General features: G+C 36.6%; 2 protein-coding genes across 3 annotated transcripts; both read right to left on the reverse strand.

The window, feature by feature from the left end:
- Positions 1–7,126: 7,126 nt before the first annotated feature.
- Positions 7,127–27,687, reverse strand: LOC129257563 (uncharacterized). The gene is made up of 10 exons (XM_064096688.1): positions 27,524–27,687; positions 22,522–22,988; positions 21,670–22,078; positions 18,122–18,900; positions 16,717–16,820; positions 15,236–15,460; positions 14,654–14,885; positions 11,579–11,700; positions 10,645–11,143; positions 7,127–9,820 (listed from the first exon to the last, which is right to left on the reverse strand). The coding sequence occupies exons 2-10, from the start codon at positions 22,964–22,966 to the stop codon at positions 9,504–9,506; spliced, it is 3,132 nt and encodes a 1,043-aa protein (XP_063952758.1). The 5' UTR covers positions 22,967–22,988; positions 27,524–27,687; the 3' UTR covers positions 7,127–9,503.
- Positions 27,688–33,854: 6,167 nt separating this feature from the next.
- LOC129257562 (uncharacterized) lies at positions 33,855–57,630 on the reverse strand. 2 transcript variants are annotated; one of them, XM_064096690.1, is made up of 15 exons: positions 57,313–57,630; positions 54,182–54,476; positions 52,881–53,284; positions 52,110–52,199; positions 51,484–51,576; positions 51,046–51,161; positions 48,981–49,259; positions 48,190–48,290; positions 47,400–47,517; positions 45,855–45,956; positions 44,620–44,655; positions 42,550–42,763; positions 39,139–39,260; positions 38,482–38,986; positions 33,855–35,723 (listed from the first exon to the last, which is right to left on the reverse strand). In XM_064096690.1, exons 1-15 carry the CDS (start codon positions 57,611–57,613, stop codon positions 35,302–35,304), a joined length of 3,198 nt encoding a protein of 1,065 aa, XP_063952760.1. In that variant the 5' UTR covers positions 57,614–57,630; the 3' UTR covers positions 33,855–35,301. The 2 variants fall into 2 exon arrangements, with proteins under 2 accessions (XP_063952760.1, XP_063952759.1); XM_064096689.1 differs by having other exon boundaries at positions 52,110–52,202.
- Positions 57,631–60,948: the final 3,318 nt, after the last annotated feature.

The following is a 60,948-nucleotide window of genomic DNA, read 5'->3' on the forward strand; positions in this document are numbered from 1 at the left end:
TAGCAATATTTTGTGAAAACAGTTGTCATGAATATTCATTAGGTGGGCTGATGTCACATCCCCACTTCACATCCCCACTGAAATTAGGTTTATTTAAATATTTTCCTCCAAGAACTAGAAAAATTTGATTGACAACTGATTTAGTGCATTGGATATTTATTGCTGCAACTTATTTCATTATAGGGGAGACACATTATTCACACAAGTATGAAACAATGAAAAAATTATGATTTTATGTAATAACATAAGAAAACGGAAAGCGGGGATGTGACATCATCAGCCCACCTAATGAATATTCACGACGACTGTTTTCACAAAATATTGCTAAACTTTAAACTTCAATAACTTTATTATTTGTTATCCGATTTTGATGAAATTTTCGGCATTTTGAAGTTAATTCTACTGTCCTCCTAACTTAGGCTTCTTAAAGGGGAAGTTCATCCTGATAAAAAGTTTATTGTAAAAATAGCAGAAAAAATAATAAAAAATATTGCCAAAGGTTTGAGAAAAATCTATCAAAGAATTAAAAAGTTATAGGCCCCCTATTAGAATTTCAATTATTTGATTTGTGACATCATATGCAAGCAGCATTCCTACATAGCGAATGGTAAAAAATCAATGAAATGTCATTTTCTAAGATAATTGAAAATGATTTTTACTATACCATTTGTATATCAATAGAAAAATCATATCACACCCGATTATGAAAAGGAAACAAAAATAAGTCATCAGGACCCATTAAAAAATTAAATTCATGCACTTTATATATTAACATACTCGGCAGTAGACCAAAAGCTTTGGTCTGTCATATTGGTTGTTCTGCTGAACTCCGTTGGCTCCAATCAACAATTACAGAGACCAAAGTTCTAACTCGATATGGGAGTTGCGCGACAGCCGAAGTAAGTCACTGTTTCTTTTCCTTTAAAGTTTATTTTTTCCCCGTTTTGGTGCATTTCAGGCCAAAACGGAATAATAATCTTTATTTTGGTCCAGTTCTTTTTATACATTTCTATGAAATAAAGACAAAAATTGATGAGCACCGTCGGGGGGGGGGGGGGGAGTTTGCATTGTTAACCCCCTAATGGCGACTGCACGATCGCGAGCCGTCTGTGTACAAGGAGAAATTTAAAAAAATTTAAAAATTTAAACTCCTCGAAACAGACGGCTGTCAGCTGTCTAAAGACTAAAGTATAAACTCAACTGGGCAGCTGCTCGTTTACGACGTCTCAAATCCAAAACTTAAAATTGTAATAACTTTCGTAATCTTTAATATACTTTAAAATACTAATTTAGTTAGTCAAGATTATACAAATGCCTCCTGACTATCCTCAATTTCAATTATCTACATTCCCACAAAGCTCAACATCACGTATCACGTACCCATCGATGAAACCATCTCCATCACTGTCGCACGTCTGGAAGAGCCGCCGAAGCTTCTCCTGACTTCCTTCGCTGTCCCCGCACGAAGATTCGCTGCTGTCACTGCTGCTCGTTCTCACCCGGTTCCGAGGCTCCAAGTAGCTGGCACCTTGTAATCCTTTATTTTGATTCATTTTCAAATATTTCCATAGATCACATCAAATAGGATATTCCAGACATCATGATGGTGTAATTTCCCGTAAAATACTGCGGTAATATATAGTGATGAGATTATCATTACCATCCAAAGGCAAACTCGACCCTTCTCTCGCGATCTCTCAACACAGCAATTTTTTCACGTGTTTTATGGACACGGCCATTACAAATAAACAAACAAAACATTAAATTCAACGCCCAAAATAATATTTTATTTTATTATTTTTCATGCATTAAACATTGATAAAGTTTTAAAACTATCTATTTCACTGTAGTTGGTATCATTTGCGTAATATTCTCTTTCAAGTTTGATAATATAGGTAGAGAATTAAACTGCAACCCCCCATTTTCGAATGGAGAGTTCTGTGAAATGGCACCCCCCCCCCCCCCCCCAAGTTTCAAGTGCAATCCGTAAAATTTTGTCTGCCGATATTTCGGGGCATAAGAGTCGTTGATGTAAATTGAAAGGGTGAGGGAGAACCCCGGGTTAGAATCATAAAAGACAATAACCAGGGCTTGTAGATCTACTTATTGTTTGGCATGGTAGCTCATTCTAGTGACAGGCTTCCAATAGTTCCCCTTCACTGAGGCCTACTCCGGGCTGAAAATATGTACTGGTAAATCTATTATAGACTAAAAACTCAAGGAGCAAATGTTTAAAATTATCATCAAAATCTGATAATCATTATTTTCAGCCTGGTATTGAATTTTTAAGTTTAACAATATTTTGTGAATAAATTAATTTTATTTCAGCAAAGTAACATTGGTATATAAAAAAAAGTGGTGCAAGGAGCAAAATGTTAAAATTGTCATCAAAATCTTTTAACGAAGGTATTGAATTTCTAAATTTAAGAATATTTTGTGAAAGAAATGGAAATCATGATACAGTCATAGATTTGTTATTCCTTGTACAAACTTGATGAAATATTCAGTGTTTTGTTCGTCTGATTTACTTTGTATGTCAAATCATATTATTTTTAGCCTAGTGTGCCACTTTAATACTCAGTGAAATAAACTTTATTTCATTAAAGATCCACTTGTGCATTGGGATATAATAGAAATAATATTAAAAAAACGAAAGCTCAAATCACCGTTGATCAAGTGTTATGTTAATTACCATAAGGTTTAGGAAACTCTAACTACAGATTTTTCCCACAAGTCTAAATTTCATTCAAGTTTCATGGGTCTTTCTTCATAGCCCTGGATGACATGGAAAGGAATATATCAGAATCATTTGTAAAATGTCTCTAATGAGACTGGATATATATATCACTGGTGGATCCAGGGGGGGGGGGGGGGCACGGGTGGCCCATGCCCCCCCCCCCCTTTGAGAAGCAAAATTAAAATTTGTAATGTAAAAATGCTGTTAAAACAGAAGTGTGCCCCCCCCCCTTTTGAAAGTGAAGTTTTTTGGGTTTTTTTTACTAGTCAAATTTTCCTGTGAAAAATGTGTCCCCCCTTTTGGAAAATCCTGGATCCGCCCCTGATATATATCACCATTTTTATCGAAGAAAATGCTTCATAACCAGTATCATGTGCCCTTTTTTTATTATATCTGACAATATCCCAAATCCATTAAATGTACATTTTTTTAATTAAATTGCCCCTTCCTCTGGCAGTAAATGCTCCAAATTCATTCCCATTATGTACCTGTCAAACATATCCTCCAGGTATTTGAATGTACCTTTTCCAACTGAAATTAAAATGCATTTTCACTTTTGGTTTTTTAAGTGCCCCTTCACTCCTCATGATATTGTCTTTCTGTATTAACAACCCACCCCCCCCCCTTTACCTCAGTAAGAAGTCCAAAACTAACACTTTCCCTCCTTTTCATTATCCTGTTCTCTGTTAAATTGAGTGGCCTGTATTCTGAAGTCAGGTTTAACATAAGCCATGGTCTAACTCTGTTAGACAAAAACTAAAAAAATCTGTTAAATTGTATATTTCTTATGTTTACCATTTTGTTTCCATTTGCTTCCATAATGAAGAAAAATACTCCAGTTATCATTCCCGCATATAAAGGATTCAAGAGTCATGCGAGTTAATAAAATGAATGTGTACTGATAGAGATTTTTGCCCCAATTGGCTATCCATAGTTAAATCACAACTTTATTTAAACTGGAGTTCAGATATGGACCAGTGGGTCTTTATTTTAAAGCAAAAGGTTTTCCCATTTATATCAGATGAAGCTTGATAGGGTTTCTCCATTCCCTGATGTCAGGACTGCATTTGAATCCTGAGCCATTTGTCCTCCTAATTTTATTCTTGTAAGTATTCATAATAAAAAACTCGACATTCGCTCAAACTCGATCACTCAATCCCAATCATCACATCTAACAGCAAAATTGTTCGATGAGCAGTGTCTGAGAACAGGGTGTTTCATAATTTTTTTTGTAAAATTATACACAAAGAGTGACTGGAATAGAGCAAGTCATATAATGTTGTATTTATAGCTGAAGATCAAAAAGTTTCAATATCTTTAAAAAAATTAGATCAAAATACTTTTTTTCCCTTCATACAATTTGAAAAAAGTTTTCCCATATTTCCATAGTTTTCCTTAATAGAATAAAAAAAAATCAAATACAGTCTGTTCATATTTTATGAAAAAAATTCCGAGCTCTTAAGTTGGCATTTCATATTCTGGTCACTCTTTTGTTCAACCAGTAACAAAGTCTATTTTCGGCTAGGTGAATCCTATCAAGGCTTGTACCATGTTTATAGGGGAAGGGCAACCCCCAAAAGTTGAGTTGAATAAGAGAAAAAAAAATTAAAAGCAGTGCTGAAAATATCACCAAAATTTAACTTAAAATAAGGTTATGACATTTCAAAGTAAAAAAATATGCATAAATTCAGCATATGAAATGAGTTTCAAAATTCTGTGTAGAAATTTTGTATCCCCACCAAGAGCTATCTTATAAAGCAAACAAAATTGAAATTGATCAACGAATGAAAGAGAAAAAGCATTTTTTGTGATTTATTAATAAATTTCACATAAATTAGCATAAATAATTTTTGAGTCAAAATTTCAAAATTCTATGAACAAGTTTGGTAAACCTCATGCAGCTCTACCAGTTGGAAGAAAAAAGTCAAAATCGGTCAACAAATAAAAAAGAAGAGGCATTCTCTGTGATTTATGAATAAATTTTGCATAAATTAGCAGATAATTTTCTACTCAAAACTTCAATATTCTGTGTAGAGGTTTGGTGAACCTCATGAAGCTCTACCAGACGGAAGAAAAAAAATCAAAATCGGTCAACAAATAAAGAAGCATTCTATGTGAATTTTAAAAAATATGCACAAATTAATTTCGCATGAATAAGCATAAAATTTTATCTAGTCAAAATTCTGTGTAGAAATTTGCTAAACCTCATGAAGCTCTACCAGATGGAAGCAAAAAAAAATCAAAATCAGTCAACAAATAAAGGAGAAGCATTTTTTGTGAATTTTGAAAAATGCACATTAAAGGGATGGTCCGGGCTGAAAGTTTGTATAGCTTAATAAATAGAGTAGAATTCGCTGAGCAAAATGCCGAAAATTTCATCAAAATCGGATAACAAAGTTATTGAATTGTAAAGTTTAGCAATATTTTGTGAAAACAGTCGTCATGAATATTCATTAGGTGGGCTGATGTCACATCTCCACTTGTTCTTTTGTATTTTATGTGAAATTAAGTTTATTCAATTTTTTTCCTCCAAGAACTAGAAAAATTTGGATTGACAACTGATTTAGTGCATTAGATATTTATTGCTGCAACTTATTTCATTATAAGGGAGACAAATTATTCACACAAGTATGAAATAATGAAAAAATTATGATTTTATGTAATAACATAAGAAAACGGAAAGTGGAGATGTGACATCAACAGCCCACCTACTGAATATTCATGACGACTGTTTTCACAATATACTGTTAAATTTTAAACTTTAATAACTTTATTATTTGTTAACTGATTTTGATGAAATTTTTGGCATTTTGCTCAGTGAATTCTACTCTTATGTATTAAGATATAAATATTTTCAACCAGACCATCCCTTTAATTAGCATATTTTATGAGTTTCAAAATTCTGTGTAAAAGTTTGGTGAACCTCATGAAGCTCTACCAGATGGAAGAAAACAATTCAAAATCGGTCAACAAATAAAGAAGCATTCTATGTGAATCAAAAAAAAATATGCATAAATTAATTTTGCATGAATTAGCATAAAATTTTATCTAGTCAAAATTTCAAAATTCTGTGTAGAAAAATTTGATGAACCTCATGAAGCTCTACCAGATGGAAGCAAAAAAAAATCAAAATCGGTCAACAAATAGAGGAGAAGCATTTTTTGTGAATTTTGAAAAATGCACATTAATTAGCATATTTTATGAGTTTCAAAATTCTGTGTATATAAAGCTATTATATAAAGCAAACAGAATTGAAATCAGACTTGAAATGACAAAGAAGAAGCATTTTGAAATTGCGGACGGACGACCTATGCCACAGCATAAGCTCATCTGGCCCTTCGGGCCGGATGAGCTAAAAAAAGCTTTGATTTTGTGATGTCATATGCCAGCAGTTGCCTCCGGGGGGGCCACTTCCATTGTCGAGTGGATACCGTGCGCGACCACGGGGTCTCGAAAAGCACCCTAAACACGTATTTTCCATATTCTGAAAATGCATCCCTTAACAAGTATTGGCGTGTGAAACCCTACCCTAACGAGTATTGGAAACAAAATGATACTCTTGGCAAGTATTCCCTGAAATGAACCCCTAAACAAGTACAGGAATATTTTATTGCTATGTCACGGGTCCGTCGGTCGTAGGTTTTACCTTTACACATCATTTGGTTTGAACGGCCCCTCCTTCCACACCTCGCGCAAATCGGACTCTAAACACATTGTGTTGAGGCAAAAGGACATCCTTTATAAAATATTTTTATTTTATTTTATCATCCCCGCAAATTTGACCCTAAACACGTAGCTTTCCTAGCGAAATAGATACCCTTTTTTCATTATTTTTGTGTTTTTGACACCCTTATCAAGTTACATACGTAACGTGCCCTATCTTGAAAAAGACATCCTTTTTACGTGTTTTTTTGGTCACGCATGGTATCCACTCGTCAATGTAAGTGGCCTCCCCGGGGTTGCCCCATAATTATATCAATTTCATAAATTTCTGTTTCATAATGGTTTATGAAGACTGAAAATCCTTTTCTCAGAGAAGTGTGTATGACATGATAAGTCTAACATATTGAATGGATTGGTACAACCATTTTCAAATTTCTGAGAAAATTAAGGAATTTACAGTACATCACATGACATATTGGGGTCCTGCTCACATGTGACATCACAAAATTAAATCTTTGTTAAAGTTCATAAATCTGATAATTTTTGGTGGATATTTGCAAAAACTTAATCCTGCTTTTAGTATTTAGTTGAACTTTCCCTTTATGGTGAACTCCCCTTTTAAAGGATCCCTTTAAATTAAATCAAAGATTTTGAAGCACACTGAATTATGAATAATACCATAAATTAGCCAAACTTCAAGGAAAAAATTATTTAGATTCAGAAAAATCTGGCTCAGACAAATTCACAGTGGTTTATTAACAAATAACAAAGTTATCACAAATTTGGGCTTACAATGCAAGATATAATCACTTAACAAATTAATTAATTACTTAGTAAAGTCTATCATGAATGAATTTCTAATCAATTCACTTGTTTAAATGAGAAAATTCAATAGCTCATTTGTATCAAGAATAATCATGATAATAAAAGCTTAAATTTCTAGAATGCTATATTTGTCTACTACAGAAGTTCTGTGAGAACACACAATCTTGTGAAAAAATTAATTGATAGAAACAACAGGTCTATGTACATTTACAATTGTATCTAAACACCAATCTTACAATCTATCATCAACCAACTATTTGCATTTTCTGAAGTTTTTATGTTTCTATGGGGATGCATTTACAAAAGGACAAATTTAGTCACAATGGCAACATTACTTGAATTTCAAATGACAATAAATTTATCTCTAAGAATGACCAAGAGAATCATTGGAATTTCCTGCATTTCAAATAAAATGATAATTTACTTGGAAAAAATGAAATAAAAAATTGATTCTAGAAATATTTTAAAATTTGGAAGATTTTGTTTTAAAACATCATTGTAACATGATGAGAAGGCATAAAAAGACCCTCTTACATCATGAACATAATCTCAGTATACTCCTGTTAATAAAATTTAGCAAAAATGATAATTGTTTAACACTTCTGATAAAGCACAATAAAAACTACTTTAGTACATGAAATTGTGAAAAGTTAAAATTATACACAAAGGTCAACATGTAAAAATAAAAGACATATATGATAATAGATGGCATGCTGTATACACTTTGCAGAAAAACGATAAGACCATTTAATGCTACAAAACACCCAACTATGAATGCAGAATATATCCTGTTCTTGAATCATGGCACTTTATATTACAGTCATATGGGTGTCAGCTAAAATGGGAAGTGACCAAAGACTTTGTGAACAGCGTGGGAAATACCCGCTATAGAGAATCCTTTGAAAAAGCAAATGTACCTTTGGCGACTGTAAGGCCATTGAGATGAGAAATATACTAGGTAATATACAATGTCATGTTGGTCACATATCTCTCCCACACTCTACTTATCAGGCATCCAAATGGTTCAAATTTCACATGAAAAGTGATGCCCATATGACTTTCATACAGCATGCATCTTGATTTGAATGTCAGAGCCTAGATCGAAAGTGAAGGCAAATGCCAACGCTCTTCAGAACCAAAAGCAAGTGAATCTTAATCCCTTCTTATCACTTTCTATTTAAAAAAATGTACAAAAACAAAGGGGAAAAAAACATATACCGGTACACTAATGTTAAAATAAAAACTAGATACATTTACATATTCAAAACAAGTCAATTTCTATGCTACTCTGGTAATTCCATAATGAATATTCATCTACTTGAAGGTTCTTCAAAATATTTTGATTCAGAGAAAACGGTGATTTCAGCAGTAAAGCCAACAAATATCATACCAAAATTAGGCAGAAGCCTGTATATTTTTTTAATAGTAATGTATAATTTATGTTTGATTTGCTGCATTATTCCTTATCAATAAATCCATATCATGTGTCCCTAAATATCAAGGGTAAGAAGTAAAATTGCATTGGTATCTAGTAAATTAGGAAATGTTCAATCCTGTATTGCACCCTGTGAAAAATTTAACAAGCATAGCACTTGGTGCAGAATGAAATATCATTCCTTCAAAACTTTATAGCTTCTTCTTAAACAAAGGTGGGTGCCATCCCGAAAATGGGTGAATGTGGCATCTGGGGTAAGTACCCCTTGTCTACCTTGATAACACTACTGTTTGCACCTACATGTACATGATTTGCTTATGTAAAACAGATGATCTAGTAATATGGAGACAATTGTTATCCATCCTATTTTGACAACTGTAAAGTTCATGTTTCATGGACAAGTTTTTAATCACAAGAAAAAAATAATTCCAAAGCTGTAATCACTTTGAAATATGTACATAACAACGTTCACCTGTTTTAGGCACTCTTCTACAAGTACATTCTCATCCGTCGGAAAATCCCTGGGTAGAGGTTTTGTTCTTGTACTCATTATACCCAAGTCCCCGTAAACTACCCCACCCCCTGGTAACAATGTAATCACATGTCTCTTGCTCTCAGCAACATCTTTTCCAAAGATCTTTCACTACATTCCAATCCCCTCTCACAAGCCCCCTTCACCCACTCATGTAACGCATCTCTTCTGTAACTAAATTCTTTATATCTATGTATACATAAGCATGACATGCCTCAACATACTCTCCTTCCCTCACAATGATTCATTGAGAATCTGTCCCTGGCTGGACTTCAGAAAGAGAGTTTTCCACATTGACCTGCGAAAACTCTCTAACGTCTTCTCCCACGTCCACGTCCTCTCCTACCACCCCTCCTAGGAGTCACCTTCTTCCCCTCCGGCGCTCCTTCTGCAATTACCACCTCTTCTTCAAACTCCCCCTCAGCCTCTTCCACATCATCATCATCATCAGCTTTCACACCGTCTTCGATGCCTTCTTCTTCTTTTTCCTCAGTATCTCCACCCACTACATCTGTCACCTCCTGCCCTTCTCCTTCCTCTGCTGCTCCTTCTTCTTTGTCCTTGACTTCCTCCGTCCCTTCTTCTTGAGACGTCATTTCAGGTTTAGCATCTTCTTGACTAAGCTGACCTGTGATGATCATAAATCAGAAAATTATGTAAAACCGCTTGTGCACATTAATAATAATACTAATGGTTACATTTTATATATGGCTGATACACTGTTTCTTAGCGCCTTCTTTATATTATTTTTACCCTGGTCATCCGATCCTGGCATGCCCGGACACAATGTATGCACTTTCTGTACTCCCTGGGGAGCATTCCAACAAAAGCTCCGAGAGTCTGAACCACACCATGTTTCCACATTGATATGGCCTCTCTCTCACACTTTGTTCCATTTCCAACATGTTGAGAGATTTCCTCTGTTCAACATTCTCGAAAGCAATTCACTCTTTCCAAGGATATCAATTCCAATTCCACAGATCTCATACCATAGGGTACTCCATAGAATCCATCTTCCCTTAATTAAACTTTCCATGTATACCTGATCAGTAATTTTTTTCCTAATATTCTGCAAAACATAACCAAAGAAGCTTTCAACGTTAATACCCTTCAATTTGTGACTCTGTAGGCTGCTATTACTCAAGCATTTATTTTGCTTATATAGTTTGCCACTGCATTTGTTTTTCACTACTTTGTCTTATCCTTAAATTGTATTCATGTCTAAATTTTGTTATGACACTACTATAAATTTGTCACATTACAATGTACTTTCATGTCATACTACGATTATGTTTATGTATTGTAAATTTATTTTGACTTTACAATAAATGCAGAAACTCCTGCAAAAAAAAAAGTCAAGTATACTGCATGTCCTATCAAAACCAAGATTTGTAAACATACCCATTTTTTAATTTAAAAAAAATATATATTTTCATTATCACTCTCACCAACCTGTGGATTGGTCTATATCTTGGCTGGTAGATGCATCCATTTGCTCCTCTTCATCAAACTCCTTGTTATCCTCCTGGGTTTCTTCAGTGACCTTGGATTCCTCACCAGTATTGGTTTCCATGTTGGCATTTTTGGTAGATACATCCATTTGCTCCTCTTCATCAAACTCCTTGTCATCCTCTTGGGTTTCTTCAGTGACCTTGGATTCATCACCAGTTTTGGTTTCCATGCTGGCAGTTTGTTCTTCAGTAGCTTTGGTCTCTTCATTTGCCTTTGCCTCTTCAGCGGCCTTCGCTTCCTCAGCGGCCTTTGCTTCCTCAGCGGCCTTTGCTTCCTCAGCCGCCCTTGCTTCCTCAGCTGCCTTTGCTTCCTCAGCAGCCTTAGCTTCTTCAGCAGCCTTAGCTTCTTCAGCAGCCTTAGCTTCTTCAGCAGCCTTTGCTTCCTCTGCGGCCTTGGCCTCCCTTGCAGCTTTTTTCTCTTCTTCAAGCCTGTTAAATTCCTGCACAAAAATAAGACAAAATGTCCTGGTCAGGTGAGATGTAGTGAATAGTGAGAGAAGCATTTAAAGGATGTGTAAAAGGATTTCAGAATACCGAACAAAACTCATAATGAATAGATTTAAAATGGATATAACTTATCTATGAGAAAGTATCGAAACTTAATAAATACAGATATCATAGGAGAAAATACACCAGGAGCTTGTGTCATAACGAGTTTACAACTAAGTTAACTTTGCCATAAGGCAACTACCATGGTAAGAGAGTTCAACGGTGAATCATTATTAACTCAAGGTTAGCATGATAGTTGAGATAAAGGCTTAGTTACCAAGGTTGTAACGCTTTATGAAAGAGGTCCAAGAATTGTAACTACATCTCACACTCCACCAATGATGGCAATTACTTGGTATATAACAGGGAGAGGGTGGTTGCCATACCTTGACTACATTGAAGTGAGGCTCTGTTCTACAGTGGGTCACCCAGGCGCTGGCCTCATTGGTGTAGAATCGACGGCACAGCTTGCAGAAGAATCCAGTAACAGGAACCACATGTCGTACACCTGGTAAGATGAGAAAGGAATAGAATCTAGACATATAAAAAAGGGCGACATTCTGTGAATTGTATTCCTGGGATTTGTAAGCTGTTAAAGGTCTGTGGAAAGTTGGACATGAAAGATATCTTTCATCCGACCCCATTGAGATCAAACCTTCTCCCTACATCATTTTACCAACCACCATCATGAGAAATAAATAGTTATTACACAGTTTGAAAGAACAAGATCTGACTTTCATATTTGTGCATTCACTTTGGAAGAAGACAATGGAAGAAATCCAATGTCAAGAATATGCTTGAAAAGGAAATATGAACCCCTCTTTTCTTTTGCAGTGCAATGCCTTCTTCAAAATTCAATTCTTGATACTGAAACCCTTCTAATTGGATTGATATTACACTTTTCCATTAGAGATGTAGGGTAATGATTTTCATTTCTTAAATAACATTTATATAAGTCATAAAACAAGCTTGTGAGGTAAGATAACCACAGAGTGTGAACTGGCAGTGACTAAACATGCACACAGGTCATCAAGACTAACTAGATAGTCTGTAGCTTGACCAATCACTGTGCAGTACTCTCTGAATTTAGGCTAATACATGTACTTTGTCTTCGGAAGGTGTGAAATACCAGACCAAGTTTGCATAGTCTTGTTACGCAAGGTGTAAAGAGTGAGGTACACCATCAAACCGTAAGGTCAACCACATTGAATGATATACAGAGCAGGGAATAAGCATAACAAGTGGAAAGCCTCTGGCAGTCTCGCCTGCATTATGTGATTCAATATAGCAGAAGTGCTGACTTTGAAACCAACTATTGAATAATTATTCATAAGAGAGCATTAATATAATTAAATATGTTTGACCCTAAATTACCTTGATCATGTGACCTAAGACTGCAAAACGATCAGTGAAACTTGATTACCCTTATGTCCACAGTTCAAGAAAAAGATCCATAAACTTCCAAAGTTATGATGGCAATTCAACAAATACCCCCAACATGGCCAAAGTTCATTGACCTTAAATGACCTTTGACCTTGGTTATGTAACCTGAAACTCTGGCAGAATATTAAGTGATACACTATTACTTATCTGTCCACATTTCATGAACTAAATCTGTATGTTATGACAAAAACTTGACCTTGGTTAAGATTTCGATGTTGATTCCTCCAACATGGTGTAAGTTCATTAACCCTAAATTACTTTTTACCTTAGTCATGTGACCTGAAACTTGGGTAGGATATTCAGTAATACTTGGTTACTCTTATGTCCAAGTTTCATGAATTAGGTCCATATACTTCTCTTAAGTTATGAAGACATTTCAAATTCTTAACCCTGGCTAAGATTTCAAAATTGATGCCACCACCGTCAGAAAAGCAGTGCCTATAGTCTCGCTCTGCTATGCAGGCAAGACAAAAAAGTATTACAAAAAGATTAAGTCCTACTCAATTGGTAGTCAAAGTGTGTATACAATAAGTGAACAATTGACTTCCAGTTTGAATTCCCTGCTCTTGAATAACAGAATCATAATGTAGCAGTAGTGTATGATATTGCGTCCAATATTGGAACGATTTGGCAACTTGACCAGAGTATGAGCCCCTTTGACTGGGTTTTCTGCAAAGACAAACGAATGGGGGATATATATGGTTGGGATAGTCACTTCAAAATCACGCATGATTCAAAGCCAGTAAAAGCCAATGGATACGACTTTGTTAAGCTACCTTACTGTGCAAGTGAGTGGGCCATTTATCAAGGACTTGCAATTCATCACTTGAATATTGCAAAAGAAAATGCAAAAGAAAGTGAATTGGCAGTCTTTGCGTGTCTTTGTGATGTCCCATCAAATCATGTATACCACATTAGAGGAGTCAGCCAGTGGTAGCATGATAAAGATATGCAAAGACCACATCCTCCAGATACGGGTGCATCCGGATAAGTGTCTTAGGCAAGCTATGCTATATCAGCTTTGCTGACCCTCAATTCTGAGTCTTGTGGTACACTCACATTGCTTCACAGTGGTAATGTTGAGGAGCATATGTATTCCACTAACCCTCAATAAAAATTTGAACAATTCTAGTTTTGTGCATTAACAAAGTTTTTATCTTTAGCAGCATAAGCAAATACATCTGTTACTCCAGACCACTAAAAACTGCCCACTGACCAATGACTTGTCTATGCTTACTTTCAACACTTGCATCAGTATGATACTAATGCCAGCGCACCTTCTGACTCTATGGCCAATATTGCCCTTATTCCCAGGTCCTATTATGGCATCTAGGATCTGGACATCAAGTTTCCTTTACATGCTAGGTTCCCACTATCACAATTCGCATCAAGAATAAAATCAGAAATCAGGGTAATTATTTCAGTTCTTTTAAGATTTTGAAGTCATTTGTCACAATAGTGATGATCATAGGCATATTTCTTTTTAATATTAAAAAGAAAAAAATCTACAATCAAGATGATTGTCAATCATATGTGCACCATGTTTTATCAAATCCTAATATCTAATCATACTCCAAAATCGTGGGTTAAGATTTACATTGGACTAAACCAACACATCAACCTCGCACGATTTGAAGCCTCTGAGCACTGTCACTTGAGGAGACTAGAGTTAAGAACGAGAATAAGCACTGTCCCTAAGGTCAATGCGTTATTCCTACAATCAGCTACTAAAAGCAAACTGATGTTCATGAAAATAGCACAACAGTAGGAACCTAGCATTAGGAGAACACTAGCCATAATTTTCAATGCAAATATCTTTGCAAAAGAGTCTGTATAGACAGGAAGATAAGAGAAAGAGACACTTGCTTCTAACTCATACACAACCTGATCATACGTTTACTTTCAATTAGGACATTTGTCATTAGCCATGGCAGGAGAGATAGTAATAGTAAAATAAACGTGAGGGGTGTTGGGATAAACGATCATCTATAGCCTGGAGGCTCACGGTGGTAACCTACCCACAGAGACGTTCGGATTGTAAACGGTTAATTCTTCCACTTGGTCTTCTGGAACTGACTTGGATGCTGGTCCAGATTTGGTTTGGGAATCAGCAGTGGCTGCAGAATCAGCCTTGGTTGTACAAGGCGATTTCTGAGCCTGGTCAGACTTTTTGGTCAAGGACTGACCAGTCTTGTCTGAAGGTTTAGCAGTTGCAGATTCCCCTTCTGCTTTGCTTACACCAGCATCTCCCTGTAAAAGGTTTCATTCAAATAGATAGTCACATCAAATGGTTCAATGTTTGTTGCATTTCTATAAAATTCATTTCTGAAAAAAAAAATCATCTTTATTTCAATAAATACACAAAAATTATATCAATGAAAATTGCAATATAAAAAACCAAGAGACCTTTAAAAAGGGTGTAACTTTTCAAAGAAAACATTTTGTGAAAAATAACTTGCTACATTGGTTGTTACATATAATGGCTAAATTCTACGTAGAAATGTATTATAATATAAATGATCTTTGAAGTCATTCATGAGTGAGCACACATTTAATATTTTGTTCAGCAATGGGAGTTGCATTTTTGAATAATAACTAACCGATTTGTTTGGTTTTCCACCTTTGTTGCCACCACTATTAACCTGCTTGTTGGTATTCCCTCCATGAATAGAACCTGCAAGGCCACCCTTAGCAGCAGCATTTGACCCATTCCCTCCTTTTGGGCTAAACCCAGGGCCTGACGATGATTGTCTCTTAGCTTTGCGGCGCTTTCTTTTTTTATTTCCAGGGGCTTGACCTCTATCTCCAGCCTTATCTCCAGGCGTCTAGGATATGATGAACAATGGAGTAAAATTATGCTATATTGTTGAGAACAGAAAAACACGATGTGTCTGTTAACTACCTACCATTATAGAACACTTAATTTTTTTTTCAATAGCACATAATTTCAAAATCGAAATATCGCCTCGCACCATCCAGTTTCTTATCATTCTTGGATAAAAGGCGATTTATTTAATTCAAAGAATAAGTGACATCTAATAACCATATTCATCAAACCAAATACTTTGAATGATGAACAAAATATCTATTTCAAAGCTGATTGATCTGAAATTACCTCTAACATATCAGTGACCTGAAATTATTATGTTCACATGATCAGTTACCAACAATATAGATTTGTAATTTCAAAATCTTGAAAATTAAATGTCTCTTAACCTTTTATTTAAGATTTTGATTTCCAGAACACAAAAAGTCAGTTCATTTTACTCAAATTTATGACCAATGGCCTCAACCCTATCAATACCAAGGAGTTGAGGGATTTTTTTCAACAGGTGTTTCTGAATTTATTGATAAACAATTAAAAATTCACAATACTTATATGCTAAAAAACAGAAAAATAAATTACAAATGTCACATTACACATTAACAAACATAGATACATGTAATAGACAAAATTACATACACAGGTACAATAATTTGAATGCAGTGGCTAGCTACATGTATAGTAAGAAAACAGCATGAATGAAAAACGGCCTCCCTCAAAAATTTTCATGATAAATCTGTACAGTAAAAGTGCCCTCCTGACTCCTCGTTGATTGAAAAAAAAATCTTTCAAGTTTCAAGCAACTTCTGATACCAAAATTTATGACACCCATGTGCATGGTTCAGAAATCATGACCCAAATTCGCTCAAAAATGTGATTTCATGTACAAAAATGTCAAAGCCAATGGAAACTATTTCTAGCAAAAATTCATATCTCTATCATCAGAGATAATTTGCTTTTGCCCTATAATTGTTAATGATACAACTCCTATCACTAACTATTTTCATCAAAAAAAAATAAAAACATAAAAAACAAGAAATAGGTAAGAAATTAAAAAAAAGAATGAACATTGATAAAACATTTTGTTACTAATTTTTTGGTGTAATTTTGATGAGAATCCCACACAGAGTTTAGTACAAAAAATATATTAATAAAGGTTTAAAGCCAACTTCTAATTTCCAAAAATCAGAATTCCAATTTAAATTGGAGGAATATAACCCCTGTAATTATTAATTGAATACAATATACGTATCTTACATTTTGTCCAACGGCCATCCGTTTCATTGCTGGTTGGTTTGGAGACATCAAAGGGGGAATATTTTGTGGTCCTCCTGCTATTTGATTCTTATTTCCACTGTTTCCTGAAAAAAATAACTCTAGAATATTGGTTGCTCTTTTTATAACATTTATTCTTATCTTAATACATCTCATTATTAGTAAAATGTGTAAGCTCATTGACATTCACTATCATTTCATATATGTTTCATGTTAATTAACTGGTTAGGAACATTAAGTACCGTAAAGTAATTATATTGCCACGATTCATGGATATATAATAAATATACTATCTATATATATATAGGTTTAACCTTTAACTTGGGCTATTGCACAAAGAGCTGGATATAAACTAGGAAATACAAATAAAATATTTTTTTTATCATTTTATAATTTTTAAGTTATTAATTATATGAAATTATGTTTGTGCCAGTGACTATCTGAACCCTAAACCTAAGATTTTCAATGCTGTCAACAATGCCGTCACTGCCGCCATCAGAAAAGCGGCTTCCTGTAGTCTTGCTCTGCAACACAGGTGAGACAAAAGCAAATGGAACGCCTCTGTCTTGTCTGCATTACGCAATTCAATATTTGACTGTTTTGACTTTTTGATACTTATATCAAGCACTTCCCTTTTCCAATAATATTTTGAATACACAATTTGATAATCCAAGGACACTAGGGACAATACTTTGGATGTCCAAGGAATAAGGGAATTAATAAATAAGACTATTTGGGTAAATGAAACAATGACAAAATATAAAGTTTCATCCAAGTGTTTTAGCTGAGATGACCTAAAGCTTACTCCAATAGTGACCTGACATTACATGATTTTATACTTCATAATCTGTATTTTTTATGGAATACGGACTATTAAAGACTAATACTCATTCTTAACCTTAAACCACATCATGGTCATGGACAATTGACAGTAAATGACCCTTGTCTCTACGCGTAACCTGAAACTCATGTTAAATAATCAGTGATACTTGAATAACCCTATGTCCCTTTACTTCAAGTCATAATACTTAAATACTTGAGCTTGGTTAAGATGTAATTTTGATGAAAACACTATTGCTACCGCCATTAGAAAGGCAGCACCTAAATGTCTAACTTGTGCCACGCAGGGTTGACACAAGAAGTGTAGAAAATCAATTTCATGTCCAACCAGATAATGTAAATATGAAATAAAGTGGTTCCATTTGAATATATTTGTTTTTGGGACTTGCCTAAATGATAAATTTGGTTCCAGGATTGGTTGCCTAAAGAATATTTTTGTTGGATTGTTTCTAGCACAAATGTGGGGTGATGATGATCCCCACTATAGAAGTGGGAATATGGTGTTTTAAAGTTAGTGACATGTGAGGACGTAAGAAAATATATATACCTGGTGAGTCCATCTTGCGCTTCTGGCCTTGTTGCTTTTCACCATTATTTCTGTCTTGAGACCGGTCTTGGGAACCCCCTTGTCTTCCACGACCATGCATCTGCTGTCTTTGTGCCCCACCAAAGTTTCTTCCACCTTGGTCTCCTCCTGACTGGCGCCTGCCTTTTCTACCACCACCCTGTTGGCCCTTGCCTCCTCCACCTTGTCCTCCACCACTGAACTGTCCTCTGCCTCCACCAATGCCTGGTTGGCCTCTGCCTCCTCCACCGCCTTGTCCTTTTCCTCCGCCACCGCCCTGTCCTTTGCCTCCCCCAAAGCCTCCTCTGCCTTGTCCTTTTCCTCCTCCACCACCCAGTCCTTTTCCTCCTCCAAAGCCCTGCTGCCCTCTGCCTCCTCCACCGCCCTGTCCTCTTCCACCACCACTGCCTTGTCCTCTGCCTCCTCCAAAGCCCTGTTGTCCTTTTCCTCCACGGCCCTGCCTTTTTCTTCCACCACCGCCTTGTGCTTTGCCTCCCCCAAAGCCTTGTTGCCCTCTGCCTCCTCCAAAGCCCTGCTGTCCAATGAATTCTCCACCGCCCTGTCCTCTGCCTCCACCACCACCTTGTCCTATGCCTCCTCCAAAGCCTGGTAACCCTCTACCACCCCCTCCACCACCAAGTCCTCTACCTCCTTCTCCATCTTGTCCTCTGCTTCCACTCATCCACTGAATGTCGTGTCTGGATTCTTCTAAATGGCGCCTCATGTCTAGCTGCTTTTCCATCATTATCTTATTACGCTCCCTAAATTAAGAAAAGCACATACAGTGATAATGTCAGCAAGGAATCAATATATTAAACAGGAAAATCACCCTGATAAGTTGAATTTATCCTAATAAAAGCAGAAAATTTGAAGAAAATCTGTCAACGAATAACAGAGTAGTAAATTTTAAAAGATTTTATTTGTGACGACACAGACTAGCAGCTCCTCCTAATCTAGTGAGATTAAATCAATGCATCTTCATGGTGGACTGCCCCTTTAATTAAAGACAGTTTGTGAATAAATGGTGTACTTTTTATAAAAGGAGTATTAACATTTCATTTTAATACAATGTGGCATATAAAATCTACATTGGAAATTTTCACTACAGACAACTTTCATGCTTTAATTTCCTTCTTTAGTTTGTACAGTATCAGAATAAAATTAATTCAAATTTAGACAGCTAATATGAAGTAATCATTGAATAATGCAATTTACATTTTCAAGAATGTAAAAGAGCAATTCATCATCTTTTTAATACCTTATTTATATCACTGAGTGACACCATGCATAACCGAGTAAATTAATTTGGAAGACAAAGACGTCCAGACTCCATGATTTCCAAGTTTTAGTAAATGGGTGATGAAAATGAAAACTAATTTACTGAGGAACTGCAACCTTTTCAGCATTGCATTAATAAGCATAACTACAAAAGGGCTATGACCATTAAAGGAGAATGAAACTATTGGAGCAACTTAGCTTTTGTGAAAGCAGAAAAATCAAAGAATAAGATCAACAAAAGTTTGAGTAAAATAGGACTAGCAATAGAAGAGTTATGAGCATTTGAATGTCGAGATCACTAATGCTATGGAGATCCTCCAATTGGCAATGCGACCAAGATCTATGATGTCACAGATGAACAACTCTCCCCTTTTGGACACTGAAAATATACCCCAAAACATCTCTTTTTGCTCATTCTAATCATACGACAAACGATTCATCAATGATATAATGTTGTGAAACCTCTGTACTTGTCCTCTCATAAAGAGAACACCTCACCTTGTGATAGACTCTATAAAAGTGAGAATATAGGTGATATAAGTACTAAAGTAATGAGGGAGTTGTACGTGTGTGACATCACAGATCTTGGTCGCATTGCCAATGGGAGGATCTACATGGCATTAGTGATCTCAACATTCAAATGCTCATAACTTTCTTATTATTCATTCAATCTTCCTCAAACTTTCAACAATATGTTTCTTTGATTTTTCTCTTTGATATGGATTCAGCTGGTTTCAAGGGTTTCATTCTCCTTTAATTAAGAAATAACTCAACAGAGGCATCAGTGAAAAAAATCATGTTTGCCTTACTTTATAAAAAAAAAACTTGGAAAATAAGGAATTAGTTCCTGATGTCTTAACCCTATCTAGGCCAGGGTATTTTGGGAGATCAAATGCCGGCCCTTGAGATCTCGGCCGTCAATTGAGCGATCACGCCGAAAATTGGCGGTTGTCTGGGACATAATCTACAAAATTGCATAGTAATAATTTCATTCAAATTGCTATTAAGTGATTATGTTAATTTATGCATAATTAGTACGCCCTCGGAAAAGCGGCACCTAGTCTCGCTTATGCAGGCGAGATAAAAATTGCGATATCACATGAATTTCTTATATATTACACTGTTTTTTGCAATTTCTTAAGTATTTCTTTGTTTTTCTTTTTTTTCGATGAACTTTGTCAGGGACTCTTTTGAGATCATAAACAGTATAAAATTATGAAAATACTTATGTTTATTTTCTTATTTACGAGATAACTGGATATACTCATTTGATTTGCTTGTTCATTACGATGAACCAGCAAAACTAAAAATAATCATGCATTTATGATTTTTGGTTAAAAAACAGTTTGCATTGACTTTGTACATGAAATCACATTTTTGAGCAATTTTTGGTCTGACATGCACTTACAAAATGTTGTGTAATTTCGGAACCACATACCCGGGTGTCTCAAAATTGGTCTCAAAAGATGCGCAAGACTTGAAAGTAGAAAATCAGCGAGCGGCGGGGTAAAACAATTTCATGCGCCAAAAATATTGCGCTAATCGTTGGGGGGGGCTCCAAGGCCCCCTCCCAGCCTAGACAGGGTTAAACATCAATTAGCTAACTCATTTAACAGTTATTTTAAAACAAATCGCAGTGTAAACAAATATAATACGAGAAATTCTGATAATTTATACATTCCTTTTTACCGCTTTTCTTTCTCAAGAACAGTCATAAGTTATAGTGGACCACTCATATGGAACAGTTTGCCCCCTGAAATAAAAGAAAGTCCTTTGCTAAATTCATTTAAAGTAAGATGTAAGTCTTACCTTCTAAATATGTATACTTCACCATGTTCTCAGTGAATAAGCTTGCTTGCTTTTATGTGTATGTTTTTTAAACATATTTTTTGTAATGTAGTTGTTATTTTTTTTCTTCAAATTTTTCATTAGTTTGTTGATTTCGTTTATTTTGAAATGTGTGTTTCTTGCAATCTAATCAATTGATTGCAGGATGGTCTTTTTTCGGTAATGAATGTTAATCAGGGAGTAGCCTAGATAGGTCTATTTGGCTTTTGCTATTCCCCCACATCGCATTCATTACCCTATGTATTTTGTTATTTTTGTTAATTTGTCATTTTACAATATTCATTACTCCTTTACTCCTTTACTATGGAATCATTTTGATTGATCTCGATATATTGTATCTTGTATGTTTTTTACAGATGTGAAATAAATGAATTTGAGTGGGGGAGGGGGGGGGGTAATCTTACATCTCAAGGAGCAAAGCTTGTTCTTGCAAGAATGCCTTCTGCATCTGAACCTTGGCTGCCAGATTTTCAGTGTATTCAGTTGTTACATCAGGGCTCATCTGATTGGATTTTCCGCCAAAGTCAAAGTCTGCTCTTGACACATCCTCCCTTTGCCTTGGGTCCTCGGGCATATCCCTGGGTATGTCCCTAATTATATCCCTGGATATGTCTCTGGGTATGTCTCTGGGTATGTCCCTTGGCATATCCCTGGGTGTATCTCTTGACAGAGAGAAAAGGTCAGGTTTGGAAGAGACTTGTCCAATTTGGCTTGAAGTCTGGTAATCCATCTTATAAGGTTGCCGATCAGATGATGAGTCGTAATTTGATTTTCCTCTTCCTTGGTTATCCCTTCCTTTATTTCCTTTACCTCCTTGGAATACAAAATCATGGAATAAAAATCCTGGAATAAAAATCCTGAAGTCCATCACAAGTTGCTTTTACGCTGTTATATTATCGCAAAACCAAATTTTTGTGTTGAAATTTTTTCATAGGATTTGACAAAATTTTAATGGAACATTTTCCAAATAAAATGTGCTTATAAAATTTGAATTGTGGAAGTCTAATAAAAAATAAGTGGCATTGGTAAATGATATTATTCCACACTGTAAGATTATGATGTACAATTTCTCAACCACCTTTTAAGATAATGATTTTCAAAGACACAATACAGTGGAAGTCCTGCTTAATCACTCAAGCATGATGCTAAACTCTGCTTTAGATTATAAAACAATAATCTGATTACAATCATAAGGCCAAAAGTCATAAAAGATTAACCATTTGTATCTAATATTTTTTCCAGCTTTAAACACTTACCTGGTGATTTTCTGTGAGAATTATTGTCATTCCTATTGCTTCCCAATCTAGCCATGTCATGGGCATTGTCATCTATATCCCATCTAGATGGTCTTCTGTCACCAGCTCCACTTGTGACTCCATCACCGACATTCGTTCTATTAGAATAACTGGACAACTGAGGATAACTGACCATCGGAGCATTCCCAGTTTGGTACTTATTCGGAGCATTCCCAGTTTGGTACTGGTTTGGAGCATTCACACTTTGGTACTGGTTTGGAGCATTCCCAGTTTGGTACTGGTTCGGAGCATTCCCGGTTTGATACGTGTTCATAACTCTTGAGCGTATGGACCTTGAGTCATCTAGCCGTTGAATGTTAGGAGGTGGACCAAGAATGCTGCCAGAAGATAGGCTGAACCTTCCACGTTCACCTTGTCTATTTGGGTAGTTATTGTGTGAGTTCATAATGGCAGGAAATATCTTTTACCTGCAAATTAAAAAAAAATTAAATAAAATTAGAAATAGGATCTTGATAACAATAATGCTGTGAGGATGTCGCTGATGACAATAGGCCATGAAAGCAGCAGAATGTTGGACAAGAAGATGTGACAAGGAAAGATAGTATGTTCATGAATATTTAAGAATTGACAAAAAAAAATTTGCCAGTTTGACTTACCCTTCATGCCCTTTAACTAGCCTAGACTCTAGAGGACTCCGTGATCATATTTTTTTATGATTTTGATATTGTCATTTGATCACGGAGGCTAGACAAGGCAGCCTATGCCACTGTGGAGGAGATAATAGTCCAGAAGGGAATTCCCTTCATATTTAACATTAGAACTAGTGCCGTGGTCCATATATAATGTTGTAACCCGCATGTGAAATCCTGAACCGTACCGTCCCGTATAATCCAATAATTTGCAAGCGGGACCGCTGACCCGTCGACCGCGTGCGATGTTTTGAAATCGGCCGTGAATAATACGTGTGAGGAATTAGATACTGGCCAAAAATCACCAATTTTGAGGATGACCGGAGGATGGAGTCGGAGTGAAATAAGGGTGAAGAGTAAAAAATTTAGCTTTTACTTAATGTTGATGTCTTTTTTTAATATATTTTTTACAATAAATGTGCATTTTTTCCCACCTTTGCCACTCGGAGTATCCGAACGAGTTCACTGTCTTGATGTTCGGGTAGGTGGAGCGTAGTGTAGCGGTAGTGAAGTGGAGCCTGCAAGAACATTACTCGAGGTAATGGGAGTGGAAAGAAGTTGCCAGCGCTGACGAAATTAAACGCAAAACGGCAGTGAATGGACTTAATCAAATAGGTGTATTATTTCAAGCATCGCGACTGGCCAATACGCGTCAAACGACATCCAACTTTTTATTTGGCATGCACGCGGTAGTGCAAAAGGGAACGGTGTTCGGCACCCATGGGTTCATATCGTCTCGCGTGCGAAGGAATATCAGTCATATTCACACGACACACACGACACATTGAAAATAGATTGGGCTTTTGCCCACATAAAATATCACGCATAATCTGGTATTTCACATTCTGCTATGACACTTACTGAATCATTTAGATCCTTCCGTGACTTCTCCTTGAAGTTTCTTTAAAAAAATATGTATATTTTCTTGATCTTTAGTGAAGATTTCACGGAGATAAAAATTGGTTGGCGTGGATATCAATTTTCTCCTAAAGAGGGCGCGCGATTTATATTCATATCAAAGACACGACAAGGGAAAGACTAGGCACCTACACTATTTTACACGCAAATCCACGCAAGGCATTACGCGAAGTCCGTGAAGTGTCCAATCTTTTCATTGTATAGACTTTGGTTTACCGTATTATTGACGTTCGTTAAAGCTTGTACTGCTGGTTTCGTTCCAGGCATGTGTATTTTTTTCAATTTTATTTTATTAGTCATCATTTTAAATTAATTGCAAAAAAGTGTTATCATCACCAATAGTAATCTGGAATTATATTTTTTAAGGTATTTCATTTATTGGTGCCCATAATTAGTAAATTAATCATAAGAATTGCACATTCAAAAAATTTAGACACAGTTATAAAATTACCGAGGAGCTGAATCAAGGTTGTGAAATTTATTAGCGCCACCAACGGGCTTCCTTGTATTTCCGTAGAAGAGACAAACGAAGTCACTTGCTAGGATGAGGTAAGCGAAATTTGCTCTTTTTATCATGAAATCATTTCAAAATCATATGTATAATTCTTTTATGTATTGCTACTTACCGGAAAGAGCCCCGGTGCGTAGCGAGAAGGAGTTTCGGCAAATATTACTTCAGCAATGAAGCGATGTTTGCCGACTACTTCAAATCCGAGTCAAACACGGTCCCTTGTACGAGGTTAGTATAGTGAGTGATTGTATATCCGACAGGCCTTGTATTACCGAACGCGCGCATCATACGCATCAGAAAATAATTTCATACGCTCAAAATTTTGCAACATCCTTCCAAAGAGAACTTGAATAGAAAGATGATGAAAAATGGTAAAAAACAATTTTTCAAAGTCTTAATATTCTAAAAATAATAAAATATGGTCAAAATAGCTCATCAGGGATTTTGTTTTTTTCTCAACTTTTCCAATAGAAAACACACGTTCGGTAATACGATACCTTTTTCAAGTGACCAAAATATTTCACATGCGAAGAGGGGTCCAATTGGAAGCTAATATTGTATAGGCCTAAAGGAAAAACGATTTCGGCAAAATTTTTACATATTTATATTTTGTAGGTAATTGTGTATTTATGGTGAAATGTTGGTGAATTTTATGAGAATAATGTGTTTGATATGATTGAATTCATGAAAAGTGTTCGGTAATACGATCCACTACCATATATATACCGTACTAACCTCGTATTAGTGTGAGTGGGTGTTCGGTGCGCAACAAAAATTGTTATAAAATAGGTGTATTATTTCAAGCATCGCGATTGGCCAATACGCGTCACATGACATCCAACTATTTTTGTGCACTGCACGGCAGTGCAAAAGGTGCGCAAAGAAAATTGACATTGCACGCCAGCGAAAAAAATACACGGGGGCGGCGGGCGAATTCGCCCCGGAAATGCCTAAAGTCGCCCTCGAAATCACCCAAAATCATGCTTTCGGGGGCGACATAAAATCTTAATGTCGCCCCCGAAATTATTGCCGAGCAATAACAACTCAGCGGCCCACGAGCGCCATATGCTCGAGCTCCGCTTACCATTTTAAACATAAAAAATCCGCACTCAAAATCATGAACAAGCCTTGAAAATAGCGAGGATCACAGTTTCAAATTCCGAAGTTGCGTCTTTTTTTCTGTACCACGTTTTTCCATACACATGGTATGAAAAAAATATCAACGCAAAGGTCGGGAAACGGTTGCATGTATAGGGGTCCATTATGACTACCACCATGTGCAATTTCTAATGCACATTTTCCCCTACAGATATCACAATTCTGTGATAAAATAATTCGAATTACACAGGAAATAACTCCCAGAGTCTAGTAACCTTGCATTGGTGAGTTGTCATTCGGCTTTGCTTTTCAAAACGGCCTATGATTACATCCAAAATAACTTACATTTTTCGTTGATTATTACTTAAAAATAATTTGTTTTATTTTTCTAGTGGATGAGGTAAATATCAGACAATAAATCATCAAACAAAGCTCCATCTATTTTACAAGGCCGCGGGAGGCTCACGCCCGCCCGCATAGGCGTTTGTACTAGCTCGCCAGTCTGAGCTCTGTCTCTCTGCCAGAGCTCTGGGAGACAATTCGCTCAGTAAAGGCCTCAACGATGGTGATTTTCTGTTTCAGACAGAGTTTACATTTCGGGTATATTATTAAAAACTGCCAAAAAAGTTTGATGATTTCTTCATTGTCATGTATATTTAAGATATTAATGAGTTCATTTCACCAAATTTAGACTCCCCCATAGAGAAATGCAATTTTCGTGGAGATCTGCGTTTTCAAAGAACTTTAGGAAAAGTTAGGGTATGTGATGTGGGCCTTTTATAACATGGCCAAGTACAGTTTATTGTACTGACTACTGGAATAGATGGAGTAGAAATTAGATATTGAATTCATTTATATCCAAGTTCAACTCACAGTCACACCCACACAAACACACACACACCCACATCCAAGATTCTAAGCATGAAAAAAATAACTTAAAAAATCATACAATATTAAACAATAAGTAATAATTCGAATAGGTGAACAGGTATTCCTCAAAATACAAAAAAGTAGTAGGCCTATTTGAAAAGAGCCCCCGAAAAGCAAAAAGTAGCCCCCGAAAGGTAAAAATGGAGCCCCCAAAATTTTACAAAAAATTGAAAATGGAGCCCCCGAAAAATTTTTTTTTAATTTTTTCCCTGTTGCACGCTCAAGCAAACCAGTGCGGTAGAAGTCCAACAAAACTGTACTGTAACTTTTTTAAAATTTGTTTCCGTGTTGCTATTTTATAAAACAAATATTGAAATAATGCACTTGCTCTGTCGTGCGTAAAAGTAAATGCAGAGAAAGCTCGGTTTCTTCAGATGGAGCACACTGGGCACTCGCCACAAGCGGCTCGTGCACAGTGCGTCACCTATCTCAAGAAACTTCGCGTGCTAGTGCCTTAGTGGCAGTACCGGTATTGCTCTGCATTTCCACTAACGCACTCGGCTGCATGCATTGTTTGTATAAATAACATTGCACGCTCCACCTAAAAGGCAGACCAGTGTGGTAGAAGTCCAACAAAACTGTTCTGTAACTATATAAGAATTTGTTTCTGTGTTGCTATTTTATAAAACAAATAATGCACTTGCTCTGTCGTGCGTAAAATAAAAGTAAATGCAGAGAAAGCTCGGTTTCTTCACATGGTGCAGAGCGCACACTGCCACTGGGCGCTAGCCGCAAGCTTGCCGCAAGCGTGCTCTGCATTTCAACTAACGCACTCGGCTGCATGCATTGCCAATCATGTTGTTAATGTTATTTGTAGTGCTCGTGAATTAATCCAGGATAAATTTAGTTTACTCACCATGAAATCATAAGATGCATACAATTTCACGAAGAACATTAGATCCAGCTGCGGTACGACGTACGGCCCACAGTCAACCCTCTCTAAAAGCAGGAAAAGGGAGTTTATTCTACACGAGCATGCACGAGGCTTGGGCTTGGCTTGGTAATCCCGACATCGACAAGAGCTAACGAACGAACGTAGAGGGCGTGCATCATATCTTCTTTTGTTCTCCATCTTATTGCCTAACACCATAGAGATCTATGCCTAACACTTACTATAACCTAAGTGGAACGCCTCTGGCAGTCTCGCCTGCATTACAAGATTTGAGCAGTGCTGACTTTGAAAACAGCTATTGAATAATTACTCACAAAAGAAAACATTCATATGATAATGAAATACTATGTTTCATAAATTTATGAAAATGTTTCAAGTTCAAGTTTAATTTATTAAGAGACCAGACATATAAGTACAAATCAATGAACTGATAATACAAAAGGATAAATAACATATATGGGAGGTTTTCAAGGACCCCTAAAAAGCAGAACTTTTGAGTGGGGCCCTACAATGAATGAGATGTAAACAGTGAAGGAACATACTGTACATGATAAGAATAAAATACAGATATGTACAGAAAAAAAAACCCAGAGATATATAAGCAAAATGCAACACACACAGACGACTAGGCTGGCCATGCATACGTGATAACTCGTGGTTTTATAGAACCACATTTTCTATACTAGATTTAACCCAGATTATCAAAGAGATATATTTTACATTGTAGTTTTAACCAATAAAGAGTTGTACAGTTCCTCATATCAGCAGGCAACCATGCAGTTCCACTCTTTAAAGGTCAAGTCCACCTCAGAAAAATGTTGATTTGAATCAATAGAGAAAAATCAGACGAGCACAATGCTGAAAATTTCATCAAAATCGGATGTAAAATAAGAAAGTTATGACATTTCAAAGTTTCGCTTATTTTTAACAAAATAGTTATATGAACGAGCCAGTTACATCCAAATGAGAGAGTCGATGACATCACTCACTCACTATTTCTTTTGTTTTTTATTGTTTGAATACAATATTTCAATTTTTACGGATTTGACGATTAGGACCTCCTTGCCTGAAGCACAAAATGTTAAAATAATGGAATTCCACGTGTTCAGGGAGGAATGAAACTTCATTTCACATGACAATGACGAGAAAATCAAAATATTTCATATTTCATATAATAAAAAACAAAAGAAATAGTGAGTGAGTGACATCATCGACTCTCTCATTTGGATGTAACTGGCTCGTTCACATAACTATTTTGTTAGAAATAAGCTAAACTTTAAAATGTCATAACTTTCTTATTTTACATCCGATTTTGATGAAATTTTCAGTGTTATGCTGGTTGAATTTTTCTCTTTTTATTCAAATCACGTTTTTGTTGGGGTGGACTTGTCCTTTAATACAAGATGTTATGAAAGAATTCAAATTAGTTCTTACATAATGTCGGTGGATAACTTTTGTTGCCGTGTATTGTAATTATGTATTTGGGAGTAAGGGGGAAGATGTCTTTAAGGTGGCAAATTTGTGGACAAAAACGAAGATTAAACGTGAAATCAAAGGATTAAATGCAACTTACTCATCAAGTGGAAGCAACTTTAACTGAATGAATAAGGGTTTACTAGGATGTCTGAAAGTTGAATTGGTGATAGGCCTCAAAATTTTCTTCTTTAAAACGTTTAGTTTGTCAATGTACGTCTTAAAAGTATTGCCCAATGCAACATTGCAGAAGGTCAGGTAGGGAAGCACAATGCTGGTATATAAAGTTCTTAAAATAACCTCAGGTAAAACACATCTTAATCTACATATAACACCAACACCTCGAGAAACCTTTGTACACACTGATTCTAAGTGGGGTTTCCAAGTCAAATGCTCATCGATAATTACTCCTAGAAATTGAACATGCTCACTACGAGCAACATTGTGGCCACCAACATCAAGATTATCCAGTTTCTGGAATTATTTTGCCTCTTGATCGAAAAATTAATACATTTAGTTTTTTTAACATTCAGCAAAAGTTTATTACATCAGAACCAAGCTAGTAACTTTTTTATTTCTATATTCGCGACCGACATAAGAGTAACAACGTTTTTATGAGACAATAACAAACTAGTGTCATCAGCAAACAATGAATACAAAAATGTATTTGATGAGTTAATATCATTGATATAGATTAAAATAATAAAGGACCGAGTACCAAATCCACCATAGTGAATATTACCAGATTGCGATATAACACCATCAACCATGACATACTGAGTACGATCATGTAGGTAGCTATGGAACCAAGCCAATGCTACTCTGCGTACTCCACTAGTACTCCACTGCGTACTAGTGCTCAAGTTTACTGAGAAGGATGGCATGGTCAATCGTATCAAATGCCTTGGACAAATCAAGGAAAATTCCAAAGCAAAAAATACCATTATCAAATGATTCTATAATACTATTTAATAAGTTAAAAACACCCATGCTAGTAGAGAAGTGTTTACGGAAACCAAATTGCTGAGGGATAAAAATGTTTCTTCTCAACAAAAACTCATTTAAAGGGGAATCCAACCCAAATAAAAACTTGTTTTTATAAGGAAAAGAAAAATCAGACAAGTTGATAGGTGAAAGTTTAAACAATATTGGACAAACAACAAGAAAGTTATGAATTTTTAAAAGTTGTAAATATTGGTAATCACTATACCCGTGGAGACTTCAAATTGGCCGCATATGAGACGTCATAATGATGTAAGGCAAGGACTACTCTTCCATGTACTCCAATTCATATTATGGCTAAAATGTCATTTTTCCCAAAAGTTTTATTTCAATTTATATTTTTCTTTCATGAGGACATAAAACAATATACTACCAGGGTTATATTTAGAATTAGATTACTGCCCCAGTGGAATGGGTACTTAGGAGAAAATTACAAATCCCTGATAATAAAGTACATGGCCTATGGGAAAATTGTCCTTGCCCTTTGTCATAATTTACTTACCCAGTTGCCAATTTGAAATCTACATACTATTAGTGATCTCAATTTCAAAGCAGATATAACTTTCTTATTGCTTGTCCAATTTCTTTCAAACTTTCTCCATTCCGTTTAATTTATTTTTCTCCTTCCCAACACATCATTTAATGGCCAAGGCTGGATTCCCCTTTAACCGCTTGTAAACAATTTTCTCCAAGATCTTAGAAAATATTGGCAAAAGAGCTATAGGTCTGTAATTTGACCATGATCTCGTGACCTACATGTAAGACGTGAGCAATTAAAACAATCATTCATACTTGATTACCCTTATGTCTGTTTCATGATGAACTGGATCCAAACTTTCTTAGTTATGGTGCCAATTCAACAAATATTCCTAACACGGCCAAAGTTCATTGACCTTAAATGACCTTTGACCTTGGTCATGTGACCTGAAACTCATGCAGGCAGGATATCAAGGAATACCTGATTACCCATGTCTTAGTTTCATGAACTAGATCCATACAAACTTTTCAAGTTATAAATACCCCCAACATTACCAAAGGTCGTTGACCCTACGTGACCTTTGACCTTAATCATGTAACCTTAAACTTGCACAGGATTTTCAGGATACTTGATCGCTCTTAGTCCGAGTTTCATGAATTAGATCCATAAAATTGCAAAGTTATGATGACAACTCCACAAATACCCCCAACATGTCCAAAGTTCATTGACCCTAAGTGACCTTTGACCTTGATCAGGTGGCCTGAAACTCAGAAAAGATGTTCAGTAAAACTCGATCACCCTTATGTCTACCGGTAAGTTTCATGAATTAGGTCCATATACTTTCTAAGTTATGACATTTCAAAAACTTAACCTTGGTTAAGATTTCGATATTGATTCCCCCAACATGGTCTAAATTCATTGACCCTAAATGACCTTGACCTTGGTCATGTGACCTGAACCTCAGGCAGGATATTAATTAATACTTGATTACCCGTATGTCTAAGTTTCATGAACTAGGTCCATATACTTTCTCAGTTATGACATTTCAAAAACTTAACTTTGGTTAAGATTTAAATGTTGACGACGCCGCCGTCGAAAAAGCGACGCCTAGGCTTGCCCTGCAGTGCAAGCGAGACAAATACTGATGAAACTTTGTAAGCTTTTCCAAATGGCTGTTTAAAATCGATTGTCCAGATACACAACTATATACATGGCATATTAAACTAAAGTTTAAAGGTCAGCTTTAATGAGAATACGTGGTATATTCTTGTGATTTTCCAACTACACTACCGAGTAACTCATGAGCTTTAATGGAAACCACCCCCCCCCCCCCCCCCGAGGTGAAAATCAGTCAAAATGAGAGGAGCAATTAAAACAAGTTTCATCAAAATTGGTTATAAAAACAGTGCCAAAATTTGCTATGTCTTGCAACCCTTTTTATAGGTATCCGCAACTGGCAAACATGCTTCAAAATGGTTGATTTTGTGGAAAATCTCCATTTATTTTGTATCATACACATATTTTTAGATATGCCCCTCCCCTATGCTTGTAATGGATTATCCCCTGATCAACCTTGACATGCATGGTGTAAATAATTTTCCCAGGACATACGTTGTACTCAGGAAGAGGCAAGAAGTGATTTGAAAGATAAAAGGGAAAATCTTAAATTTGAGGATCCTCATAGACAGCAAAATAGATATTTCAAACTTCCATAACTCTTGAATTTTACAACCAATTTTGATAAAGCTACTTTCCTATTGATACGCTCATTTTATTCTTTCTTCTCGGGTTAGTTTTCTCCTTGCATACACAAATTTTGGTTTTCTTTACTTTGCCATCTTGTTAATGTTGATATTGTCACGACTCAGGGTCAGAGTTATGGTCCTTTGAAGGTGAAGGGTACAAAACCAATTAACTTCCATCGTAAGTTTTGAATTTAATCAGATTTTTCTCATAACTGGTGTCTAGTTGACTTGATGTCACTTGTACAGCACAATGACACTTGGTATCCAGATCAGTAGTTCGGCTAGTCTAGATCTGGACATTTGTAGTTATTTGTTTCGAAAACCCTACACTCATTCATCAAACACAGTATACAAACCAATATTCTACCAAAAAAAAAAAAACAGTATGCACACCAATTTTCTACAACAAATGCAATTCTTGTTCACTCACGCATGAAAATTCATAAACCATGAAACACTCAAAATCAAACTGATCGCAATTGATATAGAATTAAAAACATCCTCAATCTTGTAAGCTCTTAAGGACTTGCCTTTCATATACTTGAAGGCTAATAATTCCTGGTCCTAATTCCTGTGGAACCTCATTTTCATACTGTACCACAGTGAGCTTCGCTCACCCAAGCATGAATAGGGATATGTGTAAGTTTGTCAAGTGTGTTTTATGGTTTATTAAATCTGAATTTCATGCTTGATTGAACAAGAATTGCATTTATTTTAGAATTGTACTTTTTCCTACAAGACTTGGTGATGTGGTCATATGAATCGAAGATGTGATGGTACAGTTTGTAGGGGAGATGAGATAGCATCATAGGGTATTAACACTTTGTTGTGTCAATGGGATAAGGCCCCCCCCCCTCCTGATGTACCTGTGCATCTCAGATTCGTTGCGTCTTCAGGCCTACTCCAAACTGATTTTCAAACCACCTCCCTTAGTCTTAATTCTACCAACATTTCCAATATTGTGACAGTTGTTTAACCTAAGATCGATCACAATGCTACAATCACTCAAATCAATCACATAAATCAATCACCTAATCAATAACATATGAATTAACTTGTCAATTAACTAATCATTAAGCAATTACAATCACTCAGTTATTTAATAAATCAATCATAGTAAATCAAAAATAATTCAAACAAATCACTGACTCAATCACTCCCCTCCATCGCAAAACAAATAAATGTTGAGGGTGGGTGCTAAATAAATCCCCTTCCCCACCCCGGGTGTTATCTTGGGTTAGGGATAAGAGCTTTCATACAAGATTTCCTTTGAAATGTGATTATTTCTATTCCAGCAGTCATACTAAATAAAGAATTTTCATTAATATACAGTGCTACTATTATGAACCAAATCCACTGTCTAAATATCATTTTCACCAATGCAATGATTTTGACCATCACTATAAATTTATCATTAGCCAAAACCAACATATAGAAATAATTTTTACAGATTCAAGGATTCTGTTCATCACTGTATGAAGTTAATGTCAGTCAAAACCAATATCGAAAAATAGATTTCACCAATTCACATAATTCAATCAACACTGTATATAGCTCTTGTCAGCCAAAAGAAAAAAAGAACTGCCATTCATAGTAATCCATTTAAAATCAAAGTCATTGCTATTTAATATATCACAAAACTCATTTTTTTTAATGTTTAAAATCATCCAAACAAACTGATTATCACAGTAAACAAGTTTCCTTCTACTTGAATGCCTTTGAAATTCACTCTTCAATTATCATAAATCCAACTGAAAATCTTGCCATTCTACTGACTAGCAAATTGACTTAGTTTTGAATCCCAATTGTAAATTGAATTATTTTGATAACATTTGATTTAAATTGAAATTTGGCTGATACTATTCAACCTTTGGAAAATTCTTTGATGACAATTGGTTGAGAAATGCATTTGTGTTTGAACATTCAAATTACCAACACTAAAACCAGCAATCAAAAAGTTGTTATACCTTATTATGAACATCTCTGGATCAAATTAGCGAGATATTAAATCACACTTGACATTTCACATTGTAAAAAAAATAAATGTATTAAAAGGATCCTAATATTTCTGAGTGTGCTGCTATCTAAAAAAAAGTCCAAGATAAAATAGACACTTTAATTACTTTTTTAAAAATGTTCAGAGTGCAACTCTTCTTCTTTAAAACCTAAATGTTGCATTTTTTTCACATAACATATTTACAAATAGAAAATTGGATCATAATGCATGAACTATACACAACGTATTGTCACAAAAACAAAATTATACTTAAAAAAAACCCAAAGAAATGTAAAACAGTCAAAATGTCCTGTACTAAGTCATCTCTTGATCAAAATTTCCCTTTAACTCAAATCTTACAACCCATTATTTAGACTTTGTCGTAAATAAGTACAAATATTACTTGGCAATTAAAATGCTGAGCAAATTATGTCTTACAAAATAAGACTACAAATTTGGAAAGCTCACATTGTAAACATATCCTCATTACACATAGACTATGTGCATGTGGATATGAATGTCGGAGACTAGAAGAGGAACTACTCTCAACAACAAATGACAACCTAATGTATTCCACTAATTTTTAACAAAAACACTTTACACAAAAACAAAATAAAGAATTGTTTAGAATAGTAAGTTTGATTGGAAACGCCACATTTATGTAAAATAGAAACTACGTATTTACAAAAGTGAACACATATGATTTTGAACTGCTACAGTTTAGAGCTAATAGTAAACAGTACACAAAGCAATATCAACATTCATGTACATATAATGCTGGTATAAGGAATTAGAACCTACACAGATCTCAATTCAGAGACAATTTCGCACTCACAATACAAATCAGTAACCAAACACTAAGAATGAACATACACTTATTGTCACTTTATAATACAACCAATGCAAATATAAGTAGAATTCTATTACTAGTATACTTGATTATCTTCCCCTGTCTTATCCAACTACATTCTCTCCTAACTATCTATGATACAAACCTTCTTTAAATTTAAGTCCCTCCATACCGAGCAAGCGTTTAAACCGTCTCTCTTTAACGTCGTCGTGAACGTGATCTCCTCCCACCCCTCCCACCTCTCCCACCCCTTCCTCCCCTTCGAGGGCTCCTCTTCCTCCCTTCATCCTGAGCCTCTACATTGACTTCTTCTTCCTCCTCAGGCTCCTCCACTTTCGTACCTCCACCTTCCCCCTCTCCTTCTTCTCCACTCTCTTCATCATCTCCACCGACTGCATCCGTAACCTCCAGCTCTCCTTCATCAAATCCTTCTACTATGTTTGCTTCATCCGTAACTTCCTCCATCATTTCTTCCTCTTCCCCTTCCTCGATGACCTCTGTCACTTCTTCATGGGTTGTTGCTTCAGCGCTGGTATCGTCTTCTTCATTCGCCTGGCTGGGTTCCTCCTCTTTGGGCTGTTCTTCGGTCTCCATATTGCTTTCTTCTGTACCAGTTGGATCTGTAAATAAGATGTTTATCTAAATCTGTCATACACATATTTAGGACAATACCTTGGCAAACTGATTATATGAGACTTACACTAACCCTTTGCATATTCACTATTTTGTTGGTTTTTTTTTGTTGGGGGGGGGGGGGTCATATACAGCAGTTGTCATATACATAGGTTAAAATTTAGGCATTGCTAATTTATTAAAATTTGCAAAAGCAAAGCATTACAAAAGCTCATCATATACTGCATGTGCTACGCAAGGATAAATCTGTTAGGCAAGTCCAAATACAAACTAATTTTGTGTCATAATAAGTTTTAAAGTTCATGTCTACAAGATAAGGTAGTCGACATCATATTTCCTCTTGCAATTGCTCAGATGGAAAATGTACACATTAAGCCAAACATTTTTTTTTCTAAACCAAAAACCCTATCACAACCCTTACCCCAGCACTTTATCTGTATAGAGGAACTAAATATGTGGAGGTTTTGACATTTGATCCATCCAATGATCAGATGCATATAGACAATATCAATCAGGTTCAATACAGCTAATTATGTGAATCAAAAGACATATTCTTTTGGTCACAATACATATATACCCAAGGAATTCAGCCTGTGGCTTTAATGTTGTAACCCGCACCCGTTGCGGTACGGGTTAACCTGCCGGTATGCCCCCGATCGCGGGTTGCGGGCCGGGCCGAGTTCATTCTCAAACCCGCAGACCGTCATGCGAAAAAAAAGGGAGAATTAACGACGCATAATAAAAACATTAACAATGAAAATTGAGTTAGGATCATGTGCTTCTTACGTGGCGGATTCTTTTAGAGACGTAGATATTTCCTTTTAAAAAAATGCTGGCGTATTTTTGTCTTGTGAACAGTGAACAGAACTGAGACAGTTCGACATAAATACATCGAGTTGCTCTTTCGAAGAAGGAGCGCGCGCCAGTGCAGCGCAGCATGCAGTCTATATCTAGTCAAAAGCAATCGCATAGGCCAATGAAACTCGATGTCGAGTTTCCCGTCCCATTTTTTCCAGCTCATAATGAGGATTCATTATTCATTATTTTCCAGAAGATGAAAGTTTGACCTTTTGTAACCTTTGAACGCACTTTTATTCTGTGGAACTGTCTTGAAGCCAGGGAGCAAATCAATCATTTTTTTTCGGGGGTTCCATTTTCATTTTTTTGGTAATATTTCAGGGTCTCCATTTCTACCGTTTTGGAGGCTACTTTTTTTCATTTTGGGGGCTCTTTTCAAATGCTACGTTTTTGTATTTTGAGGAATCCCTGTTCACTTATTAAATTAATTATTACTTATTGTTTAATATTGCATGATTTTAAAGTGTTTTTTTTTTCATGCTTAGAATCTTGGATGTGGGTGTGTTTGTGTGGGTGTGACTATGAGTTGAACTTGGATATAAATGAATTCAATATCTAATTTCTACTCCATCTAATTCCAGTAGTTGGCCATGTAATAAAGGCCCACATACCCTAACTTTTCCTGGTGTTCTTTGAAAACGCAGATCTCCACGAAAATTGCATTTCTCTATGGGGGAGTCTAAATTTGGTGAGAATGAACTCATTAATAACTTAAATATACATGACAATGAGGAAATCATCTAACTTTATTGGCAGTTTTGAATAATATTCCCGAAATATAAACTCTGTCTGAAACATAAAATCACCATCATTGAGGCCTTTACAGAGCGAATTGTCCCCCAGAGCTCTGGCAGAGAGACAGAGCTCAGACTGGCTAGCTAGTACAAGCGCCAATGCGTACGTGCGTGAGCCTCCCGTCGGCCTTGTAAAACAGATTGAGTTTTGTTTGATGATTTTTTTGTCTGATATGCCGTATGACAACTCACCAATGCGTGGTTACTAGACTATGGGATTTATTGAGGTAGCTCGACCAAACCTCGAGCGATGTTCGTGCAGGCTCCACTCCACTTCACTACCGCTACATCGGGTAGGTAGAGAGTAGTGTAGCAGAAGTGAAGTTGAGTGGAGCCTGCACGAACATCGCTCGAGGTGTGGTTGAGCATGCAGTGTCATTCCATTCAAAAGAAAAAAACAAGAAAAGAATTACAGGTATTTACATGATATACAAGTAATTGTGACTGAAAAGCTTATATTAATATTTTATATCAGTTCTGAATCTATATCTATGTCAAAATAGTAAAATAATGAATTATTTTCAGAATTTGATTTTTAAACGCGGTCCAAATTTCATAACGCGGGCGGGCGACGGGAAACTGAACATCGAATTTGCTGGGCAGCCTGGGCTACATGTAGCTAGCGCGCGCTGAGCTGCGGCTCCGATCCGAGGAGTTAATTGCGCAATGCTTTCGATTACGAGATCAGAGCCGACCCATTTCGGGTACAAAGTAACCCCAAAAACATTTTCTCTCCGGAATAAAAGGCGAATTTGCAAATTGTAAGTAAATTCACTCTAGGCTAGGTTAGTAGTTGGCATATTTTTTCGTGATTTGAGCCTGTATAGTGTGGGGATTGCAGAAATAATTTTCACTTTTCAAAGATGAATTTACTTGCGGGTTAAAACCCGACGGGTCAGCGGGTCCCGCTTGCAAATTATTGGATTATACGGGACGGTACGGTTCGGGTTTTCACTTGCGGGTTACAACATTATGTGGCTTGTTGAATTGAAATCACATAACTTGTCCCTTGCTGTGTTTATACGGTCTATAGAACAAATACGGTCTAAAGAACAAGTTAAGTTGAACATGTGCAGTTATCATTCTGACTGACCCATAGCTTTGTCTGCATCTTCAATGGTATCAGCATCCATAACCTCAACCATTTCTTCACTAGCCTCCTCCGTCTCAAACTCTTCATGGGGAGCCTGTATTTCATCCAAAACCTGTACTTCTTCAGAGTCATCAGTGACCTCGCCTTCCTCCAAAGGCTCAACTGCCCTTTTGGCCTTGGCTTCTGCAGCCGCCCTTGCTTCAGCAGCAGCCTTGGCTTCCGCAGCAGCCTTGGCTTCCTCAGCGGCCTTGGCTTCCTCAGCGGCCTTGGCTTCCTCAGCGGCCTTTGCCTCTTCAGCAGCCTTCGCTTCCTCAGCGGCCTTTGTCTCTTCAGCAGCCTTCGCTTCCTCAACGGCCTTTGCTTCTTCAGCGGCTTTCGCTTCTTCAGCAGCCTTTGCCTCTTCAGCGGCCTTCGCTTCCTCAGCAGCTTTGGCCTCCTCAGCAGCTCTCTGCTCTTCCTCTAGTTTACGTTTTGCCATGGCAGCAGCGACAGCTGCTCGTTTTTCCTGCATAAGGAGAAGAAAATCATTGGCTTTAGATATTGTGTTTCTATGATGCAAGCTTTACACATTTTCTAATACAATACAGAGCTCAAAACATGTTTATATGTAACCTATCAATGTTGCCTTTCACTATACACAATAAAAATATCCTATACCTTGACGGCATCGAAGTGAGGCTCTGTTCTACAGTGGGTCACCCAGGCGCTGGCCTCATTGGTGTAGAATCGACGACACAGCTTGCAGAAGAATCCAGTAACAGGAACCACATACTGTACACCTGGCAAAGGTCAGAAAAAATGCGAGTGTTAGATCAAGATTCAGTAGGATTCTAGTTTCATTGCACGTGTGATGCTTGAAACCAGATACAATAAGGCAGTACCATGTCAAATGTGTGAAGTGTCAACAGCTGCAAGGAAAAGCTTTGTGGCCCGAAGGATGTAAATACCAGTCAAAGACCCCTATTGAAAATCTGAAATTACAGATGACCTAATCTGTTAACTTTGAATGTGAAAATAAATCATAAGATCAACATGAGCTGGCAGCATGTGTCTAGAATAATATAAAGTACGGTAAAAATTTCCCTCTTTAGCACCAAACACTTACTTATCAGAAGTCTCTAGAAGCGATTTTTGACAATGACCTGTAATTACCCTGGCTTTAGCAGAGCAGCTCTGCGTGTTGAGTAATAAACTCTTGCCAGATCCCTGTTTACCACAAATGGTTTACGTGCACCACAATATTGATAATTTTCTTACGGAATGAAATTTAACATATGACTCTCTTAAGATGAGACAAAACCATGTCATATCTCCAAATTGCCTTCATATAAACATATTAGATAGTATGTTTATATGGCCTACAGAACAATTTGGACTTCAGGCTCGCAACTCTAGTGATCTTCTATTTAAGCTATAAAAAAATTTGTATAATTCTTGCAGGACAGTGATTTCATGAAAAATAATGTAAATCTTATTGATCAACACTGCTTCTTTTGACCAGAAGCCTAAGATAAACCTTGATGTTTCAAGAGCAGCAAAGCATCCAACTGCACCTAGTTTCCTTATATGAAGTCAAAGCCAAATAACTTTTAACATTCTCACACACAAAGGCATCAATCAGATCCCTGAAATTAATTAAGCTATTTTTGTGACCGCTAAGTGGACGCAGCATCTGCTGTTCTCAGCAAAAAGCCAAGTTACTACGGTAAAAGCAGATCATCTTCTGGTGTTGAAATCTAGGAAGGGCTATAGTCAGATTTACATCCGTGCATAAAGCGACCACCAATCAGTGTACATGTAGCATCGTAAATATTGACATCATATATGTCAGGTTCTAAATGAGCGTTGTATGAGCGTGACAGACAAAGCTCCACACTCCTGCCTAGCTTAAGTTGGCATATGTTGATAAGCAGAATCAGCCTGATAATATCTCCAGTAGTGTTGTTTGACTGTGACGGGTGCAGCTCACACCCCTGAGTAGCTAAAAGTGGCATATGTTGATGCGCAGAATCTGCCATATATCTCCAGTAGAAGATGGGTATAGCTCCATACTCCTGCGTAGCTAAAGATGGCATATGTTGCTGAGCAAAATCAGCCTGATAATACCTCCTGTAGTGTAGTTTGAGTGTGACAGGAATAGCTCCATACTCCTGCGTAGCTGAAAGTTGCATATGTTGATGAGCAGAATCTGCCATATATCTCCAGTAGAAGATGGGTATAGCTCCATACTCCTGCGTAGCTAAAGATGGCATATGTTGCTGAGCAGAATCAGCCTGATAATACCTCCTGTAGTGTAGTTTGAGTGTGACAGGAATAGCTCCATACTCCTGCGTAGCTGAAAGTTGCATATGTTGATGAGCAGAATCAGCATTATATCTCCAGTAGTTTTGATTGCGTGTGATGGGTGTAGCTCCACACTCTTGCATAGCTAAAAGTGGCATACGTTGCTGAGCAGAATCAGACTGATAATATCCAGGGTTCTAAATGAGTGTTGTTTGAGCGGGACAGATATAGCTCCATACATCTTGGTAGCTAAAGTCGCATATGTTGCTGAACAGAATCAGACTGATAATATCCGGGGTTTTAAATGAGTGTTGTTTGAGCATGGTGGGTATAGCTCCATACTCCTGCATAGCTAAAAGTGGCATACAGAGCGGAAAAAGCTGATAAACTCAGTTAGATGATGCAATCTTGGAGTAATATCAGAGCAAACCTTCGCAATTATTGACGTAAAATTAGATGAGCTAGGAGACTAGAAATTGAAGCAGGGATGCAACATCGACTGCTCAATCACAATTCTCATTTGCTCATCTTTTCACACAAAGTGAAGTATCACAGAAATTCAAGCCGCTTTTTTTAAACGTTTTGTTTCAATATGGAAGATACCATATTCTGCTTGCAACAGCCAAGGAACAACTCTCTTGGTCATTCACAAAATTACCAACTACTTTATCTTCTTAAGTATGTTAGGTGCTCCTTTAATTCCTGCAGCTTGTTTTAAGAAATCAATCAATCACAGGATTGACTTATGTAATTGATAGCAACTATGCGGATTTCCTTCAATAACTGGCAAATTTAAATATATCTCTCTTTATGTTTCTTCTAACAGTGCATGTAATGAAGGAACAGTTCTACCATCGATTATTGACAAGATTTGAACCAAGTAACCATGACTAATTATACTTCATCTATATGCACTTCTCAAAATTGTAAAATTTAGAAGAAAAATAGATGTCTGACGAATATGCTCTGTCACTTGTTGGTCACAATTGACAGATTAGCATATTTAGAAAATCCTATGTCAATTTTTTCTTAAAGTGGAATGAAATATCCTACTTCTTGCTTGTGCCTAAAAACACAAAACTGGTTATGCTTTTAATCCTCCACTTCTAAGGATAAGAATGGTGCATTGATAATTTGATAACCATATACTGGTACACCATTTGCCACACATTGTTTTGCCCAAAGCAAAAAACTATGTAGACTTCCAGGTGTTTCAACGGCTCATACATGAAGCAAGTATGGCTTCATTAAAACTTGTGATTCTTTTGAGATGAAAATTATTCATCTCATAGTTCATCATCTCATAGAGAGCTTCAAACAAAAAATATTTGAACATTTTCCTTTCATGTGGAATGCAGGGAACAAACTATCCGCCCCAAATTGGTAGTTTTTCCGGTTCGATTCAATAATTTTTTGAAATTCTGATTTTCAGAGATCTTGTAACTTCCATCGCGCTCTCAGCAAAATGCAAGCCAATGCAGATATATGAATATGTGCCGGCACATGGCACACATAGCATTGAAGCCAGATTTGCAAGGCAAGCTATAAGCTATCACTAATTGAGAGGATTCTTTACCATTAACGGTGTAGGTCTGATGGTATGCCTCCAAGAAACAAGAAACTATCAATTCTAGCTCTTGGAGGGAGCAATCTGCATTGCATGGTGTGTAAGAGAAATGCACACTTTGCACCTCACCCTTACAAAATGGGCACAGATGGCATTAACTTGAGGGGTGTTGGGAGAAACGATCACCTATAGCCTGGAGGCTCACGGTGGTAACCTACCCACGGAGACGTTCGGATTGAAAACGGTTAAATCTTCCTCTAGGTCTTCCTGAACGGACTTGGGTGTTGGTCTAGAAGTGGCCGCAGAATCGGCCCCTGCCTGGCCAGGCCCCTTCTGAGCCTGGTCAGACTTATCGGTCAATGACTGACCATTCTCGTCTGCAGATTTGGCAGTTGTAGATTCCTCTTCTCCTTTGCTTACACCAGCATATTCCTGGAAAGTTTTATTCAAATAGATAATCGCATCAAATGGTTCATTGTTCTCTATCCAAAGCTTAATTTCTTAAAACAATTTGTTAATATCAATGACTACCTACCAATATTTATAATAAAAGTAAATATTCTTAAGATAAATAAAACTTATCATTTTTTTATCCATTAATTTTTATATATTGCCCCACCCCCTCAAAAAAATTGTCATGTTCATGGTATCATATCACTCATTTTAATTTGATAACAAGTGGATCGCCTCTGGCAGTCTCGCCTGCATTACGCGATTTGATATAGCAGCAGTGCTGACTTTGAAAACAGCTATTGAATAATTATTTACAAAAGAAAATATTCATATGACAATAAAATACTATGTCCATTGACCCAAAATGACCTTTGACCATAACCATGTGATGTAAGATGTGTGCAAAACAATCATTTATACTAGATTACCCTTATGTCTATGTTTCATGAACAAGATCCATAAACTTTAAGTTATGATGCAAATTCAACAAATACCACCAACATGACCTAGGTTCATTGACCCTAAATGACCTTTGACCTTGGTCATGTGGCCTGAAACTCGCACAGGATGTTCAGTGATACTTGATTACTCATGTCTAAGTTTTATGAACCAGTTCCATAAACCTTAGTTACGATGGTAATTCAACAATAAAAATCAACATGGCCAAAGTTCATAGACCCTAAATGACCTTTGACTTTGGTCATGTCACCTGAAACTCGGGCAGAATGTTCAGTAATACTTTGTTACCCTTACGTGTAAGTTTCATGAACTAGGTCCATATACTGACTAAGTTATGATGACATTTCAAAAACTTAACCTTAGGTTAAGATTTCAATATTGATTACCCCAACATGGTCTAAGTTCACTGACCCTAAATGATCTTTGACCTAGTGATGTGACCTGAAACCGAGGCAGATGTTCAGTAATACTTGATTATCCTTATGTCCAAATTTCATGAAATAGGTCCATATACTTTCTAAGTTATAACGACATTTCAAAAACTTAACATTAGGTTAAGATTTGATGTTGACGGCGCCGCTGCTGTCGGAAAAGCGACGACTATAGTCTCGCTCTGCTATGCAGGCGAGACAAAAATCATCAAATAAAAAAAATAATGAAATTAAAAGCAGCATCTTGTTCAACTGATTGATCAAATTGATAATCAAATAATAGATACAATGTTAAATTTACAAACCTACTTATACAGCCTCGATTAATATTCCCTCTTTTTCGATTGATATCTGAGGCCATGAGAAACACACACATGAAATCCCAAACTTATCATTCATACATTTTTGCTTAGATAGAATAGATCGCTAAAATAAAACATAACTTTCAGATAAATCAATATATGTTGCATTGAACTGATGAATGTAAATTCATCATAATAAACTGTTAATATTCTGAATTCATATACAGAGGTGCTCAAAAGTTAGTGAACCCAATCAGGAAATGAACGCATTTAAAGTGTTCATGTTCTGCTATGTTTTATATAATTAAATTGTGATGTCAGGTGAAAAAATATAACATTCAATAAAGTGTGTTGCTCTGGCCTGGGCTCGCCAAACATTGTAGTGTTGGCTACATTCAACACTCAGCATGAAGGAATGCATTTTGTGGTGGGGTTCACAAGCTTTTGAACACAACTGTATACTAACCTTTTCAGTGATTTTAAAATCATCTGTGATTATGTTATGACATGGTAAGGAGAACTAAGCTTGTGATATCAATAACATACCATTTGCATTCTGAGTGCTATAGCTATATTTGTTATATTAAAAAAGTAATATAAAATTAAGATTAGTATCATAGATTTATTTATTCATTTCACTTACTTCAAAAGAGGGGTCCACTCCTTTCTCTTCAGCATTCTGTGAAGAAAAAAGGGGAAGAGAACAAAGACCTATCAAAATCATTCAGTTAAGGTACACTTTAACAATTAAAATTTTGAGATTTTTGCAAAAAACACAATTACAAGTCCTATTCTATACATAATTAAATTTCTAGGTAGCAATTTTATTTTTTGAGATATGTGCAGATTTTCACGGTGATGCCATACAAATTCCATTGGAAATGTGTACTGTAGCAAAGCAAACAGCTGCATTTAACTTGCAAATGCACAGCCAGCCAAACCATTGTATCTGCACTGCATTTAATTTGTGAAAGGGTGATAAGACGTTTTGCTTGATCGCGTACATTGAAATCACGGTCAGGACATTTTATCCCTTTGGCGTTTTTTTTTGTACAGGGAAAATCTGAACCACTTGAACCAAAATTATAAGCATGTAGCTCTTTTGCGATATTTTCTCTGATTCTGGTTTTGTGTAAAAATAAAGATACCATTGTCAACCAATTGTCTTGGTCTTTCCAACCATGTATTTTTCTAGCAATGAATATGTTGTAAGGATAGGGAACAAAGTGTGGAATTTATAGTAAACTTTGAAGTTGATTTTCTCTGAAATGGGTTTGCACTGTTGTATGTGTGATACAACGGTTCGCATGGCCGCTGACGATTTATTCTAGGAGAAACCTGTTCGATCTCTTCACATATTAGATTAGTGCTCTTCTTATTTCTTTTTTTTGGGGGGGAAGACGGGTATAAAATCATGCTCTGATCAGTGACCACTTAAAAATTCTGGCACAATATCAGGAGTTCTCATGACTAAATTTTAAAAAATATATGGACATAAATGATCTAAATTGAAAAATTCAGGTCATGAAAAATTGCACGTTTTATCACACTGAAGTTTTTCTCAACTCTTAATTTGAAAAGAAACATGAAGAAACTATATGTGATACCTGTAGCATTTCATGATGTGGCACCCCCCCCCCCCCCCCCCCCCCCCGCATACACTAAAAACATCTCTAAAACTCTAATGCAGAATAACATAAACATATTGCATTCAAACATAATAACTACTAGGAGTGACTGTGTAATATCTAAAAGATGTACACAAATCAATAAGACATAGATCTGTTATCTCATTCAACTTTGATTTTCACTGTGAATGATCAATCCCACCCTCACCTCCTTATGGTAAATGAAAAACATTATTTAAGATAACCTTACCTTCAAGTGTACTTCAAGTTTTAAATGACGCTTATAGAGTCCCATTCCAGGGAAAGCTTGTTCACATATTTTGCAATAAGGGCCCTTTTTCTTTTTTATCTCCTGAAAAAAAAATGAAAGAAACCACTCAGTTTTAATATGAAGGTTAATATGAAAAGAAAATCCCTCATCAATGTATGTAAATACTGATCACTTGTCCATTACTTTGATTTTTCAATAAAGATAATTTTCTCACCTTAATTCATCAAGCAAAAGATCATGACAAAACCACTATTTCTGTTCATTTCTGTATAGAATACAATGGTACAAGCTTATTAACACTTTTACTGCTTACCTAATTTTTCACCAAAAAAAAAATATTCTAGATAGAACAAAAAAGGCTGAGGCCATCGTGCTGAAAACCCTGGAATACCAGTATCGGTCTGATGCAATCTGATTCCAGTGTTCTAACGAAACAAGTGGCAGCAGATAAATTCCTGCCAATTCAAATTAGCATTTTGTACTTCTCTTTGTTTGGGTTCATCTACGACTTTGAAGTCTTCCCAGAAAGGTGGTCATGATTTAAAGGACAAGTCCATCCCAACAAAATGTCGATTTGAATAAAAAGAGAAAAATCCAACGAGCTTAACACTGAAAATTTCATCAAAATCGGATCTAAAATAAGAGAGTTATGACATTTTAAAGTTTCGCTTAATTTACATAATAGTCATATGCACATCCCTGTCGATATGCAAATGAGGGAACTGATGACATCACTCACTCACTTTTTCTTTTGTAATTTATTACATGAAATATGATATATTCTAATTTTCTCCTCATTGTCCTGTGAAACAGAATTTTATTTCTACATGAACATGTGGAATTACCATTGTTTAACATTATATGGTTCAGTCAAGCTGGTCCTTATTGTCAAATCAGTAAAAATTGAAATATTGTATAATTCAAACAATAAAAAACAAAAGAAATAGTGAGGGACATCATCGATTCTCTCATTCGCATGTGACTAAATTGTGCATATAACCATTTTGCAAAAAATTAGCGATATTTTGAAATCTTATAACTTTCTTATTTTACATCCGAATTTGATGAAATTTTCAGCATTATGCTTGTCTGATTTTTCTCTATTGATTCAAATCAACATTTTTATGAGGTGGACTTGACCTTTAATAATGCATATTTTTTGCTGCAGCAGGCCCAGGCAAACTCCAAGCAGTCGATCTTGATGTAATTCAAGGTTGCAAGGCACCCTCTGCTGCAACAAAAATATTTTGTAAGCATCAGTGATATCGGACAGAGAAAGTGAGGCCAATTTCTACACACATTTTCCACCATTTCATCTAATGACCATTTTGAAATTCACAATTTGTCTTGTAAGACATGATAAATAACTTTAATACTGGCAGTTTTGTTTATCCCCAGACTATCGTAGGGTCAAGGAAGGTTTAGTTCCATACTTAACACTTGGCTATCATGACTCCATTGATACTCAATGTTATATAGGACTTAGCCTGGGTCTTATCAGAACCGAAAATATGCTTGACATACCCTATGTGTATCAGTCTTAGCATGTGCCTCCAGGGACCCTCTGACAGATTCCTGACACAGCTGACAGTACTTGACATGGATGGTCTTAGTGGTAGGCTCTGCCGGAGTCTCACCGTCACTGAGATAACATTTAAAAGAAAACAAAATCAATATGACGGTTATGACTCATTTCTTATTCTGTATTCTGTATCTTCCCTGAGAATATTTGGTGGGTATTCCCTCTGGGTATTCACCTCTGTGAATGCACCTCAAAGGTTTTGAACATGAAAATAACATTCGGAACAGTAACAAGAATTGACCTGAATATTTTGAATGCACTCAGAATCCAGTCATAATTTACAGAATGCCCCTTAAATATCCAAGAACATATCACAAGTTTTATCCGACTTCATTGGGGCTCATTTTGCCTCTAGTATGACAAGTGTGTGACAAGTTGCCTCATCAATTTACCATACTCCTGTTGGGTAAATTCATAATTCCATGCAAATTTTTTCCCTATTTTTCTTTCAATTCTTGTTGATTCTGCTTGATTCCTGCTCATTCCAAATGAGTATACCAGACCTTTTTGTTTGATATTTAGTTTCACCATATTTGCATGAATATTGAAAAATAACATTAAGAATCGACCTCTACCCGTTAATTACGTAATATGTATTTCATTAAAAATCTCTAAATGTAAATCAAAGAGAATGTCATCAATTTAGAAATGTATTCACATTCTCGAGAATTCCTCTCCTGAATAATGAACCGTAACTAAGATGGCCCATTTGAAGTGTCTTGTCTCACTCACCCATCTCTTTCCTTAGGTTTAAACTCCAACTTCTTTTCCATCATCTGGAACTCAGAGATGTTCTCTATGTGCATGTTACTGAACATATGGTTCTTGTAACACTGAAAGTCAATAGAATCATTCATGATATTAGAAACAATAATAATGATGATGATATCAATGCAAATGCTGCTGCTGCTAATGGCATTGATAAAATAGATATAGACAGTTATAGTGATGATGCAGACTATATGGTGAAGATAAAGTCCCAGACGATATGGTAAAGAAGACGATATCTGTGATGGTGAAGAAACAAAGCAGATGTTTTGCTTTTCTACCAGCTAGAGTTCCATAATAATTGGTAAAGTTGGCCATTTAGCGATAATCACATCAGTCTCCTGAATTGAATTGTATTTTATGAAATATATCTTAACAAATTTCCTGTTCTCTTCTAATTATATCACATACAAGAAGTTCAATAAGATCTAGTACTCTACGGGAGAAAGCCCTTGATAGGAAATCAATTTAAGAAGCAGGAATGTAAAAATTAATACATCAAAACTGATGATGAAATTAAAAATCCATGAATGTTTGGGAGTCTATAATATGGCTTCTATGGCAATTGTATCATTTATGGTCAAGGGTTCTTCACAATGACCAGTTTGTATGAATAACACTCAATATATATTTTTCATTCAAATAAAATTTGGAAGTTCTAAATAATATGTCAAAGCAAAGCTTTGCTCATATTAACTCAAGATATACCATAGGAAATGTACACAACATGGGTGAAATACAAAAAAACATCTTACAAGCATATCCCTGCATTGCCACTGGCAGATGTGACAGAAGAGCTGCTCGGGATTCAATGACCTTTCCCTGAATCCTCCCTTGTCACCGAAGATAAAACCATGTTTGCTCGCTCTGCCTCCAAGAGTAATGAAAGCCTTGCTGCCTCTCTTGATAGAGCTAATACCACCTCCCCTTCCACTGGCAAAACTACCCCTGGCACTTGATCCACCTCTTCCTCTTCTGGAGCTGGTACTGCTTCTATCCGCTTCCTTCCTATCCGGGCCTTTATCACCAGGCAGCTATGACAGGATGAATAAAAAAAGATAAGTTTATATCACTAATAAGACTCTCAGCTGCCAACCTGATCAAGAATACAGTATTTTTAAAGCTGAAAATCAGTATTTTCAAAGAAATACCATAGGACAACACATAATATTTCAACTTTAGAAATCAGTATTTGCATGAAACCATCAGTTTTCTCATTTTCAGTTCTAAATACAGAAATCTGTACTACTTGGCAGCTCTGAAGAATATCTTATAATGATCATTAAGTTTCACAGCAGTGCACAGAAAAGTAATATTAACTCTTTTTTTTAACCTTCAGTCAGATTTGGCTAAAGCACACGCCAGAATCCTGATATCATATTTCAACTTGACATACCAGCGCAGAATAGCAAGCCAGCGCCAGCAGACTCCTTGTTCCACTTCAAAGCACAGCGCTTTTCCCTCCCGTGCGTGTAGCAGGCATATCTAAATCAAGCCGTCTGAGCCCTCCTTTAGTTTGTGACATTATAGACTGCGCAAAATAAAAGAGCTGCATTGTTCGCACCGAAGGAGGCTGCGTAGACTTGTGTTCTGTGTGGACAAATTACAGACATTTTAAAGCAGAGTAAAAAATGTGTGACTGGTAGGAAGTTTGCTGCTCAACCACTAATTGAAAGTAACATTATCAAATCCTTTTGGAAGAAATCTGGTCACAAAGGTGATCAAGAGGAACACCTCTGGCAGTCTCACCTGCATTATTATATTTTATGTAGCAGTAGTGCTGACTTTGTACTGTTCGGTTGGATACCAAAAGTCTTGTGGTAGCACTAATTATTCTATAAGACCTTATTCTTGAAAATTTTGTGTAGAATGCGCAAGCGTATTTAAAATTCTGAGTACAATTGTATTTCTCCTTATAATACCTCAAATTCAACATACTACAATACTAGTGACATCTTCCTTTCTACTTTGTAAGTATACATACTGAAAATCATGTCTATTTGCCAATTATTAATTTGATGAGATGTTTTCACATAATAGGAATGCACTTCCTGTTCATAACTATTCTCAAGTTTTGAAGAAAAACAATCATTTCAGATGCACGTCAACAATGATCATATCAATGTACAAAGATCAGGTTCCCACTAAAAAAAAGAGTTGTTATTACAGCAAATATTCAATTTCTATAGTAAATTTACTTTCAACCAATGAGATTTAAAGATTTGAGGAGCTTTTAAATGCTATTGCATATTTTTCATTATAACAAGTTTTATGAAATGGGACCCAGATTTCAACTTTAAATGGATGCCTCATGGGAATCAAAATGATTAAGAGTCTGACTTAGCAGCCACAAAGAGGACATTAATTGCGCTTTAAATCATGCATACAAACAGCTTTATAAAACACAACTTGAGAATTAACAAAGGAACAATATCAAGTTCTCAAATTCAAACAAAAACAAACATCAAAGATTTTAGATGAAAGATGAAAAAAAAGGAAGAAGTCATAAAGTTGTAAGAAATTTGATATTTTGTCATGACAGATAATTTTGTATAATGGACTTTTTAAAATTCAGTCAGCAACTTTGTCACCTCTGGAACTAAATTTTTCTTAAATCAATATTGTACGTTTATTTGTTCGCCTCATTTTTGCATATCTTATAAATCTGTATTTGACAAGATGCCGGAAATTGCAGTAACAACTGTAAAATATGTACAATAACAAATCTGTTGTAAGAAGCAGTTTTGTATCAAGAAATATAGATTTAAGATCACTATTATTTCTTTTGAATTCTTCCCTTATTCATGTAATATATCTTACATCCTTTCCAATGGCCATCCGTTTCTGTGGGGGTTGATCTGAAGAGACCACAGGAGGAACATTCTCTGGTCCTTCGGCTTTTGGGGTCCTGATACCACCACTCTCCGCACGGCTACCTGTAAGATTGGGAGATTCACAAAATATTAGCAGGGATGTAGTCGAGGCCGGCTTCAAGGCCACACTTTGTGAAATAAGATCTCTCACTTCTCCTATTTACAGGTTAGGAAAAAAATGGACTTTCCACGTTAAGTGTCACTGTTTAAGCGGCACTATTGACGTGATCAAATATGTGGTAGAAGCTTATAATTATTAATGAGATTAGATTTGCTATAGATATCTCTTATCCATTGAGGTGCTGTGCACTATTACACCTTGTTTGGAAGCTATTAAATCAGAACAAGTTTCTATTTTGATAAGAAAAGATGGATCCATACTAACCCGATGATTCCTTTTTAGGACAATCCCGTTTCAGGTGACCTTTCTCACCACACTGATAACACACCTTATCACCAAGATCATCACGTCCTACAGCTGGAAAACAATCAGGTGAAACAGTTAGGTATTACACTTTTCTTACAAAGACAAAAGGTTTGGCTAACATTGACATACCAGCCTCATCTGTTGGCAAGAAGACAACACATTGCCACCAAAAACCACTCCATGTACAATTAGAAAACCAGTAGATTGATGAACACATAATTTAAATCTGCTCTAAAACCATATTTGAACTTCAAATCAGGCAAATTTATTTTGTCATTTTTGGGGGGATTCTATTCACAACCTGCTGCCTAAATCTGCAACATTGGATAAGCTTTAATATTGCAGTGAATGGGAGTTTTCCAGGCCTCTTTGCCATTCAATCTACGAAACAACGAGCTGATATTTCATCTTTGGTACAACAATGAGTGTGTGATTGAATGTAGGCTTGAATGTATACTAGTATAATAAAGTATACTGAATTGGATTTCAATACCTCAACAATATATAACTATTATGAACTATCAAACCTTCATTGGAATATTTTTATTAAAATATATTTTTATGAGAAAGGAATTAATACGAACCTGGAGTGTCTTTCTTGGCAGGGCAATCCCTTGCAAGGTGACCTTTCTTACCGCAAGTAAAGCAGGATTTATCAGCACTACCATGTCCTCCTGCTACAAATAAAAAAATAATAAAAATACTTTTTTATGTGATGAATCAAAACATTTAATGCGAAAAGAAAAGTTTTGGGGCAGAATCACATAAGCGCAGTGACTGCATCACTTCAGATTAAATTGAAAGTAGAAACACTCAAACTAATACTCCTGAATACCCAAAACTTGAATTGAACAAAGCTTTACGAAGCATGCCATGATAGCCGGTATTGAAAAATGGATGTTCATAAACCACATTTTTGATCTGTTAGAATAGCTCAATTTTCAGAGAACATTTTTGGAATGAAAGGCTTCAGGTGTTGGAACAAACATATATTCATCCCATTACATGACAAAATGGCAGACAAGAAACAAACAGGCAAATAAACCATAACAATTTTGAGAACAGAACTTTATCATCCATTATCTATTTTGCCATCAGATTGCATTCACTGAATTATCCAGTCAAGAAAGATTGTAGACCCTTTATAAAATTTTACAGACTTCACACAATGGAAGTGGTCATATGCTTAGATTCAGCAACAAAAAGAAAGACCAAATATTCCATCATTAATTCAACAGTTCTCATTTAAAGATTACATGTATATATTTGAAACTCTACAGAACCAGAGACATGAAAATGTTGAATGATGGAAAAAATGATAAAAAGAATCAGATAAGATTGTTTAATTAGCATACCCGGTGATTCCAACTTGCGTTTCTGGCCTTGTTGCCTTCCAACTTCACTCCTGTCCCTAGACCTGTCCAGACGACCACCCTTGCTTCCCTGTATACCCCCGGGAGCACCATCCAGACTTCTACGACCGCCACGCCCACCACGCTTCGGCTGTCCTGGGCTCCCTCTAAGATTTCTTCTACCGGCACTGTCTCCTCCAGAGAGGTGCCTGCCTCCCCTTCCTCCCTCCTGACCTCTACCTCCAAATCCACCTTGTCCTGTACCTCCAAATCCACCTTGTCTTCGACCTCCAAATCCAGCTTGTCCTCTACCTCCTCCGCTCAACCTCCGCTGGTCCTGTCTGGGTCCAACTCCTTGATTGCGTCTCATGTCTTGTTGACTTGCCATCGCCAGCTTCTTGCGCTCCCTGTAATTCAGAAAGTGTATGATAGCCTCAGTTGCATCATTAAGGTATGAGTAAGAATACAGTGCAGGTACAGAAGAGACCGTCTAGGCGGGCGTTTCATAAAGCTGTTTAAAAGCTACGCACAGCATTATACAAAACTGGAGATCAACGCCAATAAAAATCTTGTGTGTATCACTTACCACAAGAAAGGATCACCAGTCATTTGTTAAATTGATCATAACATAAGAAAAGCTTTATGAAACACCACCTGGTCTTCCAATATTTATAAATGAAAAAGAATCCATGAATCACATTCCAGAGCCGTCGAGTTCTTCGTAAAGTAAAGCAAATACATAAATTAAATCATGCTAGACAATTTATTTTTATAGGCATTACAGCCTCAAATTAGGCCTTGGCCTTTTCGCATTTTGTTTACAGCATAAAGGAATGCACTTCAGAGAAAAAATTTAATCATATGGTCTTGTGATTGCATGGTAATGATTTTAATTTCTGAAAAATTAGCCCTTCAGTTACATGTACGCGGTAGTCACTAGAATTAACATAGCTAGAGACAATAACTATACCTTGCAATATAACAAGTCCATGCTTCAGAGGTTGTTTTAAATTTAAAAAAAATATTATTTTGATCTCACACCTAATCAAAATGAATTTTCATGTCAAATGTCAAAATTCATCCAGCAAAACACATATTCATTTAATACGTATTTGGGCGGATTTCCCAAACCTGAAAATAGGATTTAACTTCATTTCAAATGCTTGCTACATTTGCAATTATTACAAAAAATGAATTTGCAAAAATTATGAAATATTTCCCTTATAAACTGAAGATCCAATTAATTTGTATCGCGGAGAGGTAGGAGGAAAAGGGAGGGGTGTGGGAGAAGAAAAAAGTCTTACATTTCAAGGAGCAGGGTTTGTTCTGCCAAGATAGCCTTCTGCAACTGCACCTTAGCAGCCAGAGTCTCAGTGTACTCCGTTGCTCTGTTCAGTACTGGGTAAGCACTGGTACCGAGGGCATCAAACCTTTGGGTGTCCATTGGCAAGTCCCTGTCTCTTCCCCTATCACTGTCCATGGAGTAAGACCCATGTCCCATTTTACCTGACGAACGGAGATCCATCTCACGAGACTGGCGATCCGATGGAGAGTCATGAATGGATCTTCTTTGGGTATTGCTATCCCTTCTGGAATTACCTTCAGAGACAATCAAAGAATGGCAATGGCACGAAGCCAGAGGTGGATTTCATTTAATGTCATCTATATCTATTGTGAATGTATTTTTTCTCGCAGGAATGCTCAAGTTTTTTTTAGTGCACATACTATATTTAAAAAGATTGTATTCCCTACATAATGAATGCAAGCTTTGTTAACAGTGCATTCTGGTTCGAGTCTAGTCAATGGTTTATTTAAACTAGAGATGCTCGGCGGGTCGCGCAGCCGAGCACATGTTTCCCCCGAACCCACCGCGTCATCCGTCATTGCGATATATAGAGCTCACACAGAAATTTGACAAATACAATTATCATGGCGACAATGACCCTAGCATGCAGGTCCCCCAAGCCCATCTACCATCCAAGTGTGGTTGAAAAGTGACTTACGGTTGCGGAGAAAGAGTCTTGCATGTATACTCAACGTTGACCTGAAAATGACCTTTGACCTTACCATGTGACCTCTGACTGCAGAATAACATGCAGGACCCCCAAGTCCATCTACCATCCAAGTTTGGTTGAAAGTGACTTACAGTTGGGGAGTTAGGTGTCATAGGAGAGTCTTGCATGTGAACTTTAACGTTGACCTGAAATTGACCTTTGACCTTACCATGTGACCTCCGACTGCAGCAATAACATGCAGGTCCCCCAAGTCCATCTACCATCCAAGTTTGGTTGAAAAGTGACTTTGGAGTTATGTGTCATACGGTTTGTGATGGACCCTCAGTCTCGCCTTCACCTCTGGTGGGCGAGACAAAAACTCTTGTTACCATGGCAACAATGTCTCCGCCCACACCAAAATCGATAGGGGGCTTTGCTTTACCATAATGGACCTTCATGCCAAATTTGTAGATGATCGGAGAAGAAATGCAGCTGGTAGAGCGCTCACAAGGACATCTCTGCTATTTCCACAAAAACTCTTGTTGCCATGGCAACGATGTCTCCGCCCACACCAAAATCAAGGCCAAATCCATAGTATCCTTCGAACTCTGTTCGGGGGATACAACTAGCAGTAGTTCCATATGTTTACTTTCATGTAAGTAGATCTAGTGATCTTTCAGAGTCAAGAAAGAGGGGAATAATATTCATTTTCTTTATAATAATTTCCAAATACATTGATGGCCATTTCATGGATGTGAAGATGTGAAATGTAAAATTTCAGCATCTTTTGGGGAAGTTTGAGCGAAATTTTAAAAACCTGCTGGTCAACCCCAACCGCCCGTTTATTAATAGTGCTTAATTTTTTTCTTAAATAAATGTAACTCGGGCCTAGGATTTGTTCATAAAAATCAGATGGAACTTTACTTAAAATTTTCACTTTGCTTACTGCACACCGATTGGTAATGAGATGTTGCAGTCTAGATACAGCGTCATCTATTTAAATCAGTAATTCATGTCATTCTGTCATTTTTTCAATCTTTTCGTGAAAAGAAAAATTAATAACATTATCATGCCACTGCTGATACTATCATCTAATCATATTCAAACAAATATATGGATGAGCAAAACATCTTTATTTGATGGCCAGCGATGCTTTACAACAAATAGATTGAATAAGCAAACTATTTTGTTAACATCCATAATGCATTCATTTATAATTTGCTTTTTTTATTCATGTTTGGGAATCACTTGCGACCAAGCCTGGATGCAGTGTGCTGTGCCGATTGTCTATAGTTTGCGTCGTCTCAATGGAATCGGAGGTGCAGGGCTGAAAAATGCTGACACAATTTTATTACCCTTTAATTTGTTTTTTAAGAATAACATTGATATGTAGGGGAAGGCGGGGTAAGTTGTGACACTTTTTGCTTTTTGCATGTTAGAATTGATATGATTAATAATCTTGTAGAAAAAAGTACCTTGCCTTAAAATTTAATTCTTCTGAAATATTTTTCACTGATATGTAACTTTCTACCCCCACACTGAGTCATTGTCACCTTTGAAAAAAGAGATGTCAAATGGCTCAACTTGCCCCATCTATGGGGTAAATTGTGCCACCGTCTGGGGTAAGTTGAGCCACAAAAACTATGTACAAAATGTATGGGGGAAGAACCAGCATGTCAATTTGTTATTTAAAGTCTTTTCACTTGCTAATTCTCTATTAATACTAACATCCTCTAAAAGGAAAAGAATAGTCATATAAATTTGCTTTTTTCAGCCTGCATATCGATGGATTTTTAAGATTTGTTTGTTTTTAAAATACATTACCATAAGAATTACCATGGCTCAACTTGCCCCATGTTGGCTGGCTCAACTTACCCCACTCTGAACTTAATGCGATAATTTCGCATTCACACATTTCTTATGCATCCATCATGTAAAAGACTATGACAAGAATGAAGATCCATACATGGACTTACAATGTTGTTACTATGTCTTTATTATATTTAAAGACGTGTGTGAGTATAAAGCACTTATCTATTTCACACCCTTTTTTACTTTTTTGGCTGAAATTTGTATTTTTCCATCTAAAAAAGTACTTTTTGTTTCAAAGTTGAAAACAATGTGGTGGGGTTAGGGGCTATGCAATGGGTCATCAATACATGACACCACCACAATGTCTGACTCATTCATTATTGGTCTGGGGCTGGTGGCTCAACTTGCCCCTATGCTCAACTTACCCCGCCTTCCAGAATCCAGCAAACGGCTTTTCATTACCAATCCTCACATTTCAAGATAGACAAAATAATGGAGACATAAGAACGTCACTATGAAAAGGTGCATAGCACCTTCATTGCTGGATTCCTATTAAAATATGTGGCACGGACTTCTGAGAAGCTGCCTTGGTCTATGAACACGTTGCAAGGCTCGTAAAAATAACTCACTGTATGGCTGTCTGTCAGGGAAGAAGTCATCCCTATCACTGGCTGACCTTGATAGCACAGGGGTGTCATATCTATCATTCTCTCGCATTCGAAGGTCATCATTATTATAACTCTGCCCAACAGGAAAGGTGGCCATCTGAGAGTTCCTAGATCCATACTGACCAAAATCTCTGGAACGAGGAGGGCTAGGATCATCAAATCGACCACGAAAAGAAACATCAACATGGCCTGAAGATTGGCTGAACCTCCCAGGATCACCTTGTCTATCCCTTCCTCTTCTACGATCTTTGCTTGAATACATACTGGCAGGGTATTTCTATGACTGAAAGAAAAATAACAAAGATAAACAAGATAAAATACATCATACAGTCCATCATGTATTAAAAAATCTAAAGCTAAAATTAGACCCCAAAAAAAAGCCCTTGAAGAAAAGCACATGTTAGCGAAAACATTACTTTTTCCAGCAAAGGCGCTTGATTTTTATGAGAATAAAGTCATGCAGAACATACATTTTATCCCCAGCTAGCTAGTAAATAAGTGAAAGGGGGGAATAGAAAGAGTGAAAAGGTTGCTTTACTTTACTTTTAGTTCTCTTTGCCTAGCTCAGTCACAGTTGAACATCCAGTGCAGAAAAATTAGGAAAAAAATGCACCTAGGCCTATCTTCATATCTTCAAATATTTTATAGCAATTAGACTGTATAAATATATTCATCACTGTTAATTACCCATGGGCCATATTATCACTTTGCTTATTCATTATGGCCCATGGCCATGAATAAGCAAGTGATTAAGATTTTTGAATAAATTTGACAATATGATGGGGTGACCATAATTTGTGCACATTTTAAAAATTATCACGAAGCTGATATTCAATCAAATAAAAGACCAAACAGAAGGCAAGATCCTTGAGTCAAAATTGCTCAAGAGAATTATGAAATACATAAGTCAAGGGTTCCGCTGGTTTCACAATTTCAAAATTCTATGGCGATCTACTACCGCGCTCGGTTGAAAAAGTGTCATAAAAAAGTATAACCCATACAGAATTTTTGCAATTTTGTTTTCATGTTCACCTAAAAAAGATCAATTAAAAAAAGAAAAAAATGAAAGTCTACTGCAATAGATTTGCACAGAAATCAAGTCGACGGCATGATAGCGGAGCGAATAGCCGCTGCAAAATCCGGGTTGTATATTACAAGCGATTCAGCGGCGCTCGCACGCATAGACTTTTGCCCAACGGAGGGCAGGGGCTATCGAATGGCGGGCGCAAATAATGGTAATATATTTCAAGATTTGAATCTTTGAGATAGGAGAAAATAAACATTGTAATTAAAAATAGACATATATTCAACAAACATTGATGGGATATCATATTCATTTTGTGAGAAGTCATTTTAAAACATGTTGAATTCTGGGCAGGTAACTCAAGACACAGAACCTTCTCATTTCCTGTCTCTCAAGACTCAATATTCATCATGTTCTTTCTGTAATTCAGTTTCCCTGGGGGGCCACTTACATTGACAAGTGGATACCATGCGCAACCCAAAAAACATGTAAAAGGGATGTCTTTTTCAAAATAGGGCACATTACGTACATAACGTAATAAGGGTGTCAAAAGCACTAAAATAATGAAAAGAGGTATCTATTTCACTAAGAAAGCTACCTGTTTAGGGTCAAATTTGCAAGGGTATAAAAAAAACAAATGTTTTATAAAGGATGTACTTTTTGCCCCAACAGTCAACACTACGTGTTTAGAGTCCGATTTGCGCGAGGTGTGGGGGTGGGTCCGTACTAAACCCAATGATGTACTTGTAAGTAAAGGTAAAACCGACGTCCGTGACATACATGTATAACAATTAAAGTATCGCTGTACTCGGGGGTTCAATCCAGCTTTCAGGGAATACTTGCCAAGGGTATCCTTTTGTTTCCAATACTTGTTAAGGGTAGGGTTTCACACACCAATTGTTAAAGTTGAATTAAGAAGGGGGTGAGTTTCCATAAATATAGGTTCTACACACAATATATAGTATATATAAGTTGTTCAAACAGATAGCATGTCACAAAAATCCTCTGCCTTCTCGATATTTTGCTTTGAAAGTCTATGAAATTAGCCACCTGTCAGAGCCCGAGAGACGAGTGTACAGAAAAGCCACTCGGAGTGTGACGTCACCGGGGGGAATTTAGTATAAGAGGTGCCTGAATGTCATACAGAAATGCTATGCAGAGAGAGAAAGATATTTTACAATTTTTTTTCAAAGCAACTCAAATCAAACAAATAGGACTGATATGTACAAATCTTTACTTTCCCTGTATAAAAAACAGTATGAATAACCATCATGAACTCTTCAATCATGATGTAAGATAGCAAACAGTGAGTTATTGAATGATATTTTCACTATTTCTCATTTATTTTATCACGATGTTCAATCAAGTGAATAGCTGGAAAGTAATTACGGCGGCTAGCTCAGCTCTCGCTCAGCGCGCGCTGAACACATAATACTAGTACACACAACACCCAGGCATTGAGTGTACTGTTATGGTCTGGTATGTCGACTTAGTTCATGGCCGTGCAGCGATCCCCTGGCGTTTTTTCTTCTTTTCTTTTGTCTTTGACTCCACTTTTATATCCTCTGGATCATTTCCACTCATAGCTCATTCCACAGAACAATCTTGAACCAAACGTATTATTCTTTCTCGGCCTTCTGAGTTGTTTTCTATATTCAATTACGCTAGGGGTCACCGTCACACATACAAACGCAATTCGCAAGTGAGTTGAAGACAGAGAGATATTATAGTAATTAGTATACATATCTATGGTTGAAGACAACAAGAAAGGTATGCGGTACGGTAGCTCGACAGCTAGCTGCGCCGGAGCGGGCGGCCGGTCGGCACAAAGCAATTCCGCAACCAACTGTGTTTTTTTTGCAAGAGCCGCGTCACACGCGGATAAATATGTCATAATAACACGTCTGCTACGTTATCGACTGGTGAGAAGATCTCGATCAAATTTCATATTATTCACCTTGAAATTATTCCTTTAGGGTCTATGGTATCATTCTGAGGGAATTTACATATTTGGAATAATAGTACGGCCACAAATATTTTAATCATTTCCTCTTTGCAAGTTCTATGGCTCGCAGATACAACTTCAACTGCAGTTATTCCATATGAAGGCGTACGTGCATAGTACACAAAGCGGCACTGCCTTGTTTATATACTACACCGGGACCGAATACCCCCCGGTGACGTCACACTCAAAGAACACCCGTCTCGGTAGGCATTGCAGGAGCGAACTCAGGGAAAATGGGTAGGGATAAATCGTTCAAATTCATTATTTTGAAAAAAGAAAATGGGGGGTCGAATCACCTCTTAGTGTTTGGGGGGTTGTAAGGTTGCTATTAATGTAAATATCTCAATATTTGGAATCGTCTTCTTAATTCAACTTTAAGGGATGCATTTTCAGAATATGGAAAATACTTGTTTACAATTTAGGGTGCTTTTCGAGACCCCATTACACGCGCATGAGTATCCACTCATCATGCAATGGAAGTGGCCCCCCCCCCCCATTCCCGGGTTCAGTTTTCATCATGAGACTGAGATCATATTGATCTGCATGAATATGGTGATCACGATAATCG

Source organism: Lytechinus pictus, chromosome 3 (assembly GCF_037042905.1).
Source record: "Lytechinus pictus isolate F3 Inbred chromosome 3, Lp3.0, whole genome shotgun sequence".
Taxonomy (NCBI): domain Eukaryota; kingdom Metazoa; phylum Echinodermata; class Echinoidea; order Temnopleuroida; family Toxopneustidae; genus Lytechinus; species Lytechinus pictus.

Bases quoted from the DNA above. Each gene is read 5' to 3' on its own strand.
- LOC129257563 (XM_064096688.1), bottom strand. From the start codon at position 22,966: ATGAACTCACACAATAACTACCCAAATAGACAAGGTGAACGTGGAAGG. The intron at 18,901-21,669 runs GTAAGATTACCC...TTCTTAATTTAG, and splicing joins CAAGCTTTGCTCCTTGAGAT to GGAGCGTAATAAGATAATGA. The intron at 11,144-11,578 runs GTATGGCAACCA...ATTTTTGTGCAG, and splicing joins CTCACTTCAATGTAGTCAAG to GAATTTAACAGGCTTGAAGA.
- LOC129257562 (XM_064096689.1), bottom strand. From the start codon at position 57,613: ATGTATTCAAGCAAAGATCGTAGAAGAGGAAGGGATAGACAAGGTGAT. The intron at 47,518-48,189 runs GTGAGTGAGACA...ATGTTATCTCAG, and splicing joins AAACCTAAGGAAAGAGATGG to TGACGGTGAGACTCCGGCAG. The intron at 44,656-45,854 runs GTAAGGTTATCT...TTTTCTTCACAG, and splicing joins AACTTGAAGTACACTTGAAG to AATGCTGAAGAGAAAGGAGT.